The sequence below is a fragment of the Malania oleifera genome, chromosome 2 (assembly GCF_029873635.1).
Source record: "Malania oleifera isolate guangnan ecotype guangnan chromosome 2, ASM2987363v1, whole genome shotgun sequence".
Classification (NCBI taxonomy): domain Eukaryota; kingdom Viridiplantae; phylum Streptophyta; class Magnoliopsida; order Santalales; family Ximeniaceae; genus Malania; species Malania oleifera.
In genome coordinates this window covers 42,217,053-42,289,141 of record NC_080418.1, presented here as the reverse complement: position 1 = coordinate 42,289,141, position 72,089 = coordinate 42,217,053, and the positions used below count along the sequence as shown (strand labels likewise).

At 34.7% G+C, this 72,089-nt stretch overlaps 1 protein-coding gene across 2 annotated transcripts; it reads right to left on the bottom strand.

Annotated features, from left to right (window-relative positions):
• Positions 1-18,736: 18,736 nt before the first annotated feature.
• Positions 18,737-44,581, bottom strand: LOC131147984 (histone deacetylase 9). Of its 2 annotated transcripts, XM_058097690.1 has the most exons (14): positions 44,319-44,581; positions 43,916-44,028; positions 43,683-43,800; positions 29,638-29,712; positions 29,333-29,552; positions 27,774-27,837; positions 26,708-26,800; positions 26,483-26,591; positions 26,234-26,283; positions 26,067-26,157; positions 21,454-21,524; positions 21,174-21,272; positions 19,238-19,304; positions 18,737-19,102 (listed from the first exon to the last, which is right to left on the bottom strand). In XM_058097690.1, the coding sequence occupies exons 1-14, from the start codon at positions 44,353-44,355 to the stop codon at positions 19,017-19,019; spliced, it is 1,293 nt and encodes a 430-aa protein (XP_057953673.1). In that variant the 5' UTR covers positions 44,356-44,581; the 3' UTR covers positions 18,737-19,016. The 2 variants fall into 2 exon arrangements, with proteins under 2 accessions (XP_057953673.1, XP_057953674.1); XM_058097691.1 differs by lacking the exons at positions 18,737-19,102; positions 19,238-19,304 and adding an exon at positions 20,689-21,030 and having other exon boundaries at positions 44,319-44,556.
• Between the last annotated feature and the right edge of the window lie 27,508 nt (positions 44,582-72,089).

Sequence of the window (72,089 nt, the reverse complement as noted above, 5' to 3'; positions counted from 1 at the left end):
AGACTTCAGTCTTCTAAAGTTGAATCTTCAAACGACTGAGCGTACACTTCAGTCTTCTGAAGTTGACACTTTAGACTTTTGGGCAGGGACTTTGGTTTTTTTAAGAGAACACTTTCTGGATTTTTCCTTCTAGTTTCAAAAATCTATTTTGCTCTCTTTCTTTACTCTTTTATAAAATATTTTCTAGGGTTTTTTAAAAATCTCTAAGTCCATAAATATCCCCTAAAGATGTTCATGAGATGCATGAGTCCTAAGGTCATTCTAGGGTATATTTTGAGCTTCGAATTAAATCATATGAAATATGTAAATACATTCAGTTCTAAATATTCATTGCCATGACGATCTTGAACTTGCCGCTTGCATCTTTATTCTTCTACTCTTTTAGTTCCATGGATTGTGTCAAGATATATATACTTTAATCTTCATGGCATTCATGACTTTCTAGCCTTCCGTGCATGCTAAATATTGTTCCTGATCACAATGTCAATGCACAGATCAAATACCAAGTGATTTGTCATTATCAAAACAAGATTGGACTCATAGAGTCAACAAACTCCCCCTTTTTGATGATGACAAATACATGATCAAAAATATAGAATGAGTTACGCCTAACAAGGCTTCCCCTCAAATAATGCATAATCAAATATGCAACATCCAATATTCAGCAAATGAATTTTTCTCATACACAATAGTTTTGCCAATTATTTTTGCTATAACATGATATTCTTTTCCCTCTTTTGACATCAACAAAAAGGTGTATAACAATACATGAGTGGACATAACCTTATATTCTTCTCCCCTTTTAAATCTTAAAGTTGTAAACTTATTCAACCATCAGATTTTAAAAAATGTACTGTGAAATGTGTCTCCCTATGTGAATTCAATTTACTTCTCCCCCTTGCTACTACAGAAAGCTGTGTTGTTGAATTTAAATTGCAATGTGAACATACACAGTGTGGAAAATTTCATGTACATGGATAAGCAAAACACAGTCACTAAAGTTCAAAGATTATGTGATGATTAACATGTGTAAGTTAATATACTCTTAGCATGATATGAGTTTAATACCAAATGTGATACCAAATGGGAACAAATGAGTCGAATTTGAAATTTTTAACCAATTGTGAATATTAAGTGACGTTGCTCCCCCTGGATTATGTCATCTAATATAATTTTAGGCAACCTCTCGACTATGCATCAGGCCTAATTCACGCCTAATTTGGATAAACCTATCCTCCGCAAGTGGTTTCGTGAATATGTTTGTCCATTGTTCATCTGTGCATACAAACTTATGTCACATCTCCTTTTTGGACATGATCACGAAGAAAATGATGTCTTATTTCTATATGTTTAGTCTGTGAATGTAATATGAGATTCTTTGAGATGTTTATTGCACTTGTATTGTCACATCTTATAGGAATTGTGTCATAATTTAATCCAAAATCCTTCAGTTGTTGCTTCATGTATAATGTTTGAGCACAATAACTTCCTGCCGCTATGTATTGTGCCTCAGCTGTGGAAAGAGCAATTGAATTCTGCTTCTTGGAGAACCAAGAGACTAACGAATGTCCCAAGAAATGACATGTACCACTCGTGCTCTTCCTATCCACTTTGCTACCAGCAAAATCAGCATCTGAATAGCTGATAATCTCAAAAGATGTATACTTAGGATACCATAACCCAAGTTCCACGGTTCCTATCAAGTATCTAAGTATTCATTTGACAGCTAACAAATGTGACTCTTTTGGTGTAGTCTAAAATCTTGCACACAAACATACGCTAAACATTATGTCAGGTTTGCTGGCAATCAAATATAGTAAGCTACCGATCATTCCACGATAGAGCTTGACATCACTGGTATACCTTGTTCATCTTTGTCTAATTTCAAAGAAGAGTTCATAGGTGTTCCTAGTATTTTTCCATCTTCCATATTAAACTTTTTGAGTAGATCTCTAATGTACCTCGAATGATTTATAAAGTTTCCATGTTTCGCTTGTTTGATCTTAAGTCCTAGGAAGAAATTTAGTTCACCCATCATGCCCATCTCAAATTCATTTTGCATAGTACTGCAAAATCATTGCACAAGTCTTTATTTGTAGCTCCAAATATGATTTCATCTACATATACTTGAACTAGGAGCAAGTCATCTTTCTTAGACTCTATGAAAAGAGTTGTGTCTATCCTCCCTCTGATAAATTCATTGTCTAGTAGAAATCTGCTTAGTCTCTCATACCAAGCTCTAGGAGCTTGCTTTAAACCGTACAAGGCTTTTGTTAGTCTATAAACGTGATCTGGATTCTTATGGCTTTCAAAGCGTGGAGGTTATTCTACATATACCTCTTCACTTATGTAGCCATTTAAAAACGTGCTTTTGACATCCATTTGATATAGCTTGAAATCCTTAAAAGCAGCATAGGCTAAAAGCATTTAAATGACTTACATTCTAACAGCAGGTGCAAAGGTTTCTTCAAAATCTATTCCTTCTTTCTAGTTATATCCCTGAGCTACTAGTCTTGCCTTATTTCTAACAACTATCCCCTGTTCATCTTTCTTGTTCTTATATATCCATTTTGTTCCAATAATTGTCTTATCCTCAGGTCTAGGAACTAATGTCCATACTTTGTTTCTCTCAAACTGGTTTAACTCTTCTTGCATGGACATTACCCACGATTCATCCTTAATTGCTTCACTCACATTCTTAGGTTCTTCTTGAGATAGAAAGGCAAAATGACTAATCATATTCCTAGGTGAGGATCATGTGGCTACTCCACGTAATGGTTCACCTATTATTTGATCAATGGGATGACTCTTTATATACTTCCATTCTCTAGGTAGTTCATTAACCTCATTTCCAATTTGATTAGTTTCAGCAGATGGTTCCTCAATTTCATTTCTCTTTTTTGAATCATTTTTAATGGACAATTTTTCAATTTCCTTATTTATCTCAATTTCATCTTCATCAGTCCTTCTAGAGAAGTGATTTGACTCATCAAATACTACATGAATGAATTCTATAACGGTTAATGTTCGTTTATTATATACTCTGTAGGCTTTACTATCTAAGGCATACCCTAGAAAGATACCTTCATTTGATTTCACATCAAACTTTCCTAAATGTTCATTGTCTCTAAGCACAAAACATTTACAGCCAAAGACATGAAAATATGATATGTTTGGTCTATGACCATTCCATAATTCATAAGGAGTCTTATTTAGAGATGGTCTAATCAAAACTCTATTTAGAACATAGCAAGCGGTATTTACTGCCTCAACCCAGAAGTACTTAGGTAGTTTATGTTCGTTAAGCATAGTTTTGGTCATTTCTTGTATAGACCTATTCTTCCTTTCAACTACACCATTCTGCTGTGGTGCTCTAGGAGCCAAAAAATTATAAGCTATTCCTAATAAATTACAGTAGTCTTCCATGCTTTGTGTTGATTTAGGTGTAATCCCAAGAGGGGGGATGAATTAGGTATTTTAAAAACGTTCAAACTTATTTACCACTTAATCCCGATTTCTATGTTTAACAAATTAAATGCAAGAGTTAGAGATTGATTTAAATTTATTTCATCAATCAATTCTTTTTACCCAATTAAGTGCGTGTGGAGTTATTCAACATACACGTGCAAACTAGATATTGATTTGCAATTAGGAAAATAAAAAGGATAAGGGAAGAGAGAATGCAAACGCGATTTTATGAGGTTCAACCAACCCGGCCTACGTCCTCGCCTTGAGCAACCAACTCAAGGATTCCACTATAATCCCTACTCCTTAAATTGGAACGGAGGTTCCCTTACATCCGCTGCTTACAAGAGGTACGACTTCCTCGTACTCCGCTGCTTCAAAGAGTTACAGCTCTCTCCTCAAACCCCGGTTCACAACCCGAACCGTGATTACAATATAATAGCAAATCTGCAAAACACTCAATATTGCTTCTAACAAAGCTAGTGAGTACAATTGAAATTCTTAATACATAATTGAAATTAGGAATAGCTTCCCAAGAGGGGAGTGAATTGGGTTCTTTAAAAAAATTTATTCCCTTTTTGATGCTTACTTGTATTAGTATGACAACAAGAAAATAAAGTAATCAACTAATAAACACACTGCAAGATACTGATACTAAAATAAACAATCCAACCAATGAAAGTAAACAATTTAAACAAACAAGCAAGAGTTTTAGAATTTTTATCAGCTGCCCTGTAGAAGTTTGCAACCTTCTTTGAATGAAATCTTTGTTTGCACTTCTCTTGTTCAAGATTTCCACAGATTAATCAACGTACTCCCCTTTTGGGTTTCCGCAAACGATTAACCAAAACGTACTTTCTAAATATCTAGAGTCTTCTTTTGATTTTAATTTCAAGCCCTACTATTTGCACTTTAGTACACACAAAAATATATTTTACAGAAATTAATAAGTAAAGAAGAAAGAAAGACACAAAGATTTTACGAGGTTTGGCTTCAACATAGCCTACGCCCTCGCCCTTGGCAAAATACCGAAGGGTTCCACTATAGCAGTTCCTTTATCAGGCGAAACAACACCGACTACAATCACTCATTTGTTAAGGCTAGAGCCCACCTTCTCCAAACAATATACCATTGTTTGGCAACGATCCAACAACCTGGAATCATCCAAAATCTACAAGAAAAACAATAAGAAGATTGTGTACAAAGAACGCTCACACAACGAGCAAGTTAGTACAATTCAAAATTATGTACTTCAAAAGATAAATATCAAGAATGAAATACACTTTTGAAGCTTAGGAATGGATTTCACCAAACTCCCTTTTCTCCAGATGAGAAATCAGTAGTATAACTTTAGGGATTGATGAACAACAATCTCAAATCACAACACTTTCAGTTTGCAAGAGATGAACAAGATGAGACTTTGAGAGCAAGAGAGCTTATGAACAATTTTCAGAAGTTGGTGTATTTTGCATTAGAAAACCATGTATTTATAGACAATCAAACTTGTTTCCTTGTTGCTAAAGTTTCCTTAGAGTGTTTCCTAAGATTTTAAAAAGTTTGGAGCCCAAGCAACGGATATTTGAAAATTTGAATTTTAAAAATTTTGTCCGTTAACAATGTTCAGATGGCTGAACACTCGAGTTCAGCATTCTGAAGTTCCTAAGCTGTTCAAAAAAAAAAATTGAACTAGACACAGGGTCAGACGACCGAATATGGGGTTCAGATGATCGAAGAGTCGAGTTCGGACGAACGAGGTCCAAATTCAGTCATATGAACTGCTACTGCCAGTTTCTGTTTCTCACTAGAAAATCTTTAGACGTCTGAACTTATTCTTCAGGCGTATGAAGTAATTTTTTAGTCATCTGAAGTTGGTACTTCAGGCATCTGATCAAAACTTTAGTCATCTGAACAGATTACTTTCTGAATTTTCTTATTTCAATAATAGAAAATGGTTTGCTCTCTTTCTTTTATTCTTTATGAAACTCATTCCAGGGTTTTTTAAATAGGTCTCTAAGTCCATATGATCCCTTAAAGAGCTTCAAAATATATTTCAATAGATATTTAAACTTTGAAGTACTCACATTGGATTTCCTAAATCCTTATATGCTAAGCTTGAGATCATCTACTTTCTTTTTGCTTTTGAAGTCCCTTGGAGGTTTACTTGAGCTAGCTTTTTCTTCCAATGCTTTGATCAATAATGATCTATTTTAAGCTTCTCTTTGGATCACTTCTTAGTTTATCTATCTTGATAGTCCACACTTGTTCCCTGTTTTCCTGAAACATCAAAACTTAAACATTCCAAGTTAAAATGTCCTTTGTTTGTTATCACCAAAACTGATTGACAAGTCTAGTCAGGCCAACAATCTCCCCCTTTTTGATGATGACAAACAAGGAGCAAAAGGACGTTCGTCGACGAGTCCCTACTTGATGACCTTTTTAAATTTTCTTTTCCCTTTCTTTTATTCCCCTTTTTTCTTTATTCATTTTTATTTTATTTTCCAGGTTCGGGTTACTACGTTCTCCCCCCTAATAAAATTCCATCCTCAAAATTCTTTAATCCATCATTTTCACAACTTAAAAGCTAACTAACCACATTCTCATAGTTCAATCATTTCTAACATGTGAACCATCGAAATCATTAAAAATTAAGCAAAACTATCACTTATGCAAACGTAAACATATTACATGTGCCCCTTCCATTGTCCCCCTTAGTCATACCAAGCATATAAACACTCGTTGGGCCGCCGTCGCCACGAGGTACTAGGTTGTTTCTCCTATTCTGATCAGGAGTGGCTGCATTGCTCGGTGGAGCATGACAATCACGAGCTATGTGGCCACATTTGCCACATCTATAGCACACTGTATTCCCACCCTGGCAATATCCTCAATGCCTCCGATTACATCTAGCACAAAGGGGGTATAATGAATTCTCCCGATAGACCCAATCAGCCCTATCTAACTTGTGACCTCCAGAATCTTAATCTCCCCTCTAGGAATCGTGTTAGACATTGGTATATGAGCTGGAAGGTAGGGTTCTCTTCTTCTATTTTGCTTCTGTCTCACTTTCCTGTACACTGGCCTCAACTGCCATGGCCTTATCCACTAGTTCAAAGAAACTCTGAGTTATCAATGCAACCACTTGGGCGTGTATCCCTTGCCTTAATCCTCTCTCAAACATTCGAGCTTTCAGTGGCTCACCTGGGACCATGTGTGGAGCGAAACGAGATAACTCCACAAACTTGGCCGCATACTGTTGTACAATCATCGACTCCTGAGTCAAATGTAGGAACTCCTTTGCTTTAGCTACCTAGGTGGCAACGAGGAAATATCGATCAAAGAACACCTCCCTAAAGTGACTCTAGGTGATGACCGTAGGTCCTAGTCGCTGCTCCTCTACCAGCTTCACCACCCTCCACCACCGCTTGGCCTCCCCAACCAGTTTAAAGGTGGCGTATTGTACCCTCTGATCTTTTGTACAGTACAGAACAATCATGAGTTCTTCCATCTCCTGAATCTAGTCCTCAGCTATGATCGGGTCTGCACCTCCTTAAAAAGCCAGCGGATTCGTCTAGGTGAACTGTTGAAAAGTGCAGCCCCTATCAGCTAGTGGTTGACCCTGCTCCCTCCAAGCTTCCTTCTTAGCCTGACATGCTATGCCACGCAACACTGTCGAGGCATCAACATCATCCTCACTGGAGGTATCCACGTGTTTATCTCCTCCGATGTCAACATCCTTTCCCCTAGAATCCATCTTGAAGATTGGATAGAAACAAAATTAGAATCTCCTCATTTATCATAATTAAAACAAGTTTGAAACAAAAAGCTACTATAGCATAGAAGTTCTAATCTACGATTCGTTCATACCATCTTACAACAAAACCATAACGTCGACACAACAAACATACTCAACCAACCTAACGTTCCAATTTATGTGCCCAAGTTCCAGTCTCTCAACTTAGAAATGAAACCATTAATGGATTTACCATAGTTTTCCAAAAATCATCATTCTTGAAAAATACAGAAGACCATCAAAGGATCTTCGCCTCCAAATTTCCAGACCACTATTCCACCTAACCTACCCACTCTTATCTTTATCCTAACTCGAACCTATACTCTGGTATTAATCATCCTTAAAGTCTGTAGAACCGTTTGGCTCTGATACCAACTTGTAACACCCCAAACCCGCCAAGTGGGGCCCGAAGGTTACGTGTTTCATTCACCTGTTTTTGATACCATAAACTACAATCATGCAGCGAAAATAAATAAACAATCTCTATTTAAATACCAAAGTTTATCTATTAATCCCAAATAAAACAACATCATCCACCTGTTTATATTACATCCCCATATTTAAAACATAAGTTACATGTAAACCATTCTTACAGTCACCCCAAAATTACCAAAAATACTACCCTGCCCAGAGCTCTAAGCTCGATCACCTGACGGAACTGAAAATATAATCATATGCTAGGGTGAGACACATATCAGAAAGGAAGAATAAATCATAATAGTGTGTGGCAGAGAGTTTAGTAAATACAAAATATAATCATTTTCTATTCATCATCAGTAAAGAAAGCATATATAGATTACACTCTCGCATGCATAATCTTTTTTTTATGATAACTCCTGAGGATAGGGAAGATTACTCGCCCATACAAGTAGCTTCCCTCTGCTCTAATATTAACACTAGGGTACTCACTTTACTCAGTAAGCCCTCGGGTTATGTATATAGGTAAAGTCTTCGAGAATAGGGAAGTTTACCCACCCATACAATTAGCTTCCCTCTACTCTAGCACCAACAGAAAATTACCAAGGCACTCGCCTTTCTCAACAAGCCCTCAGTGAAGAGTTTTACTTTACCATAGATATACATACAATTAAATTCACATACCATATATCTTATCAAAACATAAACAACGTCAATCATCCACATAGGAATTTATAGTCCACACAGGACTCACATCCACACATGAAATGTCGTCCACATAGGACTCACATCCACACAGGATATAATGTGGCCCACACAGGTACCACTTTGGCTTCCGCGACACATGGCTCACGCAAACACCACTATTCTCCAGTATCTAATCCCCATAACCTACACGTAGTATATCAATAGAACAACCTCCTCAGGCCTGCCAATGCTCTACCTCAATATATAATGACAACATAAAGAACTCCTCAGGCCTGCCAACGTTATATTATGATACACACGAATAACCATACAAATGACCCATTTACACACATCAAATTTAATCACCACACAGTACTCACAAGTAACCAGTATTCACAACCAATCTTTATTCACAAATAAACTATATTCACAACTAGCCAATATTCACAATAAAATATTATTTTCGACCAATCAAGATTCACAACAGCCAATATCTGCAACTAGTTAAATTATGAAAGTTACATTCATGCCACACTATTTTTCCCATATATAATATATATCAAAATCATTATTTTCCAAATGCCTAAACTGTTCAAAAGCTCATACCTAAATATATAAATTTGTATAGTTGAATCTAACCGGTTCAAACTCAGTAAAACCTGCTATAATTAATTCCCCTTACCTGCTCCTTGAATATTTTGCCCAAATCGAACAAGAAACGAAACCCTGTATTCCAAAAATCCCAACCTAATTAGTTTAACCCCAGGATATTTATCATTTAACATCTCCCAAGCCCTCACACTCCCACAACTTAGTTTAATATTAAAAATATCCTACTTATCCTGGTTTTGGAATGGTGCCCAAGAACTCCAAACTGAAAATCTGCTCCGCTTGAGCTGAAGAGAATCTTCCTAGGAATCTCATGGTAGTTCCTAATCGTCAATCCTGGCTTTAACGGATCCGGAATCGAAGAGAGAGTGTGAGGGAACCATAAGGTAGAGAGAGAGAGAGAGAGAGAGAGAGAGAGAGAGGCGTGAGGAGAGAGAAGCTTAAAATGAAAACAACACTATTTATAGGAAGGCTTCGTTGACGAGACACGTGGATTCATTGATGATCCCAAGAAGACGTTTATTGACGAAGTTGTAAGTTCGTTGACGAAGTTGTAAGTTCGTTGACGAAACTCAGGAATACCTAAAACCTCTCTCGGTAAATCTTCATCGACAAGACACGTATACTCATCGACGAAACCCATAAGGACGTTCATCAACGAGGAGAACTAATTCGTCGATGAGTCCCTGCCTTTTAAAATTTTCTTTTCCCTTTCTTTTATTCCCCTTTTTTCTTTATTCATTTTTATTTTATTTTCCAAGTTAGGGTTACTTAAGTAGTCACATTTAGACTTCACTAAGCTTATACTTTCATATCATATGGAAGTGCAATTTGTAATTGTATTAAGCATAACGTGGTACATATTTTCTTGTGGAGAAGCATTGAAATTGTACACAAAATTTATATTGCATATCTGTTGTATTCCATGCATAGCCTGAGGGGATATTGATCTTGCCCATAAGGATCAGTTTTTAGGGCCTTCTCCGCCCCGTAAGGAGAGTTTGTAAAGGTTGAGGTCAACCCTGGTAGTTTGACCTGGTTGTAATCAGTGCCGCTCCACCCGTTAAGTAAGCAATGGTGGAATCCTCGAGCTTGCGAGCTAGAGGCGGGGACGTAGGCAGTATTGGCCGAACCCCAATATCATATCATGTGTTGATCTCTTCCTTGCGCACTTTATTTTCCGCACTTTGAATTCACTTCATGTATGTTTAATTATTTATTGTCTTGATTGTTCTCACATACATGCATTCAATACTGTGAGTATTGGATTCCATTTACAAAGACCCTAGGTTGTGAAATACTGCTAATATCTGGTTAAACCTAGTAAGAAGTTTAAAATTTCAATTTCACCCCCCTCTTGGGAATACACCAATTCCAACATAGTTCTCTCTTTTTTACTTTCTCCTTGGTATCCGAGCAAGGTTGGGTTCCTTGTTTAAGGTTTGGGTTCTCAATTGAGTCGTATGCTCTGCACTCGCCACGTATATGGATCTTGAGCATCAAAAAGCTTTATTGATAGTAGGTTGAGTCGTATGCTTTGTACTTGCCACTTTTAGTGGATCTTGTACATCAGAAAACTCAGTCTACTATTTTTTTAGTACCTCTCGATAGCTTTTCCAGCATCTTTCCGGTGAGTTTCTTGTCAACCAGTGACTTTTTCGACGATCGGTGACTTTTTCGGCAACTTTTCGATGGTTTTTCGGTAGCTTTTCAGCTACTTTTCCTAACTTTTATGGCGAATTTCCCAATGATCGGCGACTTTCCCAACGACTTGGTTTGCTTTGCTGCATTGATACTTTTACAACCTATTTCTCTTCTTTATAATGGCTACTAAGGATGATGATATGCCTACCAAGGACAGTACATCTACCTCTTCATCTCCGAACCTTCCACGCCCTAACTTATCTCTGGCTTAGACTGCTCTTAATTAGAAGGTCGCCAGTATTCTTTTGAATGGCAACAACTTTCATGCCTGTTCATAGTCCCTTCGCTTATATCTTGGGGGTCGTGGCAAGGCTGACTAGTTGTTAGGAATGGAGTTTCGCCCTGCTAATACAAATCCGGCTTACCGATAGTGATCCATTGACAAATGTGTCATCCTGGGTTGGATATTTGCTTCTATGGAATATCGCCTCTACAGGATGTTCATGTTTCATGATACTATTCATAGACTTTGGTCTGCCTTGACTAAAATGTTCACCCACACAAGGTGTGAGGTTCGAATTTTTTAGCTTTATCGAGAGCTCCACCAGGCAAGCCAGGCTTCTTTGGGTTTATCTATAATGAACTTCTACGACTATCTCCAGTCTCTATGGGAGGAGCTAGCCCAATATGGGCCTCTTTCTGAGTTTCCTACCGAGGCAGCAGCTATTGAGGCAAAGCGCCAAGATCGTTGGCATACTTATCCATTCTTGATGGGTTTAAAACCTAAGTTCGAATCACTCTGGACTCAGATTTTGAACACATCCCTGGTGCCCTCTTTGTATGTAGCATTTGCAATAATTGATGGTGATGATCAGTGATGATGTCTTCTCCTTGGATTTACTTCTTCTAGTGTGCCGGAGCAGGCTACCTTTGCAGCCCCTACTGGTGCTTGGTCTGTTGACAGCAAGACTCGATTCTACCAGCACTGCCAATGGAATAATCACACCATTGAGCACTGCTTCATTCTCCACCTAGAGTTGCAAGAGCGTTACTCCAAATAAGCCTCTCATGGTCGTATTCGTGGTTGTGGCAAAGGTCGAGGACCTTCTAACATTGGAGCTGTTGTAGAATCTCTTCCTACACCTCCGGCTTCTCTTACTCCTACATATGCTGCTGCTCCAGATTTATCTCAGCTCCAAGCTCAACATACATAGCTTCAATCTCATATTAGCCTCCTTGCCTCTGCTGCACTGACCGCATCCTCCTCTACAGCCACCTTTGCTACAGGTAACCCTACTGCCCTTTTAAGTAAGTCTGCCACACCCAATGGCACACCCATTTGGATACTAAACTCAGAGGCAAACAACCATTTGACTGGTGAGGCATCTCTCATTACATCCCATGTCCCTTCGTTGGTTTGTAATGTTCACAGTGCCAATAGTACCTCTCGTTCCATTCATACCCAAGGCACTGCCTATTTATCCTCGACTCTATCTTTATTTCCTATTTATTATGTTCCACAATTTTCCTATAACTTGTTATCTGTTAACCAAATTGTCAAACAATATAACTGTGTTGTGGTTTTCTTACCCAACTCTTGTTACTTGTAGGACCTGAGTTCGAGGAAGATTTTTGGCATGGCTTTGAAAGGGACGTGCTCTACTACTTTGGTGATTTGCCTTCCTGTTCTGCATCCTTTTTTGGCTTTCAGGCATCTATTTTGCCTTCTGATGTTTCTGCTATTTTCTCTTTAAAAGCCTTGGAATTGTGGCATACCCGCTTGGGACATGTAAATTTTAAATATTTGTGTTGGTTGTTTCCAAAATTTAATAAAGCTTGCAAGAATTTAAATTTTCAGTGTGCTACTTGCGAATTATCTAAGCATGTTTGTTCATCTTATCCATCCTGTATGCACCATTCTCTTATAGCTTTTGATATTGTTTATAGTGATGTCTGGGGTCCCTCCCCTATCTCCTCACTCACTCAGCATCGATATTATATCACCTTTATTGACAATTACTCCCGTTGTACCTGAGTCTACCTCATGAAAAATAAATCTGAAGTTTTCACTCATTTTCAGGCTTTCCTGTGAATGATTAATACTCAATACAATACCACGGTTTGTATCTTGAGGTCTGACAATGGCCATGAGTACCTCAGTAATGAGTTTCGTGCTGAGTTGTGTCAATAGGGTATTCTCCAATAGTTAACATGTCCATTGTCCATTGTCTTCTTCAAGGAATGCACGTGCCCAAGTCTTATTAGCCTCACGCCATTCTCACTATAGCCTATCTTCTCAATCGTATCCTGAATCGTGCATTACAGAATTCTGCTCAACTTCATCTTCTCCATCCTGATAGGTCCCTTTTCTCCCTTCTTCCTAGAGTGTTTGGATGCACCTGCTTTATTCATGACCAGAGTCCTTCTCAGACCAAGCTTGATGTTAAAGCCATCCAGTGCATTTTTCTAGGGTATTCCTCCGCTATTATAATCTTGTTGGTCGGTACACTTATCACTCTCTCGATGTCACGTTCCATGAGTCTACCCCATTATACATTGACTCCTCTCCTTCCATATCTCCGCCAATGCCATCTCCACTTCCTTGACCTGAGCCTATCTTTCTCCCATCTGTACCAGTGCCCTCTTCTTCGGTGTCATCTTCATCTTCTAAGCCTCCTACCTCTGTCCCCACTAGGCAAGACCATATCTCTCTCATTCCACAAATTTACACTCGCTGACCAGGCCCTTCAGAGCCTCTACCAGCATCTTCACCGAGCTTAGGTATGTCTCTTATAGTCCCTAATCCCCTACTCCCTCCTCACAGTATCCTTCTCGAACCCATTGAGCTCCTGATAGACTTTCTTTAACCTATTCTACTCACCACCCTTTCTCCTAGTATCTTTATTATCAGGATATTTCCTTAAGTTATCAAGCCTTTTTTGGGACAGGTTGATGCTATTATCATACCTCGCTCAGTTCATGAGGCCCTCTAGGACCCCAAATGGATTGCCATCATGCGTACTGAGATGGAAGCTCTACATCAGCAACATACTTGGGATCTTGTTCCCCTTCCTTCCGGTGCATGCACCGTGGGCTGTAAATGGGTGTTCACAGTTAATCACCTTGCAGGTGGTACTGTTGACAAGTATAAATCCCACTTGGTGGCTAAGGGTTTTACGCAGATTCCAGGTCAGGATTTTCATGCTACATTTGCTCTTGTGGCGAAGCTTACTATTGTTCGCCTCCTAATCTCTTTGGAGGCTTCGTTCACTTGGCATTTATATCAAATTGATGTCAAGAATGCCTTCTTGAATGGTGATCTTACTGATACTATTTACACGTATCTCCCTCTTGGTTTTTCTACTCATGGAGAGTATTCTGGCAAGGTTTGTAAATTGCGCAAGTCCTTATATGGGCTTAAGCAATCACCTCGTGCATGGTTTAAAAGATTCAATGATGTGGTTCTCTCTATAGGATTTATTCAGTTCCAGTCAGACCACACTTGCTTTATTAGGCACCTCTCCCATGGTCCTTGCACCATTGTCTCTGTCTATGTGGATGATATTATTTTTACAAGTAATGACTTGTCTAGAATTGCTTAGATTAGAAAGGACTTGGAAGACACCTTTGACATCAAGGATCTGGGACCCCTTAAGTATTTTTTTGGGCATTGAGATAGCACACTCCCGCAAGGGCATTTCCCTCTCTTAGCAGAAATAGCCCTAGACCTCCTTATGGACACTAGTATGTTGGGATGTCGGCCTGCTTCTACGCCCTTGGATCTAAATATGTCCCACTCTGAAAAGTCTGGTGATCTATTGACAAACCCTTCGGTGTATCAAAGACTTGTTGGTCGCCTCATCTATTTGACCAACACGCAGCCTAATTTGGCCTATGCAGTGAGCCTAGTAAGTCAGTTCATGCATTCTCCTCGGACTTCACATCTTGATGTCGTCTACCACATCTTACGGTATGTGAAGACCTCACCTAGACTGGGATTGTTCTATTCATCTGGAATACAACTAGGTCTTTTTGTGTTTACTGATGCTGACCATACTGGGTCCAAGATTGACAGACGATCTACCCCAGGTATTTGTACTTTCAAGGTGATCATCTTGTTTTTTGGAAGAGTAAAATGCAGGTAGTGGTTTCACGTTCTTCTGTTGAGGTTGAGTATCGGGCTATGGCACAAGGTACCTGTGAGATCCTATGGCTACGCTCTCTGCTATTTGAGATTGGCTTTCCTATGACAAACTCTTCTTTGTTGTTTTGTGACAATAAGTCTGGTATCTCTCTCTGTCTCTCTCTCTCTCTCTCTCTCTCTCTCTCTCTTCTAATTCAGTTTTGCATGAGAGGACCAAGCATATTGAGGTGGATATTCACTTCATCAGGGAAAAAGTTCGTTCTGAGATTATCTCTCCCCACTTTATCTCCTCCAAAGGCCAAGTTGTTGATGTCTTCACCAAGTCTGTTGGCCCAGGTTTATTATAGCCTGCTATCTTCAAGCTTTGACTTGTCAACATCTTCGTTTTAGCTTGAGGGGGAGTATTAAACATAGTGTATAGTTTTAGTCCCACATTGGAATGTTAGGATAACCTCACTCTCTTGTATAGCTATATATATACATCTCAAAGTTGTAAGCAAAACACACCAAGTGATATTCACTTTCTCTTATATAGTTATTTCTCTTTTGCTTTCTTCTCAAAGTTTTATTACTTTATGACAAGTCCCAATAAGATTCAAAAGTGGGACAATGACATCCTCTTTGGATCTCGTAGAAAAAAGGGAAAAAAACATTCGGGCACATTAATCAATATTAGCAAGAAATATGAGTAACAACATCCTAACACTAGATCTGAAAGTGGAACAATGACATCCTTTGGAGAACACTAAGGTAAGAATAGTCTCCGCAATGACAGAATTATTAAAATTTTGGTAAATTAAGTAGAGTCTTGTGATTGATTAAATTTAAAAGTTGATTTTGGGCTAATCAAATATGGTTCATTAGGATAGATGTATGGGAGGAATTAATAACTTCCCCTAACATAAATGTACTCTAGAATCCTACTTTGGTTATGCAAATCCAAACTACATGTTTCTTTGGCCTAAATTTAGCTTAGATGCCAAAATATATGTGGGAATTAGGTGAACTAACTACATTTAGGAAAAAAACATATTATTGGTGATTCCTTTGGGCATTTATAGACCCTTAATCTCATTCAAACTCTTTTAGCTGCCACATAGTCAAAGTAGTTTAGATTGACGTGAGCCAGGCTATGTCGATAGTAAGCAAGTAGATAAAACCCACAAAGTAAACAATAAAGCAACGAAATTCATTCTTAACACCTTCGTAGGCTATGTGTATTTAGCGAGGGAAGCAAGCATACTAAATTTTTTTACAAAATCTAATAATTTTTACAAATGATTGATGAATACAAACTCCCCCTCCCCCCTCCTCCCAAAGAGCTTCCTACGTCATTCTAACTTTAACACAACTCTTAACACTATGGAACAAAAAATATATCGAGGAGTAATACTCCTATTTTACATTAAGTTATTATCGCATTCAATAAATAAAACCTATATTACTATTTACATTATAATTATACATCTCATGTACACAAGATAAACAGTTACAGGCAAATATAATACCCTAAACAAGCTCGACTTGTGACAACATGACTAATATTTTTAAATTTTCATTTGCGAGTCCTATTGCAAATTACACCCATTATAAATGTATAGTTATATTTAATGGGTATTTATGCATGTATTTATTTGTTGCAAAGGGTAACGTTGTAAATGTGCATGCCGAGCACAATACCTTTATTAAAATTTATATATAACATACGAAAGAAATCTTGGTCATGCAAAATAGAAATAAGGACTATGCTTCATAGTATGATTTTTTTATATATACACACACATTTTAAAAGGTTGTTTTTGTGTTGCTACTCGCAAAATAGATATTCTTAAATGTTCTAAGATATTTGTTAAGACAATTTTTATATCCTGACTCCTTATGCACGTGTAAAATAGGTATTTTAACATGTTTCAAGATATTCATTAGAAGGTAATTGTGTCCATACTCCTTATGTACATGTAAAATAAGTACCCCACATGCTTTTGATTCAAAAGGAGGTGCAATTGTTGTGCCCTAATGACAAAAAATTTAGCCAAAAATCAATAATATAATGCAAAAAATTAAAAAATGGAATCCAAATCCGAATAGAGCTTAGATTGATTTATATGATCAACAAATTTGTAATTTACACAAATAATGATAATTCGAAAGTCACGAAAAATAAGAAATAAAAAAATGTAAATTATATATTTGGTAGATAGGAATGGAGTTGAGTCAACAGAATAGAATTAAATTTCTCACTTGTTTTTTCATGATTTGCATTCAAATTTTCGTCTCATTTTATTTCGCAACTAAAACGTGATGAAAATTATTTTTGAATGAAAGTAATATGTATTAGTACCCAACTTAGAATTGTCGATTTTGTTTCAAGTGCATTTCTAAAATTACACACACAAAAAAGAAGGAAAAAGAAAAAAAAAATTGTGTATAAAGCCGAATGCTTTACATGGAAAAGAATGAAACTAAGATTTAGAAATATAGGGTAAGCAAATATTATGCCCAAAAAAAAATACTAATGAGATTATAGATAATGACCTCCTATGTGGTTTAGTGAATTGTTTCCGAGGTTCAAAAATTTCACAAATCTCTCGAAACAATTAATTTTTGAGACATTCATACCCCCTCCAAGAGTGTCTTTTTACCACATATCAAAAGTGAAGCATGCGTTTTTCTTTTTGCAAAATCTCAAAGGTGAATATGTAAGATTTCTTAAGTGAGGCTTGCATTTTTTTATTTTATTTTTTCAAATCATGAGGAAACTTTGTACAATTTTTTGAAACATCATGTGATACCCTTTATCCATACAAATAATTATAAGTACGTTGATACCAAAATTTCATAAACAATAACAAAAGAAAATAGAAATTTCAAATCATGCAAATTGTCATGGAGATTAGAAGTGTGCTAAGGAAATCTTGAATTCATAAGGATGATTTGGGTTCTAACTATGTGAGGTGTATTTTATAGGATAAAATTAAGAGGACAACGGATAAAAAACAAATAATATCTCACCAGAGTTGGGTCTGAAATTATTACACTTGATATCAAGGTCATCTTGAGAGTACTATCATTTAGGTAGATCTTGCATAGAAGTGTGAGTCACTTTGATGAGGACATCAAAAATCAAACGAGAGAGTGGGTCACTTTGATGAGGACATCAAAAATCAAACAAGAGAACATATAACGATTCCACATCGAAAATTTATTAGGGAAATTTTGGATTAATAAGAATGATTTAAATTCCAATACGTAAGACACCTTTTATAAGACAAAATCATTAAGTTAATGGATTAGAGTTGGAGATCGAAATCGTTAAACAGATCCAAGAACTTTGATTTACACTTCCCAACAGTTAATATATTTTTTCTCACTCTCATTACACTTCCCAACAGTTTAATATATTTTTTTCTCTTATTTATCAATCCTTCTGCAATTTTGGATAAATCTGCTTTTAACTTCTTTTTTGCCCATTTTGATTTTAGAATATGATAAATTTTAAAAGTTCCTTTGGATAAAAACTTTACTCAAAAATAGAAAAAATATATAAAAATCTATTTTTATTATATATATTCTCTTAACATCAGATACAATTGAAAAAAATAAAAAATAAAAACTTATTCTAATATGACTTAAAAGTAAGAAAAATTAAATATGAATGATGTTTAATATCAATTTTTTTTTTATTAATTTACAACTTTTCCAAGTAACCAATTTTTTTTTTTTTTTTTCAAAAACAAACACATCCTCTTTGCAATTTCGTTTTCTTTTCCTATTATTTTCCCAGTTAAAAGGGTCCTAGAGTTTGAACACGCTTTTGATTGACGGTTGGAGTGGTGGCTGAGTTCCACGACCTCTCTCTCTCTCTCTCTCAAGTCCTCATTGCTGCAATACGCTTTGCAAAAAATAAAATGACTAATCATTTTATTTTTACCATACATGCTCAAATACTAATACAATCTTGAATTTAAAGTAATTTTAGATTTGAACTAAATGATGTATAAAATTTTATTCAAATTTATTCAAATTAACCCAAATTCAAATTCAAAGTCTAAAATTTATGCTCTCAAACACTACATTCATTCTATATCAACAACTTAAATACACAAACAGTGAAAACAGAAGCAAGTTAGAGGCATCTTTTCTAAATTTCTCTCTTGACAAGATAACCAGTTTGGATATATAAAGGCATTTTTTACCCAATATGATCTATCTCACAGCACCCAAAAAACAAATGCCCTAACCTAAAAGGGATGAAAATGCCTATACATCATCCATGTTTTGGTCATTGTCATTATCACCTTCATAATATTCATCATCGCGCTGGATTTGCTTGTCCTGGGTATGCTCTGTGAAATGGGGGGTAAAAATAAAATTAAAAAATATATATATATATATACTATGCTTCAGAAGAGTCCTATTGGAGCCAACTTAAAAAGTGTAACGTGCATGTGTGCATGTATCTGTTATGAGACTTGACTTACGATCTACACGTTCTTCAGGGTCCTGTTCATCTTCATCAAAATCAGGAATATAGAAGTCTGGTGGAACCTGCATCAGAACATTTTTCTCGGTTTACTATTCAGTTCATAATCACCATTCAAAGAAATTGTAAGAAAGGATAGTTGAACAAAAATTAAGGTTAAAAACAAAGGTCTCGGAAAATCAATTTAATTTTTTGCTTAGGAAATCATCTATAGATTTAAGAAGATCAATGGAAAAGTTTAGGAAAAAAAAAAAAGGGAAAGTTCTATAGTGAGTTTGAGACGTATGAAAAAATACCTAGGAAAGTTCTATAGTGAGTTTTAGAAAAAAAGAGTATATATAGTAGGTGTATTGATTTCATTAAGAATATGGGCAATGGAGCAACAATTAGTTAAAGAACTATTGGCTAAGGAATTTTCAATCAAAATAGGTGTACATCAAGGGTCTGCTTTGAGCATTTATCTTTTTGATCTAGTGATGGATGAATTTATTAAGAGTATCCAAAACAAGGTTCCACAGTACATATTGTTTGCTAGATGATATTTTCTTAATTGATGAAACTTGGGGTGGAGTAGAATCTAAGTTAAAAAGTAAAACTATGAAGAAAAGTTTTAGAATCTAGAGGCTTTAAGATAAGTAAAAATAAGACAGTGAAGTGTAATTTCAGTGACGGAGAAATCTTGGAGAAAATGTTAAAAACGATAACACTAATATATTTCAGTGTCTTTATCTATTATACAGCCGAAAGAGAAATTAAAGAAGATGTAATGGATAAAATTAAAGGTTAGGTGCAATGGATAAGTACTTCGAGTTTGCTATGTGATTGTAAATTACCTTTAAAATTAGAAAAGAAAGTTCTATAGGACAGCTATAAGACTAGATATGCTACACGAATCAAAATGTTGGACGATTAACGGGCTAAGAAATATATCCAGAAAGTAAAAAGTAGTTGAGAGCCCTAAATTTATTGGAGGAAATTGCCCATGATCGCATAAATTGGTGGAAAAAGACTGCAGTAGCTGACCCGATCTAGTGGGACTTGGGCTTAGTTTGTTGTTGTTGTTGTTTACAAGTCACAATGAAAGATATGGTTTTCCAATCAAATAATATTTATATATATATATTTTTTTAAAAAGGCCTCCTAAATACTGATGGAGGCTTGCTATACGTTTGGTACATAGGAAAGACAGAATCTGAGACGATAGAATTGAAGTTATAACTTAAATTTCTTTACACTCCTTTCAAATTTTCATTGCGTTGCATTCTATCCATTCCATTTCACAAACCAAAGGCACACTAGAATTTTTAGATCCACACACACGTAATTTACTCTATTTCTACTGGGGTACATTAAAAAATGAGCAAATTGTGCTTTTCATTGTCTAAATATGATTATGTATACAAGAGTACTGTAAGTTTAAGGAATTCAAGTGATGGCACTAGTAATGGATTTGTGGCGACTCCAATTTCTACAATTGTATTTAATTGGTAAGCTTGGTACCCATTGAGTTCAATCCAAAGAAAATTAAAGGGGAGAGAGAATGCTTTTAAAGTATAACTTGATCCCAATATAGTTGATAGATCAGATAACTATGAAAAAAACAATGGAAATATTTCAATATCCTCACGCAAAGTGACAGAACCATTTTATGCTCAAATGGTTGGAACTGGAGTGCCAGGCCAATTTCTAGGTCAATGTCCATCAGAAGCCGACTGAGATCCATTGATAAGCAAAGTTGTTTATTATAACCGTATAAGCAATCTAAATTTCAGAGATTTGTAACAGGAGATTCTGCCAAAGATGCAGATTATTACCAATACTAACAGGATGTATTGCATGGCAAGACAAAAACAAAGCAAGAATATCCAGAAAGAACTTCTGTGGAAATGAGCTTACTAATAGCCAGATTGGTTAACTTTTCAACTGCTACATACCTCTTGCATCTGTACACTTGGTGCATGCTGAATGCAACGAAGATTTTCCAAGACCTGCATCTTGATTGTGCCAAGATACGACTTGCTATTCAAGTTCTCCTGCTCAATTAATTAAAATAAGATGATTAGACAGGTGGCAATGTTCAAGTTCTCTGTTGCACAGTAGACACTGAAAACAATGTTCATAAATCTGACCACCTTACTGAGATAATTTGATATCGAAGTCCTTGAATGATGTAAAACACACAGATCACATAAAAGATGAAGAGAAATTACATACTATGTGACCATGCGGAATCTTCAACGAATACTCTGGAGCAAAATACTTGCTGTATTCATTTTCTGGGATCTCTGCAAGAAGGTTGAACTGCTATATAAATTTTCCAAATTTAAAACAAAACAAATCTGTCATTTAATCATAACAGAGGAAAGGTACAAAACCAAGCATATGCAGCATGCTGCTTCTCAGCAATGAACTGGGATTAAATTCTTTATAAAGTAATCAACAGTATACTACAGAAGTTTCAAGCAAAAGTATGCAAAAAGGAATACAAACATCAACATTGAAGTTTCATACACGAGCAGCCAGACCAAAGCCTGAACAAGAAGAAAAGCTTCCAAAAAGAGATGGTAATTTGAAGCATTTCAAGCAATCTTTATGGTTATTCATTTGTCCATCTCTTTATCCAATATCCTTGTGAGACTCCTTTTTTTTCCCTTGAGCCAAGCAGCTTCTACAATTAGAAATGATTTAAAACTGGGTCACTGAATCCATTTCCATATCGCCATGATATATATATAGTAACTTAGGTATCCATTTCAAATGCACGGGGTGTGGCAAACAAAGAAAATATTAATATAACAAAAAAAAAAAAAACTAAGCCTTAAGTCCCACTAGGTGGGGTCGGCTATATGAATCTTTTTCCGTCAATTTATGCGATCATGGACCATTTCTTTTGACAGATTTAGGGATATTAAATCCTTACTATCTCCTCCTAAGTTCTTTTAGGTCTACCCCTACCCCTTCTACTGCCCCCCACAGTGACTGACTCACTTTTCCTCACTGGCGGACTATGTAGCCTACATTGCAAGTGTCCATACCATCTAAGTCGTCCCTCCCTTATCTTATCTTCTATAAGAGCTACACCTAACTTACCGCGAATATGTTCATTCTTTAATTTATCTTTCAATGTTATACTCATCCATTTAAGTATTCTCATCTCGGCAACTTTTACTTTTTGGATATTCTGTTTCTTCGTTGCCCAACATTTTTTATCCATATGGCATAACTAGTCTTATAGCTGTCCTATAAAACTTCCCTTTTAATTTTAAGAGTATTCTCACAGAGCACACTTGAAGCACTTCTTCATTTTACCCAACCTGCTTTAACTTTATGCATTACATCATTTTCAAATTCTCATTCAGCTTACATAATAGATCCAAAGTATCGAAATCTACAAGTGCTATTTATTTCATCATCATCAAGTTTAACTTTGTCTCCAATATTCCTCTTACCATTACTAAAATTACATTTCATATATTTTGTCTTATTTTTACTTATCCTAAAGTCTCCAGATTCCAAAACTTCTTTTCATAACTCTAACTCAGTCTCTACTCTATCCCTAGTTTCATCAATTAATATAATATCATTTGCAAACAACATACACTATGGAACCTCCTTTTGAATAATCTTAGTCAATTGGTCCATTACTAAAGCAAAAAGATAAGGGCTCAAAGCAGATCCTTGATGTACACCTATGGTGTTTGGAAATTCTCTAATTTCTTCATCTATAGTCCTTACACTAGTCATCACTCCATCGTACATATCCTTAATGACATCAGTATACCTATTACATACACCTTTTTTTTTCTAAAACCCATCATAGAACTTCCCTCTATATCCTATCATATGCAAGTCCCTCTTCTTTTTCCTAAACTTTTCCATTAATCTTCTTAAAATATATATAGTTTTTTTGGTAGATCTCTCAAGTATAAAACCAAATTGATTTTCTCAAACCTTCGTTTCTAACCTTAATTTTTGTTCAATTACCCTTTCCCATAGTTTCATCGTATGACTTATAAGTTTAATTCCACGATAGTTATTACAATTTTGAATATCTCCTTTATTTTTTTATATAGGTATCAAAGTGTTTTTCCTCCATTCATTTGGCATTTTCTTAGTTTTTATAATTGTATTAAATAAATTAGTTAACCTTATAATTCCATTATCACCTAAGCATTTCCAAACCTCAATTGGGATGTTATCTGGTCCTATAGCTTTCCCGTTTTTCATCTTTTTTAGTGCAAACTTAACTTCGTTAACTCTAATTTCACGAATAAATCTCATATTTTTAGTCTTTTTCTCATTTGACAATTCGAAATTTAAGCCTTCTATTTGGTTTTTATTAAACAACTTACTAAAGTAATTTCGCCATCTTTTTTTAATGTTTTCATCCTTAACCAAGTAATATCATCCTCAGTTTTTATACATTTTATATTTCCTAAGTCCTTACTCTTCGTTTCTCTAACTTTAGCAAGTTTAAATATATCTCTTTCCCCTTCTTTTGTATCTAATCTATCATACAAACTATTAAATGATCAGTATTTATCTTCACTAACGGCTTTTTTTGCATCTTTTCTCGCCTCCTTATACTTTCCAAAGTTATCCATGTTTCTACATTTTTTCCACGTTTTATACCAAATTCTTCTTATCTTTACGGCTTTTTGCACATTTTTATCCCACCACCAACTTTCTTTCCTATTCGAGAATCTTCCCCTTGATCAACCTAAAATCTCTTTTGCTATCTTTTTAATAGAGTTAGCTAATTTACTCCAAAGAGCATTTGTATCTATCTCATCCTCTATAGTCCAATCCCCATCTTTGATCATTTTATCTTTAAATTTTATTACATTTTCTCCTTTTAGGTTCCACCACCTAGTTCTCTTACACTTGTTTATTTTATCCTTTTTCTTCCATTTTTTAATACATATATCTAACACAAACACTCTATGTTGTGTGATTAGGCTTTCTCACCTAGAATAACTTTACAATCCTTGCATAATAAACAATCTACCTTCCTAGTTAAAATAAAAAATCTATTTGCCTTCTATTTTGTCCACTTTTAAAGGTTATTAAGTGTTCGTCTCTCTTCAAGGCAAGTATTCATTATACTAAAATCATATGACATAGCGAAGTCTAAAATCATCTCCCCAAACTCATTTTTGTCTCCATATACATATCCTCTATGTATCCTCTCATAATTTTTATTGTCCCTTCCAACGTGTCCATTCAGATCTCCTCCCATAAATAAGAGAAAATATTAACATGATATTTTTTAAAAATTCAACAGGAAACAGCTGTCCCACTACGTGTGCCCAAGAAAACTGTACATGTTCCTACAAATTGCAATCTGTCCAAACTATGATCACACTTTAAAATTAGCAAGGGAATTATGTCCAAGTCTTGCAAGTAAAATGGAAATTCAGAAGCAACCAAAGCATGCACTTCTGGACAATATTGAAAATGTATAAAATCAGAGAAAGAATTTAAAAACTCTATTCAAATTCCTCTATGTGTGAGGCCAAGTTTCCCTGAATAACCACTCTAATTGAACTAACCAAGAAAGAACGACATATAAACTATTTAAGAACTGACCAAAACAAAAAATACAAAAGAAATTTGAATTGAGCATAGAATGGTTCATGCAACTCTACAGGAACCACAGTATAGAAATGAACTGTAAGAGATCAATACAATGTTGAGAAGACATACCAAACCAAGTGATGCAGACAAAAAGGCTGGAGCATGGGTAGATTCTTGTTGGAGGCTGATTCAGAAGAATTAGATCAAGGGATTGTTGGGTTCTAGACCCAAACGTGTTTAGTTAATTAGTAGTTATTGTGTTGATTTAGTTTAATTTGTTGTAGGCTTATTTTTATTTGGCATGCATAATATCCTGTGTTTTAGTCTTATAAATTATTGTGTAGACACCATGTAAGGTAGTTAATGTGAATTTGAATCAAGAAGTCAATATATGCTTCCACATATCTTCTTCTTGTACCTCCCTCCTCCCTCCTTCCTTCTTCCTTCTTCCTTCTTCCTTCTTCCTGTCTCAATTTCTCTCCTTATTTTCCCCCTGGACAGTACCTTTATTGCTGCTCCAGATTGCCCTTAGTCTGCTCTGCATCACCAAGCTTTTCCAAAACACATGGATACCAAGAAGATACACAAACTGAGAAAGGGAATATAAACAAGCAGGTCATAAATGGACTAAAAAACAGTTATATCTGCTTAAAAGAACTCTTTGAAGGGTTTTTTTTTTTGTGGGGGAGGGGTAGGGGGGGGGGGGGAGTGGTGGAAAGGCTGAAGTTTCAGTTTAGCAAAAGGAATTAAGATAACGCCTGCTGTTTAGTGTTGGTCTGGCACATAATAAGCAAAAGATGCATGGTTCAATCCTTTCTAATGTCCTGCCAAAGCTAAAGATAATTTGCGATTAAAAAAAAATACATTGACCGCAACCACAGATTAGGCAACATCAGATTGGCAAAGAATTGAATCTAAAGACAACACAGTACTGATAAGACTAGAAATTGAAGAACCAAAACAGCTAAAACAGATACCATCCACTCAAAAGGGTGATTAATCCTACAAAAAACTCCTAAAATCACATTAATCCCAGATCAATCTCAAAATGTAGAAAGAGAAACATATTTTACATATCTTCAAAGAATTATCTAACTAATTAAGCCTTAAGGTATCTAAAGCACTGCTGCCAAATTATGTATCACATCAGGTATTAATTACATGTTTTCATAGCATCCTGCATCGGATTAGAAAAGTCTGTATTCAATTAAATAATTGTAACATAATCGCACCAAGTTATTATCTCATACCATTGGGAAGTTCTGTATCCAAAAGAACTCCTGTTTCAACGGTCCAACATCGTGCAACATTCTCTTTTGTGTATCCCCCACCTCCAGTAACCTGTAAGAAAATTTCCACTGAGAATGCCTATTGCATGACATTAACAAGTGGAGGCTAGAAATACTTCAAATCATACCAATAATGGCAAATTGAATTTCTTCACAAACCTAACACATTCAGCATGCCCTGCGAGAAACATCACAATGGAACCACAAAGTAAGCATCACAATCAAACACAAAAAACAAGCCACGGCCAAACAACACAACAGAAGTTAAACATCACCATCAAGCAAGCAAGAAAGCATGACTATGCTGTCAATTTGAAAATAATTTTGGACAAAGAAGTCAGGAAAAAAAGGCATTTTAATTACAAGGAGACTAGCACCATCAATGGAGAGATTGAAGCAGCCTAGTCGGTCCCCAGCAAGTGAATCTGCCCCACACTGGAGTACTATCGCACCTGGTGCATATGTTTCAACAACCTTGGAAATAATCTACATAAAAATGTTTAACAAGAAAAATGTATGCTAGACATTAACAACTATCAAACAATCCAATAATAAATAAATAAATAAATCTTGAAATTCAGAATTTTTGGTCCACAACATACCGTCTTGAAAAGTCGAGTAAAGCTAGTGTCATCTATACCATCTTTTAGTGGGACATTTATGGCATAAAATTTTCCTTCTCTTTCTCCTATTTCCTTCACAAACAAATTGTATCAACAAGTATAACTCCACTACCAACTTGGAGTAAAAGTTACAATAAATCATGAAATATTTTCAAACAAAATAATTTGGTGGATCCCTATACAAAAATATTTTAAAATGCCTCCAAGATCCTTAAGGGATACAAATTGAATATCTTAAAAGAAAGGGAGTGACAAAAGGAAAGATAAAAATTTTTATGTTGCATTATCATAAGATAATCAAACCAAAAACATAATTTTTTCCAAACTGTTCACTTCTTGAAAAATGATCAACTTTAAATCTCAATTCAAAGAAATCCTTAAAATAACATTTTCTATTTTGTCCAAACATAAAGCACTCCTCAATGATGTATTAGATATAACTATAGCACTTACACATACGTTTTGAACTCAAGACTTTCATCTTCCAAACTACATGGAAATAAGGTCAAACAACTGTTACTGGCCCAAGAATCAGAAATAGGCCATTGTAAACAATCCTAAATAAGACACTTAAAAGACGGGTAAGCAACAAGATTTCATATGTTGGCAACACCTGAACTTATATACTAGAGCACCTAGAAAACAAATAAATAGAATTGGAAGAACCAAACTGAGGAATAAAGAATAGGTAGATAAAGTGGTGTAGCATTGACTCAATTGAGACAACACAAGTATAATTAAATCATATACTTGTATCTTCTGTGCTCATTTATTATAAATTTATAACGTTGAGAAACTGAAATAGCTTCTTCACTTTACAAAGTTAAATAAAGAAGTCTGAAACTCCATACACACATATTTCTAGAATTCCAGGGAAAGGACAAAAATTTATAATGTTCAACAATATTATAAACAGAGGCTAAACCAGATGCTACTTGGAGCTGCATAACTCTTTGTCAAAGAAACAGAAGCCCAAAGAAAATTCAGCAAACTAACATTTTCATAAAGAGCAACTAAAAGTGGACAATAAAGCTATTAAAATCACCTTAACATCACCTGTTCCAGGAAAGAACAGATCCCCATACTTGTGAAAACTGACTGTCATCACCCTGTCATGTTGAAATCCACCAAAGTCAGTTGAGAACCAATTACAGACAACATACACTTTCTTTCTTTCTTTTTGTGGGGAGGTGGATACTGGAGGGCAGAGCCGTGAATTAACCACCTCTAGATCCCCCTTAATCCCTCCAAGTCCCATGTAATAGGGGTAATTCACACCCTGACCAAAATCATGGATTGTCCATCCACTTGCTGGTAAGGGAGGCCCTGAGGGGTCAGTTCAATAGTTCCACAAACATTTTCCTCAAAATTGATGTCAAACTTTAAGGACTATTAATAAATCCTGTGAACTAGTCATGCTCATAAACTATGCCATTTTAATTTTTGAAACTAAAGGATAGAACAACAATAAGCAAAATCTCATGCACTTAATATAATTGATGGGAGGCACCTTGATATTGTTTATTAAACCAATCAAAAAACAGCTACTGCTAAGGAACCTTAGTCCTATCTTATCAGCATAGATTTTAAGCTGCTTTCTGACCTGCAGATGTATCACCAGTCACATTTGAGGTGTAATATACTTAAGCCATAACTTCTGGGCTACGTAGACACAAAAACATTCTCTGCTTCAAATACTCCAGAGTCCATGATCAGCTACTGACAAGTCATAAGCAACTGTTTTGAACTATAGTTCTAAGATAGATCGACAGTCCATGGTGTTTACTTGTCAAGCAAAAGCATGCATCATTTCACTTATAACAACAAAGTTCAAACAAAGATTATATATTGATGCAACATAATTTGAAGCAGATTTAACCATTTGATTCTTGTAGATATGAACTACAAGATATCTGCTATGTGGGTTATGATCATGCCTTGTCCAAATTCATAATATAATAAAAGGATATATTCCTAAATCAATATCAACGCCTTAAAAAAGAGAGGCTTAATATGAGGTGAGTGTAGAACATGCATTTGAACCAAAGGTGCACTTTTGCACTGTTCTGGTTGAAGCTTACACATTTCAAATTTGTGCATTTTAAGTCAAGTTTGATTTTAAACTAGGCTAGCTCAGTTTTAATCACGCATATAAGAAAGGATCATGAAATGCTCTAATCTGAGTGAATTGCTGAAACTCTTGAACCTAATTCGACCCAAAACAATTGACCATAGCATCTTGGATCATGAACACAAGTTCAACTTTGTCGTGATGTCTTAGCATGGTTACTCGAATGATTTTAAGTTAGTATTTTCAGAATGACCAACAAGTAATTCACAAATTATTAGAATCTTTTTCAAATTTCATTTGTAATTTTTCCTAATTTTCTTATGTTTCAATATATAAGTAATTTACTTATTCAACTTTTTTAGAAAAAATCCCAAGAGGCTCTGAAAACCTTGCCTCAAGAAAGAAAAAATGCCTCGTACTACACTTATATTGTTAAACATTGCCTAATATGATTAAATCTGTTTTTTAAAAAAATAATAAACAAAGAATATGTTAAAAGAAGAAAGAAAGAAATTATTAGAAGATATTGCAACCTGTCTGTGAAATAGAAGGCTTCTTCAACCCCGTCACCGTGATGCACATCTATATCAAGATACAAAACACGGGCATGATATTTTAGAAGCTCCAAAATCCCCAAAACCAAGTCATTGATGTAACAAAATCCAGATGCCTCGCACTTCTTAGCATGATGTAGTCCACCAGCCCAATTAATTGCAATGTCACAAAGTTGGTTGTTTAGTCTGCGTGCAGCATCTGCTAGCAAATGTCAATATGTAGTACAAGTAGACTATGCAACATGAGTTCCAATCAATCATACTACCACCAGGTTTTAATTTACCTATTGTTCCACCAGCATATATTTGACAAAACTCAAATAAATTCTCAAAGACAGGGCAATCTTCTCCAAGATTATCTGGGGAAAAAAGAAAGAAGATAAATGAATCTTGTCAGTAATAAACATAAAAAACAACAAATAAATTCTGAAATGTTTGGAATTGATTCAGAAGTTTAGCTAAAAGGTTTGCAAGCACATCATTACAAAGAACTAGTTGATTAAAATTGTCAATATTCATCATCACAAAGAGTGGATATAAAGAAATAAGAATAAACAGGTGCATTACTGAAAGGAAATTTAAATTAGATATGAAAATTCATCATGGAAAAACTTGATAGATTTTAACTATTCACCAATACTATAGACCCATGAACCTACTCAGCAATGGTAATCTATTTAACTGCACGACTGACAGACAAACATCCAAGACACGTACAAAATCACTCCAGCAAGGTAGACCCGTGAATCTAAAAGTCCAGGCTACAAAATTATCCTTCACACTATTTACCGCACAAGCAAAAACTAAACACCGTTAAAAATGTATCATTATACATTTTTCATTTTTTTAAAACCCATTCAATAAATTATACATTAGTGTTAACACCATAATGGAGAAGCATCAACGATTTGTAATGTCAAACCCTAAAAACTTTTAGCCACCTCATTAAAGTGCATTTGACGCTAGCAAACCTGATAAGAACCTTTATATATAATATAACATATAAAGATAAGGATAGTGCAAATATTTTTACACTCCAAAAAGTTGACTTTGCCCCATAGTTGACTATCAAACTTCATCTAATCCACATTGAAACCATGAGACGATAAAAGTAATTCAATCATAAAAAAACTCATATACCTGACTGCCTTATAATTGATTTCCAAACCTCCATCTAATCAATATTAAGATAATATAAGTAATTCAATCCTAAACAAACTCTATGATTTCGTCAACCACTTAGTCAACAAAATTTTCTGCTTGTCTAGTATCCCTGACTGTCTCATAATTGATTTTCAAACCTCCATCTAATCAATATTAAGATAAGAAGTTCAATCTTAAACAAACTCTATGGTTTTGTCAAACTCTTGGACAACAAAATTTTCCATTTGTCTAGATGCCTTATGCTACACCAGCAAGAAATCTAACACTGCCTGATTGGAGGGAAGCAAAGCAGGGAAAGGAAAAGGAGCAAAAGAGAAAATGCAAAGGACAAAATCAATTTTTCCTTTCTGTCTTGCTGTCTATCATGCAAAGGGTAATGGAAGGAACGAAAAATGTGTATCACTCAAATTAATGAATAAGTGAATATTTTAAAAAACTCCCTTTGAGCGGCGCCCAAAGGCAAGGCATGTGTAAAACTCCTTGAGCATCGATCTAAAATACCAAATCCAAAAAGTCTATGCATTACACACTAAGGCTTACACATTCGTACAAAAGCCCCGCCTTTTGTGCCCTTTCAATTGAGGCTTATGCATTTTGGATGTGCGATTCTCAAGTTAGATTTGACTAGAAAATTTTAACTCCATGTTTATATAAGAAGGATGCCATAATACGAGTTGATTTCTAAAACTTTTGAACATCAACCTCTCAAAATAATTGAGATAACTGTATCTTAGATCTTGAAAATAACTTAAACTTTGTATTGTTGTAGCTATCTCTTGTCATAATTTACATAATGAATTCAAGTTAGCAATTTTTGAATGGCCAACAAGTAGTTTGATAATTACATTTATTTATTTATTTAACATTAGATTTGTGATTTTCTTAATTTTTTCTTTATTTTCTACTCCTGCTTTTAAAAATTAAAAAAAAAATTATCTTCCTACTAGACACAGCGTAAATTCCAAATACCAAAGAAACAATCAAACAGTTATTACACAATAAAACAGTTACTGAAAATTATTAGTGAAGGAAACAACAAACTCATAAGTTGACCTTGTCTCATGATTGATTAATATTTTTTTTATAGCAATGATTGATTAATAAATTTTATCTAATTCACATCAAACCCCATAAGATAATAAAACTAATAAATGAATTGATCCTAATGATGTCATTTCAAATTTGCCACTCTTGTAAACAAAATTTTCACATGCAGAAGAGACAATTATACAAAATTATACATGCAAAAAGTCTTTCACCCCTTTAAGAATGCAGGTATTGCCCCTAAAAGAAATCTACTCAGCAAACATGATGCAAGCAATCATTCATAACTATCTGTTAAAGTGTTCATTTGATATCAAATCTAAAAGGTACATCAAATGGAATTTATAAATATGTTCAAAGAATTGAAATTTCAGCTTATGCTAATCAAAATTTTATTTAACTTCATCTAATCAGATCCAGCCTGTGAGATGATAAAAGTAACTCAACCCTAAATGAATTCTTTTTAACCATTGCAACAGCTAGTGCACAAAGCTTCTACACCCTACTGGGGGTTTAAGGAGGGCATAATGTTGTAAAAATGGTTTTACATAGAAGCTGAGCAGCCATAGTCCTGACACTGTTACCCACTGCTATAGCAGTGGGAATAAAAGTCATAGCTGTAATGGCCACTATGGACCACTATGGCCAATTATGACAACTTTTTTTTCCTGCTTCTTCTTCACCCTCTCATTTTTTATTTCGTAAATCATCATGATTACTGATTAGTTATGTGGAGAGAAAGGGTTAGAGAAGATTATAATGAGGATGACTGTACTATAAATTGTCTATTTTTGAAATATTTACAGGCGACGGATGCATTAATAATTTGATATTCAACAATTTTCTGTTAAAAAAAATTTATTTTGGCATTCCTTTTTATGCTATTCCACTTTTTTAACTTTTTTTTCTCAGAAAATCTAGCAACATAGATAAGGTTGTGCATTCTTTCTACTACGCCCATTGTTGTTACAGTATGCTGCCAACTACCACTATTAAAAAACAAAGGTCATGAACCTCATGCATAGCTCCCCCCCCCCCCCCCCCCCCCAAAAAAAAAAAAAACAACACCAAAGAGAAATAATTTTTTTTAAAAAAATCACATTACTTTTTTTGCAAAAATTTTGCAAAATACAATTTCTTTAGCAAAAATTATTTGGATCCATTTCCAAAGCAGCTCAGGGTAAAAGTAAGCCATTGTCCGTAAATTAAAAAATACTCTAAAATGGGCCACTAACTCTTAAGTCATTTGATTTGAACAGGAAGAACTTGAATAATTTTTCATGGGCAGTGGAACACCGCCCCAAAGTTTCAAGTAATAGGAATCCTAACAGACCATTATCCCCCAATCATGCATCTCGATGATGGGAATCTCCTCAAACATCATCATCCCATGAGCTCATAATTTTGAGTAATAAAAATCAGTTTAATTAATGGAGTCGTCATCTTGTTATCATTACCATCACTAGACCATGACCCAAAGCCTAAGCAATTCTAAGTATATCAACATATCAAAAATCCAAAGTATAAAAGAAAACATGAGATAGAAAAATAAAATAAATAGAACGTTAATCTAGAAAGAAACAAAAACACTTTTTCGGCCATGGGTTTCGACTTAACACGAAATCCCAAGTTGCTTAAGGGCTGTTTGGTATCACTATAAAAAATATGGAAAATAAAACCAGAAAAAACTATAAAAATTGGAAACAGATCAACTGAAAATCAGCAACAGTATATAAACTAAGATAAATTAAAAGAACTAATTGAACTCATGTTCTTTTTTGTCTTTAAGTTAGACAAAAAATTGAAAAATATGATTAAATTTTTTTTTTAGAAAAAGCAAAAGAACATAAATTAGAAAATATTGTAATTAAATAGAAATTAACTATAATTATTTATTTAATTTTTATTCTTTTAAACTCAATTTTTGGTGATCCAAGAAGAATCCTACATGACAATTGAAAAATGGTAAAAATAAAATTTTGATTGAGTTATTATTTTACAAGTCTTTAAAAATTTTATGTATATTTTAATTTTTAATCATACTAGGGGAAAAAACATTGACTTGCCCTGAGTTTTGGCAAACAAATGTAGACCTCCTTTAGGTTTCTAAAATCTCACGAACCTCCCCTAATGTTTCGCAAAAAGAAATGAACCTTCAGCAAATCTCCTTTAACATTAGATTTTTGGGACGCTTATACCCCCTCCCCCCTCCCTATGCTTGTCTTTTTGCCAAATATAAGGGGAGATCTCATATTTTCTCCAAATCTTAGGAGAGGTCTAGGAAATTCCTAAAACCTCAAGGGAGGTGCCCGTTTTTTGCTAAAACCTCAATGGAGGTCTGTGGAATTTTTGAAAGGACGTCCATATCTTTTCGCTGACCCTCAATGGGAGGTTTTTGTCCTCTTCCCTCATATTCAGAATTCGCATGCTTATATTATTTTAAATAGAAATTTTATGTAAAATGAATGACTTAATACCGAAAAATAAAAATTTGATATTAAAGAACAATAGCTGCATGCTGCCACAACAATTGAAAACCACTATGTTTGATTCAATTTTTTCAGAAACTGACATCACAAATAGAAAACTAGCACCATAAAACAAATGTGTCACCATAACCTACTTCTTCACTATAGTAATGAAAACAAAAAACAGAAATGATACCAAACAATCCCTTACTTGTCCTCATCTTCAATATGGAATTAAACCCATGGTAGTTCACAACCCCTCGTGAGGATGAAGGCCAAAACATGAACACAAACATGCACACACACACACACACAAAAAAACATGCATTCATCGTGCAATTAGATCATCAATAAGAGAAACAAAGATAACGGAAAACTACAATTACCATCAAAGAAATCAAATCATAATGACACTCCAAATTGGCCAAACTATCAAAAGAACGACAATTAAATCAAGAGAAAATAAAAATCAGTCCTAATCCTGTTCAGATCAAATTATTGATGCACAAAACAAAAAACAAAAGAAAAATACCAGGATAATAAAGAAGAATTTTAATCATGCGCCTAATCAATCGAACTATAAATCAAGAGAATCAACACACCACTTACAAGAAAATAACAAATCCTAATGCTGCTCCTAGTTAATCATGCAAATTAATTAGTCTCAAACATTGCAAAAGCATATTCTTTGGAAATTAAATTTTACTTTTTAAATATATACAAAGGGTTCTATTTAAAGGCAAGTAGGAAGCCCCTATGGGTAATGCTCTACTTGAGGCACTATCTTGGGAATAGGACCATCTCCATGATCCAAAAGTACCCCCCCAAATATATATATATATATATATATATGTGTATATGTATATGTATATGTATATGTATGTGTATATGTATATGTATATGTATATGTATGTATATGTATATGTATGTATATATATATATATATGTATATGTATGTATATATATATATATATATATATATATGTATATGTATGTATGTATATATATATATATATATATGTATATGTATGTATGTATATATATATATATATATGTATATGTATGTATGTATATATATATATATATATATATATATATGTATATGTATGTATGTATATATATATATATATATATATATGTATATGTATGTATATATTAGGCCCTATCTTGGGAATAGGACCATCTCCATGGTCCAAAAGTAACCCCCCAAATATAAATATATTTATATATACATACACACACTTGGAAATAAATAAATCTAAAATGTTTCAAGCTGTTCTAGATCTCAAACTAAGTTCAAAACAAGAAGATTAGGATGCTACGATCACAAAAAATACATGCCCTAGGCATGCTCCCCTTGAGCAATGGTCCTAGGTCCAACTCCGGTGAGGTACTGTCCGCTTTGGCCCACTGGCCTCATAGGTTTGTCTTATAAAAGGAGTCTCACTTAGTTGGAGCCCAAACCCTCCTTATAAGTCCAAGATTTCCCTAGTACACATCCGATGTGGTACCGCGACAGGCTCTCCCATCCAATCTCTAACATCCTCATCAACGTTATTTCCCTAATACACATTCTATGTGAGTTCATAACTGGCTTCCCCATTCGATTTCTGACATCCTCGTCAGTGTAATCTCCCTAGTACACATCCAATGTGAGACCACGAGTCTGCGACAAGCTCTCTCGTCCAATCTCTAACATTCTCGTCAAAGTTTCTTGTACCTTTGTGTAAGATCCACTCACATGATAGTACCCTCAGGGTGGCTCTAATACCAAATGTAACGGTCCTAGGCCCAACCTCGATGAGCTATTGTCAGCTTTGGCCCATTGGCTTCATGGGTTTGTCCTATAAAAGGCACCTCACTTAGTTGGAGCCCAAACCCTCCTTATAAGCCTAAGATCTCCCTATTACACATCGGATATAGGACAATGACACCTTGGCACACCCCACGCTATTTGAGGTTTTTCCCAGCATCTGATTCAAATTTAGTTTCCTTCAAGTACTAAACCTCTTTTATAAAAGTTTACTCAAAAATTAAGCTTATATGGGTTTCCAACTCATTTTATCCTAAAAATACCCTCATAAGGCTGTTTTTATTACAAAAATGGATTTTTTATAGCTTTGGTTTAGATCAATAAATTGAACAGCCTTTCAAACTAAGTCCTTAAAGCACATGGGCTCAATGCAATACATTCAAGAGGTTGTGGACCAAATTCAGTTGTCCAAATGTATGTAACCTTAACTCTACCTCTGAAGTGGGTGTTTGCGTTGAACATGTGACCTTTAGGTTTGGGAGTAACACCTTTAACATTTGGCACAATTTGCTATCAACCTATTCCCAACATGAGGCTAATTATTCCTTGCACTAGAATGATTCTCTCCACTATAATTTTTATTTTACTTTCTTTTTTTTTTTGAGTTGAATTATGCTGTCTACATATATCGGACAAGTTTCATGTTGCCCTAATCAATGTTCAAATTTCCCTTTAAACGGAAATTTCAAATGTTATTCACAATAATGTAAGTTTTGAAGTTAATAGTTTATTTGCCTTTTGGCTCTTGATATGTACATGTATTGGATACTTTACTCTATTCGCAGTTTAGTTTGTCCATAAAACAAAATTTCAAACCTTTTTGACAACAACGTTCTTTTTTGGAATTCAAAATTAATGAATTTCTTCAACAATTGGTGCAAACTAGAAGGCAATATAAGGCCTTGTCTCTTGATGTGCGTGTGATGTGCTATGCTAGTGATGAGTCTCCAGCTCATTTGGTCCCAAATTGCTCTGTGGATTGGAGCTTCTAAAATAAGCTTTTTGGTTTATTTAGTGAACGTTGAATGCGCTCAAGCCCTAGGAGGATTTCTTATTGAATTTGTTTCGATGTTTCAAGAGGCACCAAGATGCAAGAAGGTTGTTGATGGGTGCAATTCTTTTGTGATGCTTTGGGTCCTAAAGTAATGCGCTTGCTTTTTAAGGCCGCTCTTTGCTCACTCAAATGTGTCACAGGCCAAACATTGTTTACCTTGTGAAGAGCTATGTAGCACTAGTCGTAGCACACTCGTTTAACCAGTTAGCTAAAAGTAAACCGCAATTCCATGACATGATCAAATTCACAAGCATTGAATGCAAAGTAAGTGTAGGTAGTAAGCAATCATGAAAGCGAATGAAGGTCATGTTGTAAACTGTAAAGCAACACAATTCATTATTCACGTGTTGATAGGCAATGTGTGTTTAGCAAGGGAAGCAAGTAAACTAAATAATTTTACAATAATTGATGAACATTCACCCTCCCATGCTATTCTCACTTTAGCACTTGGAAACATCAAACTGATCGAGTACTCATTATTTTCACTATTGCATTATCGTAGAATTAAACCTACACTACTATTTATATGATGGTTACCCATCTATTGCTCACAAAACAAGCGGTCCTAGGGAAGCATAATGCCTTGCACAAGCTTGGCTTGTGACAATATGAGTTGGGATAGAATTGTTTCTATTGAGATTTTGATTAAGTGAATGACCTAACTTGAAGATAGGTCTCTCCCTCTATTTATAATACAAATCAAATTATCAAATACATTATAATGACAATAATACACTTACTAACTCTCACTAATTAAACAAATTTTATAATAATACTAAAAGGCATAAATAACCTCGAACACTCCCGTTCAAGCTGGAGCATAAATATCATATGCTCCCAGCTTGTTACAAATAAATTTAACACAAGCACCTCCCAAAGCTTAGGTAAGCAAATTAGAAAGTTGCTTATTAGACATCATATAAGCGATAGTAATGAGCTTCTGAACATGTTTCTCCCGAACAAAATGCCAATCAACTTCAATGTGTTTCGTCTGCTCATGAAAGACCGGGTTGGAGGCAATATGAAGAACAACTTGATTATTACACATCAACTTCATAGGCTGAGAACGTGAAAACCCCAATTCCTCCAACATGTTCTTCAACCAGACAAGCTCACACTACAGTGTGACCATAACTCTATATTCTGATTTAGCACTTGACCTGGCCACCACAATTTGTTTTTTACTCTTCCAAGAAACCAAATTACCACCAACTAAGATACAGTACCCAATTCTAGATATTCGGACAAAAGACGACCCAACCCAATTTGCTTCTATATATCCATGAACATAAGTGTGACCTTGATCACAATATAAACAACCTCTCCCAAGTGCACCTTTGAGATATCTCAAAATGCAAATTACAGCATCCCAGTGACATGTCCTCGGAGAATCCAAAAATTGACTCACAACGCTTGTTGCAAAAGATATGTATGCTCGAGTGACTGAGATAATTCAAATTTTTAACAAGTCTCCAATGTCGTCTAGGATTAAGCGACAAATTACCCACATCCGACACTAACTTGCTGTTAGGATCCATGGGTGTATCAACCGATTTGGATCCCAACAATCCAATTTCATCCAAATGATCAAGAACATACTTCCTCTGTGACTAAATAGTTCCTACAAGATCTAGATACTTCTATATCGAAGAAATATTTCAATGGTCCCAAATCTTTGGGTTTGAAAATTAGTTTGTAGAAAAAGTTTGAGACTTTGAATACCTTTATCATCATCAACTATAATAACAATATCATCCATATACACAACAAGAAGGATCCTACCTGATAAAGTACGATGATCAAATACAAAATGATCCACTGCACACCGTCGAGGACCAAACTCAAGTACCGCAACACTGAAATGACCAAACCATGCTCTAGGAAATAGTTTTAAACCATGTAGTTCCTTCTTGAGCGAACAAACTAAGCATGACTCCCCCTGAGCAACATACCCGGGTGGTTGCTCCATAAATACATCCTCCTCAAGATCACCATGCAAGATGGCATTCTTCGCATTCAATTAATGCAGAGGCCAGTGACAAGTGGTAACTAAGGAGATGAATAGACATACTAATGTAAAGTTGGCAAATGGAGAAAAAGTGTCAAAATATTCCAAACCAAACACGTAAGTATGCCCCTTAGCAACAAGACGAGCCTTCAAATGAGCCACAGAACTATCGGGGTTGACTTTCACAGTGTGTACCTAGCGACAACCAACCATAGACTTGTTAGGAGGAAGACATACCAAGTCCCAAGTACCATTGTCTTGTAAGGCATTCATCTCTTCAGCCATAGCATTCCTCCATCAGAGTGGGCTAAGGCTTCCAAAAACAGATTTAGGAAGGGTAGTAGATGATAGAGTACTAACAAAACAATAATAGGAGGGTGATAAGAAGTCATAACAAGCATGGTTGGAAATGGGACATTGGGTACATGTGCATTTACCTTTATGAACAGCAATGGGAGGATTAACATCATGGGAAATATGATCATCAAACAAGGAAACCAAAGGCATGGTAGTAGAAGCAAGAGGGGACTCTCTTCCTTGGAGTCGCCATTGTGAATACACCTACGAATTAGGGCGATCGAGACAATAAGAAGGACTCGAACTGCATGGAGACTCATATGATTGATCGGGCAAGGATAGCAAACTAGAATCTAGAAGATTAGGCAAAGGACGAGGCTCATTGAGCTCAAAAGCACTCAGGGACTGGGGCGTAGTAAAGTGTAGACTCAAAAAAGGTAACATCTGCAAAAACAAGAAGTAATGCAATGCAAGACTATAACAACGATACCCTTTGAGTATATGAGTAGCCCAAAAAGACACATTTTATAGTACGATGATCCAACTCATCCACCCCAAGAGTTAGTTGATAAACAAAGGACACACACTTGAATATATGAAGGAGAGAGAATAAAGGTGAATAGAAAAGAGAATGGAGTAGAGAATTTTACCACTAAGAACAGAGGATGGCATCATGTTGATTAGATAGCAAGTAGTACGTACAGCATCACTCCAAAACACTTTAGGTGCATGCATTTGATGAAGTAAGGTGCGAATGATTTCAAGGATATGTCAATTTTTCCTCTCTGCAACCCTATTTTGTTGAGTGTGGGCACAAGTTGATTGATGGACAATACCAAACTGAGTCATATAAGTAGTGAATTGTGAATTGAAATACTCTTTAGCATTATCACTTCGAAGTATTCGAACTGACAAACCAAACTGAGTCTTTATTTCATAGCAAAAGGCGCAAAATATGTGAAATAACTCGAAACGATCTTTTATTAAATATAGCCAAGTCATGCTTGAATAATCATCCACGAAGGTTACAAAATACCGAAAACTCCATTTGGACACAACTTTACTAAGACCCAAACATTATTATAGACATAACATGAAAGGGCTTGTAGCCCATTGACTAGAGAAGCAAAGGGAAACAATGGGGCTTTCCCAACTAACAAGATTCACAATCAAGACTGGACATAAAACTCAAATCAAAAACAAGACATTTCAATTTTTCCAATGAAGGATGACAAAGAATTTGGAGAGGTGTGACAATAGCAGTGCAGGTGGAAGAAGAAGATAGCGGGTCAAAGTGATAAGTCCACCAGCTTCACGCCCTCCGTTAATCATCTTCCTCATCTTCAAATCCTGATTCCTGAATAACCACAGAATCATAGAAGAATGTAACTAAACAATTCATGGATTTAGTAATCTTGCTAACGTACATAAGATTGAAAGGAAACTTAAGAATATACAAAATGAAAGGAATAGAAATAGAAGAAGTGGGATTTACGATCCCAATTCCCTTGACGGCAGTGGTGGATCCATCAACAAGAGTAACACAGGGTAAATTTGCAGGATACTGAAGAGTGGAGAATAAATTAGGTATACTTGTGATATGATCAATGGCAATGGAGTCTATGACCCAAGGACTAGGTTGAGAAGTACTAGATGATAGGCATACTATGAGATTACCTGTTTGGGCAAGAAATGCAATGAGAAGAGAAGCTTGTTTTGACACTTGATACTGCTAGAACTTGGAATACTCTTCCTTTGACGTGGATACAGTATGTTGCCCCCCACTCAACCCCAAAGATGAGGAGTCGGTGGTTGCTGCATTGGCTACCCCCAAAGGTGTGAAGTTGGTGGTGGATGCATTGGCAACACTTGAAGGTCTACCATGGAAATCCCAACACTGCTCAATAGCATGATTACCTCATCCACAATAAGTGCGCTTGCTTGGAGTGCCTCTACCACACCCATCTCTACCGCCCCGATCGCTCGAACCACCTCGATAACTTTTGCAATTTTTTGGTAGAGAACTAGAATCACCCCGTGTGGCAAAGGCTATCCTCTCAAAACCAGATGTAAGAGCAAGAGAATGCATGCTAAAGGAAGCACAAAGGACACAAGAATAAACATCATCAAATGATGGCAACTCTACACTACTTGGGACTAGACTACCTCAAACTCGGGTCTCAAGCCCGCTAGAACCTGAAGAACTGTCATTTGCTCCCTCTGCTTCTGCATCTCGCAAATGTCAACAATTACAGGTTGCAAGACATGACGCTCCTCATGAATACATTTCCTCTCTCCAAAATAATCTACAATGCTCCTTTCTCCGTGTTGTAACTGAAAGTACTCCTGAGATAAATCATACATACATGTAATGTTGCTAGAGTATAATGGCTTAATATAATCCCAAATCTCCTTGCACGTATCTAGATACATGCACATCCATGCAAGTTGTGGCTCCAACGAATTCCACAAGAGGCAAACAATCAAGGCATCTTCTTGAATCCACACTTATTTTCTCTTCTCATCAAAAGGATCAGATTGGAGCAAGTGGTCAGATTTTCCTAATCCTGCTAAATAAACCCAAACAGTCTTAGATTATTGAACATAATTCTTTCCATCCAACTTTTGAGTTGTTATCTATGGCAGCCATGAAGGAAACATGTTTTTGAGATTCATAGACTCCATCCCAACACTCACAAACTACCAGCCACACCAATGTCAAACAAGAAGAACAATCAAAACTAATCAAAACAATCACAAACAATGTGAAGTGCTGACACAACCATGGATGAGGTGAACGACTTGCCAATTGATATAGCACTCCCACAGCCTCGTAACTCAACTTATGAACACTGCCACTGCTCCAAGAAACTCACAAAGAAGCCTTTACGAACACTTAACGACAACTAACGGATTACCGTGCATAGTCGAAAAAGGTTGGATCTTTGAGCAAAAAACATGCCCAACAACTTGATAATATGGTTTAGAGAAGGAATCAAAACATGGCAGAGGAAAAAATCAAAAAAAAGGTGTCCAAAAACTCTCTCACGCACCAGCGCGTGAGGTCAACATTGTCGGCAGTTGGCTGACGTGTGGCAGCGCGTGGGGCACTTGCTAGCAAGGAGATTTTGTGGGGGTAGGCTTTAGAGGATTTTGTTTTTGGCTGTATGGTTGGTTTTGTGAAATAATGAAGGATGGAGGTGGATTTGAGAAGGGCAACGACGGGAAGGTGTTTTCTGGCGACGGCTTGAGTATGATAAGATTTAGATTGGATGACGCTCTAATATCATGTTAAGATTTGGATCAAATGAATGACCTAAGTTGAAGATAGGTCTCTCCCTCTATTTATAACACAAATCAAATACATTCTAATGACAATAATACCATTACTAACTCTCACTAATTAACATGCTAACAAACTTAATAATAAAAATACTGAAGACATAAACAACCTCTAACAGTTTCCTTCGCTTCTTCATAGGTATTTTATTTTGGCTGCTTTAGCATAATACACTTCTTTGATCAACAGCATGATTGGATGGCATTGTCAGCATAATTTTTCATTTTTTCCCTTTCTTTTTATTTTGATCATTTTTGTCTTAGGAGATATTCTCATCCACCGTGCACATTCTTCTTTCTCTTGATAAATTTTTTTTCTTAAAAAAAATACTTATTTTTTTAAAGATTATCACTTTGCATTTTTTAATGTTCAAGAGTCGAATGCAAAAAAACCTTGAGAGCACAATGCAAAAAATGCTACATCTAGGAGTTTGTATAGTTGCAAACATGAAACATAGTCATAAAACATGATATGATCACATTTTTAAGATGGTCAGTCCCTTAATTTCGTAAGATGTGATTATAAACATGATAATCAATCATTAATTGTTCCTCCCAACTCACCCTTTGTATGATTTTTATACTGTATTACTGCAATATAAAAACCTAATTTATATTCACTAATAATTCTATTAAAAGTAACCTTTCATTAAATAGCCTTTGCCCACCTACATTTTGTCCATATATTTCTCCTCACTGAAGAATCAAATAAGACTTGAAAATACAAAATTTATCTTATTACATATTCTATTTGATCACCCAAAACAATGTTGTTATACTAGGTCTAATTATTTTTATTAGATTCTAGCATGCATGACTGCCCAGATCCATATTGCCAGTACATTATTTCTACAACATAAGAAAAAAAAAACTACTTATCTCATTAAAATATTAAATTTTACATCTGATAATGAAACTTATTAATTTTTTGGAATTGGTGCAGGCTCATTTAAACCAAAATGGAACTCAAACTTTAGACCCTGACATAAAATGAACGAGCAAATTTTTTTAGGGAAGGAGAAAGATATTTTCACATGTCTATTCAACTCTTGTCATCAACTAAAATGAAACATGCTAAAAAAATTTTAATCAAGAGCTTAGCTGAGTGAGACAGAAATAAAGTTCCACAAAAGAAATCATACATCTTGCCAATTCATTTGAGAACAAGTGCTGTGTGTCCGGAGTAATCCGATGCAGAAACTCAACATAATCAGCTGAATGGAACTGGGCAAGCTCTACAGGGTATGCCTTGTGAGGCCTCTGAAATGCGCAACAAGAAACAGCTACACTTTACTGGACAATTTACAGAAACAACGCCACGAGAATATATATAAATTGTGGAATGAATAATAAAAATTAATCTCTAGTGACTCACATAGATTTCCATCTTCTTATGCAGCTCGTAAGAGAGAACGAGATGCTGGGTCATACACAGCCGATGCGGCTTCATCGGGTGGTTTGGCCCAAAGTAGACATTGCCCACGTCGCCTGCAATACCCATTGCCAGAATTAGTTAAAAACTATACAAAGATCAAAGCTCGCACTCATTTATACATTTAACAGCATCCAACTTGACCCGCACAAATAAGCACAGGAGCTAGGGTTTTAGCTTTTATGAATGATGAAATGCGCGCGGGCGTGTTTTTGGCTAGGGTTTTAGTTGTAAATTGGGCCGCGTTCAGAGGAACCAAATGAAAAATTGAACACTCGACAGACAAATGACTGAAATGAATCAAGACAAAAGAGGGGGGAGAGAGAGAGAGAGAGAGAGGCGGAACCGTCGTAGAAGTAGGCGATCCTGTCCTTGGAGCGCATCGCGGCAGCAGCACTTGTAGAAGGCTAGGAAGATAGTTAAGAATGGTGTGCTGCCATCACCGGAGCTCAGAGCTGCAGAGTTCTGTCATCTGTATCTCGCGCGAGATGGGGAAAGATTTGGGGTGCCGTTCCGTTGGAGCTACCCTCCGGCTCCACTTGCCTGGTTTCGTTGCTTTTGACGAGGAGAAAATTCGTAATTTTCTAGAGTAAAAACAAATGAGCAAACAGCAAAAAAAACAAATATAGTCTATTTTATGCTTCAGCGACGGGAAAGTCGTGGGCGAAAGGTATATGAGTAATTTAGAAGTTAGTTATAAGGAATCATGTGTTAGTTATAAAATGCTTAATAATTTTTTAAATTATCAATAATTTTTCTACTTAATCCTTTTAAAGAAAAGTGGATGTGGGAGTGTGGAGTCCTACATTTTATAGAGATAAAATATAAATATAAATTTATATTGTAATATCTTTAAAATAATGTAAATCAAACTAAAGTTTATGTTGTCAAATATAATTTATTATAAGGGATGTTAATCTGAATTATAAAGAAAATGACTTTATTAAAATATTTTTTCCATATGTTAAAATTGAGAATTTGCTTTTCTCCTTTTTTGCCTTCTACTTTATATAGTAAAAGTAACAACAGTATTTGTTATTCGCTGCATTAAAAATGTAAAAGTGAAGTACGAACCTACTAGTACTCTTTAAAAAGTTAGTATAGTTTAATCTTATACTATATAAATCTTTAAATTAATTAAATTGACAAATCTTTTATTTTCTTGACGTTATCATTTAAAAGTGTTCCAAGATAGTTAATCTCATAAAACAGCGAAGTTATGTTTAATGCTCGTAAATCCTATGTGTCCAAATAATTATTCATTTCAAAAATACAAATTTCAACTTCTTATTTGAAGGTAAGGATGTGAATCTTTTAATTTAATTACTTGTTGATGGAAAGAGCTGTGAACAAGATTTTATAATAACTAAGATGCTCTAACTAATGTCATTCTAGAAACAACCCACAAAGGGTAAATTTAGTCTAATTCAAGATTGATTGCTTAATTAGGAATTTAAATCAAATCCAACACACAAGCAAATTCACATAAGATGAAAGTAGTTGAAGAGAGAATATTAGAAAAATGCTTCTGTTGGAATTGGTGTGATCCCAAAAGGGGGGTGAATTGGGTTTTAAAAACTTTTCAGCTAATTTAAATGTTTCACCGATTCACCACAGTTCATATCACATTCAACATATATATACATGTATATAATCGAGTTTAATAATAAAAGCGAACATACACGTGTGTAGTATCTTCTTTAAATTAAATGTATGTATGAGAATAATTTTGACATTAAATAAACATTCATACACATGCTGAAATTAAAGTGCAGGAATTTAAATAAGATAGAGAGAGAACGACACTAGATTTGTTATCGAAGTTCGGCCAAACCAGCCTATATTCCCGCCTTAAACTTATCCCCAATGATTCCACTATAACATGCTCACTTAACTGGGTGGAGTAAAAGTCTTTTATATCCTCTCCTTACGTGGCGAGGAAAATTTCGGCACAATTATTAGACTGAGTCAAACTAGTCTCACTTGCGGGGCTGAGACTCCCTAGTTCAATTTCAGACTAAACCGAACTGGTCTCATTTACGGGGCTGAGACTCTCCAGTTCAATTAACGAGTTGAACCCAACTGTCACGCTTTACCAAGATGGCGCACCTAACTTTCCTAACCGGGTCTAAGTCAGTCCGGGACTTTCTTAAACGGGACTAAGTCTATCCGGGACTCTTCATAGGGCGAGTCTCCCTCTTCAGGCCACGCCTAGAATACAAATATATTTAATAGAATTTGCGTACAAAAAAATGCTTCTAAACTAAGCAGGAATGTACAATATTAAAGTCTAATATGCACTCTCATATGATTTTGAAATGAAGCTCATGTAGTATACGGCTTTCCTCTCAAAATATTTTTCAAGTAAAACATGAGAGTTTGGAAAATGATTTTCTTTTCTAAAATTGACCTTTTCAAATTCAAATCATAAAGGTTACCAAGCAAACATGAATATATGCTTTAGCCTTTTTTTTTTAAGAAGCTTTTCAAGCCAATATATATTAATGAATATATGCTCAAAGCTCTTAAATAACCCAAAGAGTTTCTCCAAAAATATACTTCAAGATAAGTAGGAAAAACAAGGATTTTGCTATCAAAATGATTGACCTTTATAAAATAAAAGGAGAAGCCTCTCAAGCAAGTATATATTAAATTGATATATGCTCAAGGCTCCCTCTTGTATAACCCAAAGAAATTCTCCAACAAATGTATTTCAAGATAAGAGTAGGAGAATATTAGGGTTTTCTTCAAAATGATTGACATTAGTAAAATTAATCCCAAGAAGGCATTCAAGCAAAATATATGAGCAAGAATATTAGCTCAAGCCTTCAAGACATTATTCACAAGAAATTTGTCCAAAAAAAAATATTTTTCCAAATAAAAGAATATGGAAGAAATTTAATCTTTGAAAACATGAAAAATAGAAAGGTCTTCAAGCAATATACATATAGAGAATGTTATATACTCAAGTCTCTTCAAATATAACCTCAAAAATATTTTCCCTAAAAATGGTTTTCAAAAAAAGAGAATAGGAGACATTTTAATCTTTGAAAATATATCACAAATTAAAGAAGAAGGTCATCAAGCAATATATATGTATATGATATATGCTCAAACCTCTTCACATAAAACCCTCAAGAATATTTTCTCCCAAAATGATTTTCAAATAAAAGAAGAGTAGGAGAAAAATGATAATTTAAAGAACAAATGGGGTATAGAAGTGTGGGAGAATCAAATAATGATAAACTAAATTAACAAAGGGGTTCTCCAACAATTTTCAAGTGTTTTGGGGTTATATTTATAGGCAAAAACCCCTTATGACCGTTATATAGTTGTTGGGACCTTAAAATATATTTTTATTTTGAAAAATAGTCAATTTTTGGCTGTTGGGACACTTTCCCGAGAAGGTCGGTCAACCAAGCTCAAGGTACGATGGACCGAGGCTTGAAATTCGTGAGTTTCGGTCGACCGTAGTGAAGGTTCGGTCGACCGGCATCGACTTTTCTATGCAAACACTATTCAGAGTTTTGGCCATAACGTTTTCTATACAACTCCAAATTAGATGTTCTTGATATCAATAGAAAGGTAAGAGAAAATCAAACAACCTTTATGTTGAACACATTTTAATATAATGAGTTTTTGTTTAATAAAAATGCCTATAAATGAGACGGAAGAAACATGAAGAGAGTTTTTCTCTTACGGACACATTTTAGTGTTTTGGCCATAACTTTTTCTGTGTAACTCCAATTTGGACGTCCTTGGTATTAAACGCAAGCTATGGGAAAATTCCACAATTTCCATTGTTGAACATGGTTTGAGATGAGATCAAATTAAGTGAGAAAATTGCTCACTTTTAACATTCGGTCGACTGGCCAGTTGATCGTCCCCTTTGAAAAATTTAGTTTTTGCCTTCTTTTAACTTTAAAATCATTTAAAAACCTTTGTATAAGTTAGACATTTTATTAAAAGAGTTTTTTATGTTATTTGGACGTCCTATGGTCAATCTAAGGTTACGTAGAGTTTCAATTTTAAATCATGTAAGATGCATGCACATTCAACCCTAATTACTATTACAACCGAGAAAATATATAAAGTCTTTGTGTCTTTTGCGCCTCAATACTCCATGGAATACGCCGATTGGTGTTCTTCTCAGTGCTCTTTATGGCTTCCATTTTGCATTCATCACTTGTAATTACAGAAATATAAACCTGTTCACACTCAGTTACACAAGTGCGATACTGTGGTTTGTCATTATCAAAACAGGGATCGGACTCAAAAAGTCAACAATCTCCCCCTTTTTAATGATGACAAACATAGGAGCAAATTGGGATTGCCTTATAAGGCTCCCCCTTATGATATGCATAAATTCAAAATGATATTAAAAAATGCTTAATCATAAACATGAAGACTTCACAAATTTTCAAGTTGACAATTAAGTTCGGTGATTCGATGTACAGTTTATGTTTGAAGTTATTTTAACAAAATATTCAAGTTTGTGCATTTGTCATTTTCCATTTTGAATAACAAAAGGCAGAGAGATAAAAAGGGTTTATAATTTTGCTCGAGAAACATCTCCCCCTTTTGTCATCAACAAAAAGGCTAAAACAAAATTTCTTTGAAAAGAATACTATTTAAAGTCCAAAGCCCTTAAAAACTTTTAAAAAAAAATCATGTCACAAATGAATTTTTGAAACTAAGTAGTACCTGTCATGATTGCTTTTAAGTTCATAGATAAGAAATAAGATTTAGAAATTATAAGATCATTCTTGCCAAAAAAAAAAAAATTCCTTTTGGATATTACTAATAAGTTCTGGGGACAATGCTTGCTGAAAAAGAAACTTTAATTTAAAAACTCAAGCAAGCATTATTTTCCTAGTTTATCATTTAAGCACAAATCACAAAGTACAAGAAATATGCAACCATATAGATCCAAGGATATTAAATAAATTCAAGAAAGGGGATCATAAGGCAAAACCTAAAACACTGTGGCAAACAAAATATTTTCATTGATTATATTCAAATGAAGACATTACAATTAAGCACAAGCCACAATGAATTCAAAAACCAAATCTAAGCTAGAAATATTGTGAGTACAACAGGATAGAAAAATAATTTCTAGGTGCTCCCCCTATCAGTTTGAATACGTGCTTAAATTCTTTTAACTACTTATACTAATATAATTCATGAAAAATCATTAAGAGTTCAAACAGTATAAGTATTAATTTCAGATTTTACTAGATAAGTGTTAGATGAATAAATTTCACCAGTAAAATATCCATAAGCACACATGCGCTAAAAAAATCAAACACTAATTCATGCATGGTGTTCATGTGTACCCAGAACAATCCATATCAAAGATATCCAATAGAGACAAGATATGTTGTTCAAGGTGCTTAGAAAACCTTCGGACTCAAAAAGTAGAAGCAATAGAAATAATGTGAGTCCATAGGTCAGGTGATTCTTATCCTTTTTCAAGGATGGGGCTTAACCTCCCCGGTATAGTCTCAAGCATACAAAAGTGCATTAACGATGGATTTCATTTAAGCACACTCAACACATGTTCATCCTTCCAAAAGATTCTTAGCATGCAGCAAATATAGGCATTTAACACATACTAGCATGGCATATTACATTTTATTTTAACAACACGATAGTCAATCAAGACAGTACTCAAAGGTAATGCAATAGGGGATTAAAAGAATGACACAACTCAAAATGCTCAATGAGTGTGCACTGAATATAAAGCTCCCTTGAGTCATGCAATTCTCCTAGTTTCATGGACCATCATCAAAATATGGGGCATTCAATTTAAAGGTGATGATGCTCTATCATTTGAATCCAGAGTGAAAGTACATAATCTAAAGAATTTTACCAAATGGTGTCCATGAACTAAGTTCATCCGAAGACACAAACTACATGTGTACATGTCTTCAAAATATATAGCGGTTTGGATTTTACATGTACTAACCTATGCAATTACTGTGTATCCTAGGAAGGGAAATGTGTTTCTTATACTAATCAAAAATTGATTTCACTAAGTATACCAGACAGTATAAGCGGTCCTTTTAATGCAACTATACTGGTTATCTGTTAAGGCATTTTATCATATGTTCAGTATAGTCTTCCCTATAAGCCATAGCTGCATTAGAAAATATATATTGAGACATGTAATAATGTTCATGACCCAAGAACATTTCATATCAAATCATAAAACTTTAAGCACCAGATATAATGTTTAGGGTATTCTCAAGAGCCTCGACATTCAATAAATGAAGGTGATGCATGTGGATCATTTTTGTGCTTCCTATAGGGATGGAGCTGGGCTCCCCTAGTTATTCGATGATTATGCAAGGATGAATTTTAATTTTCTTTTGGTTTCACTCATCCTTTCAAAAATGTTTTAATGTTAATTTTATCATAATCATCTTTAGCACACAAGGTTTTGGCTTAGGAAAAATCCTATCAAAATTTTGGCAGCATGCCGTCTATAAATCGGACATTTCCCAAATTTACCATGTACCTAAAGCCAAATAGATTCACGCAATCAACAAATAATAATCTAGTTTAAGCATGCGAGAACCTATTTCCACTACCAGCATGCAATTCTTATTAATTGCATCCGCCATGTAGGAGTCATTCTAAACTAAGTATGCAATCAAGTAGTTCAATCAATATATCAAATAAAATATAAACTATCCATGCGAAGATATAATCATCAGGCAAGCAATGGATAGTGGCATTCAATACAAATAAGTTATCCATCAAATATAATTGAACTTAAATCAAAAATGGATATATGCATTTATTTAAAAACAAAATATCCATTCAGGAGAAACTATAGTTATTTAAATAAGAATGGACATAGGCATTTAGCTCACATCAGATCAAAATCAAACAATATCCATCCATCATAGAGTATATTCATTAAGCACAAATGGATATTTGCATTTAGCTCAACAAAAAGTCATCCAAAAAGTATAAGCACTAAATTAAGATGTTTATTGGATGAATTTTAAATTTTCTGCTCCCCCTCGGTTATGCAGCTAAAGAGTTTTACATTTAATTAAGTATCTAGCATAACTAATATTTTCAAATGGGAGGATGAGCTTATGAATGTGTTTGAACATGATTAAACATTTAAGTTCCATGATAAGTTTAGGGTAGCATGATACATAATACTATGATAGATTCCCTAAACCTTAATCTGTGTGATGAAAAAAACATGCTATATTTAAGATTTTTCAAATTTCAATGCATATACATATAGCATTATGAATATAATGACATTTTAAAATCAATTTGTCCATTTGAATGGGATTTTATTTAAACATGCTTATGAGGTTTGATTTTAGAACTAATAATGATATAAGCATGCACTAGCCAATATTATCAAGTATTAGTCAATCATAGTTATATGTATATATATTAAGCTTAGATTGGATAAGATCATTAAAACTCACATGCTGGCTAGATTTTCTTAGGGTTTTTAGTATAACAATAGTGTATATTAAGGTTTAGAATTTCAAGCATTATACACTATTTAGGCATTTAAACTATTCTAACCCTATGTATAACAATTTCAAAAATCTCATAAGTATTAAAAAAGATTCTTTTAAAATACACCTCATAAGATGGTATGCAATCATCACAAGATTCACATAGTAAGAATGAACATAAAACATACAGCATGTGAATCAAGTATCAAATAATGTAGAGGGTGGAAAATATACCTTTCCATTTTACTCCTTCTTAATCATTTAAGCTCGAAGTGGTGTTCATCTCTCTCTCGATTTCTTATACCTCTTATGTTTCCCAAAGGACCTCAGCATTCAAAAGAATAAACTTGCAAAACCATTAGTGACTAAGGCACATAAAAAAAAAAGGTATGCATGACACACACAGATGATATGCATTAAAACACATGTCATGCAAATTTAATTCATTTTCAAAATTTGAAAATTTTGCAATTTGAAAACATTTTCAATGGGATATGATAAGCATGACAAATTTTCCAAATCCTTCAATCATTTGATTTTACAAAAAGCATTTTCGATAATTACATGGTAAAATCTACGCAATAAAACCAGTGGAGGATTTGCAAGGCGCTGACCCTCAAAACAGGGATACACCGAAAAATGAGTCATTGTAATCTTTATGCAAATAGTGTTTAAGCTTATTGCAACCTGTCTCTAATACCAATTGTTGGAATTGGTGTGATCCCAAGAGGGGGGTGAATTGGGTTTTAAAAACTTCTCAACTAATTTAAATATTTCACCGATTCACCACAGTTCATATCCCATTCAACATATATATATATATATATATATATATATATATATATACGTGTATGTAAATCGAGTTTAATAATAAAAGCAAACATACACACTTGTAGTATCTTCTTTAAATTAAATGTGTGCATGAGAATAATTTTGACATTAAAGAAACATTCATACACATGTTGAAATTAAAGTGTAGGAATTTAAATAAGATAGAGAGAGAACAACACCAAATTTGTTATCGAGGTTCGACCAAACCAGCTTACATCCCCGCCTTGGGCTTATCCCCATGGATTTTACTATAACATGCTCACTTAACTAGGCAGAGCAAAAGACTTTTACATCCTCTCCTTACGGGATGAGGAAAACCCCAGCTCAATTACTAGGTTAAGTCAAACTAGTCTCACTTGTGGGGCTGAGACTCCCCAGTTCAATTCCGGGCTGAACCGAATCGGTCTCATTTACGGGGCTGAGACTTCCTAGTTCAATTAACGGGTTGAACCCAACCGTCACGCCTTACCAGGATGGCGCACCTAACTTTCCTAACCGGGTCTAAACCAGTTCGGGACTTTCTTAACCAGATCTAAGTCTATCTGGGACACTTCACAAGGCGAGTCTCCCTCTTCAGGCCACCCTGGAATACAAATATATTTAATAGAATTTGCGTACAAACAAATGCTTCTAAACTAAGCAGGAATGTACAACATTAAAGTCTAATATGCACTCTCATATGATTTTGAAATGAAGCTCATGTAGTGTATGAGTTTTCTCTCAAAATATTTTTCACGTAAAACTTGAGAGTTTGGAAAATGATTTTCTTTTCTAAAATGATTGACCTTTTCAAATTCAAATCATGAAGGTTACCAAGCAAACATGAATATATGCTTTAGCCTTTTTTTTTTTAAGAAGCTTTTCAAGCCAATATATATTAATGAATATACGCTCAAAGCTCTTAAATAACCCAAAGAGTTTCTCCAAAAATATACTTCAAGATAAGTAGGAAAAACAAGGATTTTGCTATCAAAATGATTGACCTTTATAAAATAAAAGGAGAAGCCTCTCAAGCAAGTATATATTAAATTGATATATGCTCAAGGCTCCCTCTTGTATAACCCAAAGAAATTCTCCAACAAATGTATTTCAAGATAAGAGTAGGAGAATATTAGGGTTTTCTTCAAAATGATTGACATTAGTAAAATTAATCCCAAGAAGGCATTCAAGCAAAATAAATGAGTAAGAATATTAGCTCAAGCCTTCAAGACATTATTCACAACAAATTTTTCAAAAAAAATATTTTTCCAAATAAAAGAATATGTGAGAAATTTAATCTTTGAAAACATGAAAAAAAGAAAGGCCTTCAAGCAATATACATATAGAGAATATTATATGCTCAAGCCTCTTCAAATATAACCCTAAAAATATTTTCCCCAAAAATGGTTTTCAAAAGAAGAGAATAGGAGACATTTTAATCTTTGAAAATATATCACAAATGAAAGAAGAAGGTCATCAAGCAATATATATGTATATGATATATGCTTAAGCCTCTTCACATAAAACCCCCAATGATTTTCAAATAAAAGAAGAGTAAGAGAAAAATGATAATTTAAAGAACAAATGGAGTATAGAAGTGTGGGAGAATCAAATAATGATAAACTAAATTAACAAAGGGATTCTCCAACAATTTTCAAGTGTTTTGGGATTGTATTTATAAGCAAAAACCTCTTGTGACCGTTATATAGCCGTTGGGACCTTAAAATATATTTTTATTTTGAAAAATAGCCATTTTTTGGCTGTTGGGACACTTTCCCGAGAAGGTCGGTCAACCAAGCTCAAGGTACGATTGACAAAGGCTTGAAATCCACAAGTTTTGATCGACTGCAGTGAAGGTTCAGTCGACTAGCCTTGACTTTTCTACTCGGACACTGTTTAGCATTTTGGCGATAACTTTTTCTATACAACTCCAAATTAGATGTTCTTGAATTCAATAGAAAGGTAAGAGAAAATCACAAAACGTTTATGTTGAACAAATTTTAGGATAATGAGTTTTTGTTTAAGAAAAATTCCCATCAATGAGACGGAAGAAACATGAAGGGAGTTTTTCTCTTACAGACACGTTTTAGTGTTTTGGCATACTTTTTTTGTGTAACTCCAATTTAGACGTTCTTGGTATCAAACACAAGCTATGGTAAAAGTACACAATTTTTATGTTGAACATGGTTTGATATGAGATCGAATTGAGTGAGAAAATTGCTCATTTCTAACATTCGGTCGACTGGCTGGTTGACCGTCCCCTTTGAAAAATTTAGTTTTTGCCTTCTTTTAACTTTAAAACCATTTAAAAACCTTTGTATAAGTTAAACATTTTATGAAAAAAGTTTTTCATGTTATTTGGACGTCCTATGGTCAATCTAAGGTTAGGTAGAGTTTCAATTTTAAATCATGTAAGATGCATGCACATTCAACCCTAATTACTATTACAACCGAGAAAATAGATAAAGTTTTCATGTCTTCTGCTCCTCAATGCTCCATGGAATACACAGATTGGTGTTCTTCTCAGTGCTCTTTACGACTTTCATTTTGCATTCATCACTTGTAATTACAAAAATATAAACCTATTCACACTCAGTTACACAAGTGGGATACTGTGGTTTGTCATTATCAAAACAGGGAGCGAACTCAAAAAGTGAACAGCTTCTTTTTATAGTGGTTCAACCATCCCAAGCCTAAGTTTAGTCTCTTGAGAATTTACCACCTTAAAATTCCATTATCACCAATGAATTTACACCTCTTACTTTCTACATAGATAAAGATACTAATGCGTTCCTTACTTCGGCCAAGATTAAGAAACCAAACTTTTTAAGTACTATAAAGCGAATGAGTTTATAATGATAAATTTACAATTGAAAGATCTATCATTGATATACAAACTCCCATGCAGTAATAACACACAATGTCATAAATTTTTTATATTTTCTCTCTTTTATAGAATTACAAACAAATTAAGAGATCTAATAGAGATTGAGAGTATGGTGGTGATAAGCAACATATGATACCAATAATCTCTAATATTTTAACTTGGATTAGGAGAGCATATATGATCAATCTATTGAAGGGGTCAATCAACTTATCACTAGATATTATATAATTGTTGACACAATTTGCTTATGTCTAGTCTACTATCCATTAGAATTGATTGATTGTCTAGACATTCTACCAAATCTAGTTGACTAGTCTCAGGAAATGGTCAATCAATTCTAGCAATTAGTCTCTTAGTTTGCTTTTTCTTTATTTATTTATTATGCTGCAATACGTAATAGTCCTATAATGTTCAAGGACACACAACATTACATGTGAAAGAGAAAGACAAATATGAATAACAACAAAAAGGTCTTCATCCTCCTTAAAAAAGTTACACATTTGATCACTTTAAAACTTGTTAAATCACAACTCAAATTCAACATCAATCCAAAGGAGATTATTATCCGAGTAAAATCGGGGCTAACAATTAACATGTATAAATCAATAACTTTATATTAGTCATCTAACTTAAACAATGCTTAGGCACATTTTTAATAAAATTTGCATTTTTTATATTAATTAGTTGTGTATATATTTTATGTCTCTAACATTTGTTTTGTACCGCATTATGAATTATTAGAAGTTGCTAGATAAATATGATCAGTTAAAAATATTTCTATAAACTAACGTTAATGCCCACACTATGTGTCGAGACAATATAAATAAGTTGGTGGATAAGTTATAGGAAAAACAACAGTCATTAGTGGTTTATAGACAATTTAGAGAGTGGAAATAGTTATAGGAAAAACAACAGTGATTAATGGTTTATAGACAATTTAGCATATTTTCATAGTCTAACAAAGGAGATGAAAATGTCGATCAAAACAAACAAAAAAGAAGCTTCAAAAATGGAAGTAGGGAGGTCCATTGTGTCATTTCTTCACGCCTTCAGTCTTTCAAAAAAGGAGTTTCAAAAACGGAAATAAGGAGGTCCATTTTGTCGTTTCTTTATGCCTTCAGTCTGTTCTTGCATGTTGCTACAAATGTATAGAGAAGCGTGTTTAAATCTAGCGATGATACATAGACTTGTGCATATATATGAAGATAAGGGGAAATTAGAATATTGTATTAAAAGTGGACGTACCTAAGGCAGCATTTTTTGGAAGGCGATTCATCTGAAAATAAACTTTACTTCACATTTATAGAAATCCCAAGTATCTTCGAATATCTTCGGGTAATTTAGGGAAGTATATATTGTATATTATTGAGGAGATTTGTTTAGGAGATTATTTCCATATTTAGATCTTCTGATTGTATTATAAATATTATAAATTGGTCTGTACAAAATAATTCAAGAAATACAGAAATTCCATTCTGTTTTCATGGTATCAAAGCTAGGAAATTAATCCTAGCTATCAATGGCGGAAATCGCCAACCAAAGTAAAGGTTCAATGACCTCTGAATCTCACGAGGTCCTCCAACAGAGTTCCACAAGGTTCGAGAACTCCATGGATTCCTCTTCATCACCAAGGCCCTTGTCACCTTATACCAGACGCTACCATAATGACTAAGACAACCACCATTACTCATCGGGATCAGACAACTATTCCAACCGCAGCTGTAGTTGTAATCTCATCAATGGCTATAGATCCCATCACTAGGATTCAGATCACCTCCGTTGTCATTCGAACTCCTACGACTGTCTAGATTTTAGAACAAGCCCTAGAAAGTTCAGCGATGGTGACCATCACAGGAACAAGAGTTGTGCGTATCTCAATCACGATTTTAGGGGTAGGCATAGCGACTATTCAGAATCGGACGAGGAGTTGAAGGGTTTGAGCTTCAAGGAGTACCTGAGACTCAAGCGCCAGAAGCTCAGAAAGATGTTGAAGAGGTGTATTTGGAGCTTTATGTCGAGCCCTCTAAGGAACAAAAATGAGGAGGAGACGGAACTGGAAGTAGAGGAAATTGAAAAAGAAGAGGAAAGACTATTACAAGACCTTGACTTTTTGGTTCCGATAGAGAGATTGGGATTGATAAGAAAATGCCCAGGCAGTTGGCGGACCAGACCTCGTTTAGTTATTACAGGGCTTCGTCTTCCACAAATATTTCTTTGGGTTCTTTAACTCAAAGAGGTAATTTTTTGCAAGCCTTGTATATAACCTCTAAATCCAAAACTCCTTGGATTATTAATTTTGGTGCTTCTGACCACATGACCGATGTCTATCATCTTTTCTCATCATATTCACCTTTTGCTGGAAATTCGAAAGTTAAAATTACAAATGGATCACTCTCATTTGTTACAGGCAAAGGGAATATCTAACTCTTTGACTCCATCACACTAGAGTATGTTCTTCATGTTCCTAATTTATCCTGCAACTTACTATCCATTAGCCAGTTAACTAAAAACTCTAATTGTTCTACTAAATTTCTTCCTTCTCATTGTGTTTTTCAGAACCTATCATCGGGGAAGACGATTAGCAGTGCTAAGGAGTATGAGAGACTCTACTACTTTGAGGAGGCTAATGTGAGTGAACAATGTAAAACTACTATTTGTGATTTTGCCTTTGTTTCTAGTGATAGTGAAATTTTGTTATGGCATTTTAGGATGTTTATTCAAATTTTCAATATCTAAGATGTTTATTTCCTTATATTTTTTCAAATAAATCGTATTTCGAATTTCAGTGTGAGATTTGTGAACTTGCAAAATACCAGCGTAATTCCTTTCCAAAATCCACATACAAATCATCTAAACCCTTTACTATGATTCACAGTGATTTATGAGGGCCCTCACGCTCTCTTAATCGCACTCACACGAGATGGTTTGTTACTTTTATTGATGATCATACTCGTATTTGTTGGGTTTACTTGTTGAAAGATAAAATTGAAATCCGTTCTACTTTCATCAGTTTCCACTCCATGATTCAAACACAATTCTAAACTCACAATAAAATTTTACGTACCGATAATGGTACGTAATATTTTAATGATATCTTGAAACATTATCTTCAAGAAAATGGAATTGTTCATCAAAGTTCCTATGTGGATACCCCTCAACAAAATGGGGTTGCTGAACATAAAAATAGGCATATTCTTGAAGTAGCTCAGGCATTGATGTTCATTGCAAATATGAAAAAATATTTTTGAGGCAATGCCATTTTAACAGCTATACATCTCATTAATCGAATGCCCAGTCAAGTTTTTTCTATTTTGCCACTCCTTTCCAGAAACTCTAGGAATGGTTTCCTAACACTCGGCTCCACTCCAATCTCTCTCTGAAAATCTTTGGATGTACTGGATTTTTTCATGTTCAAGCTCACAATCGGGATAAATTGAAACCTCGTGCCATTAAGTGCATTTTTATTGGTTACTTTTCTACTTAGAAAGGCTACAAATGTTATGATCCTATCACAAAAAAAAAAAAAAAATTTGTTTGTTAGCCTTGATGTCACATTTTTTGAAACCACTCCTTTCCCAAAGCCCTCTCTTCAGGAGGAGAAATGGAGTGAAGATCAGTTCTTTGATTTCTCTATTGATGAATCTATGGCATACACTGAGTCTACCATTGCATCATTTCTTGAGCCTACCATTGCATCATTTCCTGACCTATCATATACAAAAGATCACTTAACCTCACGGGGAGATGTAGAAAAACAAAACAACACAGATTACTTGTTTACTCAAGAAAACCAAACACAAAGAACAGGGACAATCTTATACTTGAGGCACCAAGAGAGTTGGAACCGGTGATAGCTCTGAGCAACCATGAGTCCATGCCCAATCCTGATCAGGTAATAGATGGTAATGAGCTCCCTTCTAATAAGCCTATACATGATGACATCAATTTACCCATTGTAGTCAGAAAACAAACTAAGTCATGTACTCAATATCCTTGGTTATAATACATATCTTACAAAAGCCCGTCTATAGATTATCATGCTTTCGCGTCTAACCTTGGTAGGATAAAAATTCCAAAGAATATCTAGGAAGCCTTGGAGATTCCTAAATGGAGGGAAGTTGTCATGGAGGATATGTGGGCTTTGGAAAAGAATGGAACTTGGGACGTTATGAATTTGCCGAGAGGGAAGAAGCCAATTGGTTGTAAATGGGTCTTCACAGTGAAATATAGAGCTGATGGGACAGTTGAACGATATAAAATCAGTCTCATTACAAAAGGATTTGCAAAGACCTGTGGCATTGACTACATAGAGGCATTTGCACCAATAGCAAAATTGAATATAGTTCGGATCCTCCTGTCTTTGGTAGCTAACTTAGATTGGTCACTACAGCAACTTGACATTAAGAATGCATTTCTAAATGGTGAATTAGAAGAAGAAGTCTTCATGACAATACCACCAGGTTTCAGTAAGAAAGGTAAAGAAAACAGAGTATATAAACTCAAGAAGTCTATGTATGGAGTCAAACAATCTCCCAAAGCATGGTTCGACAAATTTGTGAAAGTGATAAAGAATCAAGGATATCGACAAGGGCAATTAGATCACACTATGTTCTTCCAACAATATAAAAGTGGTAAGAAAACGATTTTCATAGTGTATATTGATGATATAATCCTAACTGGAGATGATACAGTGGAGATGGAAAGATTAAAGAAAGTCCTAGCTGTTGAGTTTGAAGTTAGAGACTTGGGACAAATACGGTACTTCTTGGGAATGGAAGTTGCTAGATCAAAAAAGGGTATTAGTCTCTCTCAGCGAAAGTATATCCTTGATCTCCTAACCTAAACTGGAATGCTTGGATGCAAACCTAGTCAAACCCCGATTGAAGCAGTATAGAGGGTTCAAGACTGCGGAACACCAGTTGAAAAGGAGAGGTATCAGAGATTGGTTGGTAAACTAATTTACCTATTGCATACTAGACCCGACATTACATTTGTGGTAAGTGTGGTAAGTTAACACATGCATTCACAAAAAAAGACTCACCTAGATGTTGTGTATAAGATCCTCAGGTACCTCAAGGGTTCTCCAGGAAAAGGACTCTTCTTCAAGAAATGTGAAAGCAAGGAAGTAAAAATTTTCACAGATGCAGATTGGGCAGGATTAGCGAAAGATAGAAGGTCTACCACCAGATATTGCACCTTTGTATGGGGAAATTTGATAACCTGGAGGAGCAAAAAAATAGAATGTAGTGGCTCGAAGTAGTGCTGAAACTGAATTCAGGGCAATTGCACAAGGAATATGTGAAGGACTGTGGTTACAGGAACTCTTGGAAGAATTACAAATCCAGGTGAAATTTCCTATCAAACTCTATTATGACAACAAAGCAGCCATTAATATCTCTCTTAATCCAGTTCAACATAACAGGACTAAGCATGTAGAAGTGGACCAAAATTTTATCAAAGAGAAGGTTGAAGAAGGAACCATTTGTCCGACTTATGTACCTACCAGGGAACAAACTGCAGACATCTTTACTAAAGAGCTAGCCTGCCAGAGCTTTGATGATTTCATTTTCAAGTTGGATATGATCAATATCTATGATCCAACTTGAGGGGGAGTGTCGAAATCACAAGTATCTTCGAATATCTTGGGGTAATTTAGGGAAGTATATATTGTATATTATTGAGAGAGATTTGTTTAGGAGATTATCTCCATATTTAGATCTTCCGATTGTATTATAAATATTGTAAATTGGTATGTACAAAATAATTCAAGAAATACAGAAATTCCATTCTGTTTTCAACATTAATAATGGTGGGGGAGTCTGATGGTTGAGTTTGAGATTCATTGTTAATTGAAGATATGATCGTAGTTGGCAGAACGTGTTCTTTCTGATTGGTTGTCAATCTGTCATTATCAAACACATTTATAACTTTAAAGCTCAGGTTTTGTATTTCAAAATTTTTTAAGCTAACAATAATCTGAAAGACATGTGTTTGACCAATGATCTGTGTAACCAATGGTGGGACAATTGTTCGCTCTATCTTTAATTTTGTTGCAAAAGATTATGAAATTTTTTATCCTAGTATCATCCTCAACTATTGTGTTCAGTTTGTACCTTTTGTTAAAAATAAGAAAGAGGGAATATCTATTGTTTAACTTTTTTGAAAACTAATCACAATAGATTTTAATAAATATATAAAAGTATACCATGGAATAGGATTATGGTCATAAAGTTTGCATTCTTGGTACCATAGCTTTTGGGCAAAGTATTGCAAAATCTTCTTACAATTGGAGCAAGCATTGTAAAACCACCCAATTGATGCATCAATGTCCTTAATTATAGCTTGGCAAGAATACTTGACACCCTACAACCAAATGTAAATCATATTATATAGTTGTTTATATTGTAAGGAGTAATAGTGTTGTAAAATATACCGCTTTGTGAACAGTGGTAATCTCTAGCAATTCAACTATTGTCAAGTGAATATAGATAACATATTAGCTATAAAAAAATTATTGATATACCCCAAATATATCACCTAACTAGAAGAGACCGGAGCGCAGCATTATGAGGGTAGTTACCGCCTAATCGAAGCAATTGATGCCCACCTTATAATAAGCAGAGCGATTCATGCCAACAAGGTAAGAACCGGAGCGATTCACGTCCGCACCTTAACTCGCCAATAAATGGCATTACACCCTTGGGTCAACCTCCATCACTATAAATAAGGATTTGGAGAAGAGGCAAAGGTATCTCATCCTAACACACTTTACTGTTGCATAAAAACCTCTCAAGACCATCCCTTACTTAGGCATCGGAGAGGTCGCCCGGAGTACACCTCGAGTCCTCCAAGCCACTTTTATTTGTATCTTTTCAAGTGGTCATGATCAAGGATCGATTTGTGAAGATTGTTTAATTTTTGGCTGCAGCAATTGGCGCCGTCAGTGGGAACTTCTTGAAAGGTTTTCTCTTTCAATTCTTGATCATGACTACATCAAATAATTGAAGGTCGATGCATTGGCTTAATTGAGATCGTCCGAAATGCCGTCGTCTGACACCTAAACGTACTTGAAGCCGTTTGATCCATCACCAATCGGGACCCTACCTAACGTAAACTCTTCATTCGCGGCCTTGGATGGGAAACTACCATCAAGAACCTCTGCAATCTCTTCTCCACCTACGGTGACCTCGAAGAAGCCATCACGATCCTTGGCAAGGTCATCGAGAAATGTAAAGGGTACGAGTTTATTACGTTCAAGCACATCAATGGCGCATTTCTTGCATTAAGGAAGCCAAGTAAGAAAATTGATGGACGAATAACCGGGACACAGCATGCGATATTGGGAAATTCCGAATCTAATGTGAATTCGACTACAATTGATGTTTCTATACACAAGATTTATGTAGTCAACATGTGGATTCTCAAGGTATGATTTTTTCTTCATCATACAATAATAATTCTAAAAAAAAACAAATAGACGTCATAGTTTCAACGCTTGAAGAGCTCCGCCTTAATGGATAATAATAATTAATAGGATGTTCAGGTTATTTAATTGATTGAACAATGACCTATGCACCAAATGCATAGTGGGGTCATGATAGTTGCACTGCCAATCAAATAAACAAAGCCAAGCTTTGAAATTCTAATGGGTTGGATGAATGCATCATGCGGTTGGCAATAATGAGTCTTGCACATTCATGTGCGTTGAACAGTGCTCTAAATAGTGAATTTGAAATTGCAATTGAAAATTTGAGTTAAAATTGCAACGCACACTGAAATTGTACAATTGTAGCAACTGCAATCGACAAAACCCCAAATAGCAAAACCGAGCTCCTTAGTAATATTCAGTCGAGCACCTAGAGCCCAATTAGCTGAACAATCCACACCATAATCAAAACAAATAGTAATAAAATCTTCGTCATCAATGGTAGACATCTCGCAAGTCCTAATCTCAAACTTCAATCTGCCACTGCACTCACAAACCCATGTCCAAAAAATCCAACATGGGACTCACAGATCAACTGGGATACGATCGAATAATCTAACTTTACAGACCACACAGATGACACAGACGACACGAAAATAGTTTGCGAAATCTATAACACTGCACGCTCACCTACAGTTCCCTTTGCCGCAAATGATTGAACACTTGGTGTATACATGTCCAAACCCTTTGAAATAAATTCATCTCAAACCGATTTCGAATCCTAATTGATATTGAAAATACCAGAACTCACATCTTTAACCCCAATGAAATCGAAACTATAAGAACCTGTCGAATTGATCAACCATCCTAACATCATAAATTACCAAAATGTTACTAAAAATATAGCCCAAAAGATGAGCACAACTCATTAGGTAAAGAAGAATCGGCCCAACTAATGAGCAATGCTCGTGAGGCCAAAAGATTGCCCAAAAAATGAGCACAGCTTATTAGGCAAGGAAGAATCAGCCCAATTGACGAGCAACGCTCGTGAGGCCAGAAGACTGTCCAAAAAATGAGCATAGCTCATTAGGCAAAGAAGAATCGGCCCAATTGATAAGCAACGCTTGTGAGGCCAGAAGACTGCCTAAAAAATAAGCACAGCTCATTAGGAAAAGAAGAATCGGTTCAACTGATGAGCAATGCTCGTGAGGCCAGAAGATTGACCAAAAAATGAGCACAACTCATTAGGCGAAGAAGAATCGGCCCAACTAACGAGTAACGCTTGTGAGGCCCAAACACAACTCATTAGGCCAGAAACGGCAAAAAAAGAAAAGAAAAGAGCATGACACATTAAGCCACAAGCAGCCCAAAATGCCTCAAAAGAGCTGCTCGACAGAGAAAAAAAAACAACAACAACAACTTTCGAACTTTGGAAGCTAGCTTCAAAAATTTGAACCTAAGGGGGGGGCAACTGATATACCCCAAATATATCACCTACCTAGAAGAGACCAGAGCGCAGCATTATGAGGGCAGTTATCGCCCATGTCAACCACCCAACTGGAGCAATTGACTCCCACCTTATAATTAAGCATAGCGATTCACGCCAACAAGGTAAGAATCGGAACAATTCACGCCCGCACCTTAATTTGCCAATAAATGGCATTACACCCTTGGGTCAACCTCCGTCACTATAAATAGGGATTTGGAGAAGAGGTTAAGGTATCTCATCCTAACACACTTTACTGTTGCATAAAAACCTCTCAAGCCCATCCCTTACTTAGGCATCAGAGAGGTCCCCCCGAGTACACCCCTGGTCCTCCAAGCCACTTTTATTTGTCTGTTTTCAGGTGGTTGTGATCAAGGATCAATCGTGAAGATTGTTCAATTTTCGGCTACAACAATCATAAATGTAAATAAGAAGGGCGTTATTAAATAGGATTAAGTTAGATTTATTCAAAACTACATATTGAGTATGCTTTCACTTTCATTTATGCAAAGGACAAGGACAATTGGTGTTACTTTTTTCATCAAATATTGATCATCCAAATAGAAGGCTGAATTACCCCAAAGAGTGACAGTCAATTTTCTTTGCCTATAAAGTGAAATATTTAGAAGAAAATAGAAGAAGTAAATGTTGTTTATGAAATAAAAGAATTAATGTATTTGTATATATTAAGTTACCTTAAATCCTCGATTTGTAAATTTATTTTTCTTATTTCTTGACCGCTGGCAAAAGCAATAGCCAAAGGACTTATTGTAGGTAACAGGCCAATAACATTTTTATATACAACAACAAAAGAAACCATGTAATGAAAGTATAACTAACAATTTATTTATTTTTTTATAAGATGTTGTTCTTCTATTTTTCTGTCAACAATATCTTGGAAGCTTGCAAAGTTAAAGCTATGAAACGGTATTAACTCATCTGCTTCTTGAACTTGGGACACCAATGTATGGGGAAGAAAGAGTAACATCAAACCATTTAACACAACTCGATGCTTGTATTTTGTTGGGATAACTTTGAACTTTGAGACCATATAAACTTTTCCTTCAACCAATTGAGGTCTGAAATAATCAGCATTGTGTTTTCAGACCAGACCGTGTGTAGAATAACCCTATAATAAATGTATGTAGGATAATAAATTATATTTAACATTATTAAATAAAAGTTTTTAAAATAAAAAGTAATTAACAAAAAAAGAAATGTACAGAACCTTCTCATCAATGGTGACGAAATCCAAGCTGATGAACTCGTTATCTTCCAAACTATTTGTTGTATCCCATATTCTAGAAATTTTGATTTTGATTTTGGCATTTTCTTTTTTTCAGCAAACAAATCATATAACAATGTTGATTCAATTTATTGACTATAATGGGTACAGGTGAGTATACATGAAATTAAATAAAATTAGTAAGAAATTAATAATGAGCAAGCAAGAAGTTAAATTTTGGAAAAAGAAGTAAAAAAAAGAAATAAAAAATTAGAAATAATTAAGAATGAACAATTAGCATATAATTTGTGGCAAATTTTCAAAGATTTCTTTGAACACAATATTTTTTGTATAACCAAACAATTCTCCATGTTCCTTGCCAAGGAAAATTTTTAAACCTTGCTCACTTGTGACTCTAGATATTGCTACATAAAGTTGTCTATGACTGAACACTAGTTTTGGGAGGTATAATCCAACTTTTTTTAAGAGTCTATCCTTGGTTTTTATTAATTGTCATTGCATAACAAAGTCTAATAGGTAATTGTCGTCTTTTAAGAGTGAAAGGTAATTTTGAATCTTTAGCAGATATGGTAATTCAGGGAATTAAAACTTGATCACCAATATGACTTTCGGTAATCATTTTTGCTCGATGATCCTGATGCCTATTTGGGTTATAATTAATCTTGTGTCATTGCAAAGTCCCGATGTTTGATTGATGTTTCTTAATAACATTATAGGAGCACCAACTTTTAAAATCAAATTAGTTTGAGATAACATTAAATTTCAACGAGTTGAGGAATTCAATTGGATACATAATATCCTCATCAAATAGTTCCCTAATGTTTTGCAAATTGAATCATAACTAAAGAAAATTTCCTCTTCAGTTGGGATAAGGTTGCATAATCATTAATAAGATCTACAACTTCATTTGTTAGAGTTACAATTGCTCTATCCTTTAGGAACAAACTGTCATTGTATTAAGAAAGGAAATTTTCTAGCTCACACAAAGTGTAATTTTTAATATCATGTTTAAGGAATTGAAAATTGTTAAGTTCCATAATTTATATTAACTGATGGAATATGTCCCCAAATAGTAACTACCAATGTGATTCCCATAATGACATGGGATTAGCTACTGCACAAAATAAAATAACAGTTACAAATAATTGTCTTAACTAATGGCCTAAACCCCAATGCAAAGCTTTAGTAATTGCATCATGTCATTCTTTATCATCACCTAACAATCCTAAGGCACTACATGCTGATTGAAATGTAGGGTGCAAAACTCCGTCAATTGTTCGTAGCATGACAAATTTTTTTGGACCTTTAATAACATTTAATAATATTCGCATCAAATATAATTCACTTGAGCTTGGATGGACATAAACTATTCGGCCAATAGATTGACCTTTTTTTCTTATTGTCCAAATTTTGTTTTGTTGATTCCATACCCACTTAGTCAGGAAATTTGCATATGCTAATTCTCATTCTTCTTCAAATAATGCATTTGCAATCATCCATTCGATGGACATTATTTTTGTACTATCACATTTATTAAGAATACTAATTAAGCTTTGGTTGTCATGGAAAGTAACTCATTGCATGTCAGGTAAGTGGACTATAAATTGTTCAAGTGGTGGTTCTCTAAAATGTATGTCAAATTCAAAAATTCTCCAACATGCCTCATGAGATGAAATGTAACGACATTCTAAATAAGATTTGATTTCATCAATTTTGGTACATCTTATTTCATCGATTTCATTTAGAGTGACATTATCTTCAATGGCAACTCTTGCTCTACTTGGGTCTTTATTCACGTATTTAAATAAGTACTTAATAGATGTAGATTTATTGCACCATTTAACATTTATCCAAATTGTGTGGTACAATGTAACGATTGTCAAAATTGATTCCATTCTTTGTAATGGTGTTATCATTATTTGTCTACTCTCTCTTTTGATGTTGGGCAAATCTGTCTTGATTTATTGTTGTTTCTTGTTGATAGAATTTTGGATAATGGTTTGAACAATGACCTCTTCGCATGCATAGGGAAGTTTGATTTGTAGCACTGCATGGGGCATGGAGCATGAATTGAGAAACAACTTCAAATGCAAAGGGGTCTAAAGTTTTATTAGGAATTTTTGTAGATATGATGGAATCAATTACTGAAGTGTTGATTATTTGGACCCTTCATGAAGCCATAATAGTATGTGTGCATGTGACAAACCTCCTTTTTGGAATTCAATTGTATATAAAATTGGAGATGGCAAAAATAAAAGTTGATATCTATCACTCTGTATTTATTTAAGATCTATGGAAAGAATGACTTTGTATTAAGAGTCCAACCTGCAATAACTTTTCCAAAGTGTTTATTCTTCGTGAGGTCGTCCATATGATGTTGTAGCTTAATTTTGAAAACTTTGCTTAGAAAATCTGATCTATCTTCATTTTTTGTCCACTTATCAAGTTCAAAGCAATTTGAATTTCAAGTCATTTAGCATTGTAAGTGAAAGTTAAAACAAATGTTAGGATAGTCGTGGTATCTACAAATTGTCATTGTGTCCTAATAATTTTGAACCATGTATCAAGGGCTTGTTGTGAAGTTGGAGGGCAAAATTATACTGTTAGCCTTAGTGGCTACATAATCATATTTAATGTGTTTTGATGATATTAACCTATTTGTAGTTCCACGTGTAACCTATCTTTGAAGATCAAGTTAAGTACATGTACAAGTGACAAATACATGAAGGTACTAGATCAAAGGCAAATCGGACCGAGTAGACATTCGAGTAGGAAAGATCAAGGTGGACACTCACTCGGAAGAACTCAAACACATCCGACAAAGTCATAGTGTAATAGGGAGTGTTTGAGGTAGGAACTATTGTAACTCTTACAGTATTGTTTCATGCATGATCATTGAGCAAGTGTTGAGCAAATTGTATGTGCATACTAGTTCGTAAGAGTATATAGGATATCACCGAGTCATAAGTTCAGTACTTATAAGTTTTCAAAGTCAAAACAAGAGTTTTGTAAAAATATCCTTTACTCAAATGTATTTTTATATGAGACAAGTTTTAAATCATAGTAGTGTTATAATCCTTTAAAGACTTGGTCCTGGTTGAGTTTAAATCTCATTTATGCACCACTCAAATTTCTTGAACACCCTTGAGTATTTGGAGCATAACTTTAACTAGAAGACTCCAAAAAGGGCGATCTTGGTATCTACGGAAAGTTAAGAAAAATCCCACAAATTTTATGTTGAAGACTTTCGCAGATGAGAAGGTTTCGATAACGAACAAATAGTGTCAAACAGTCAACGGTTTAGGGTAAACAGACGACTATTTGGGGTAAAAAGTTGACAATTTGCATCAGGATTCCAGCCCCAAAGGCTAGTTTTCAAAATAAACAATTAATATATTAACCCAACGACCATAAAATGGCTAGTAACCCATGTAGACACCCTAATTTATCCGGGGGTCTTAAATTACAAAAACAAAGGAAAAAAAACGATTTTTTTTTTATTTCATACAAAAAAAATACAAATACAAAAAATAAAAATAAAAAATGCATGGAAAAGGAAAATACATTTTTACATTGGAATTTTTTTAAAAAAGGAAAATGAATGGAAGTGGGCTAAGTAGTCTTCAATTTGCAAATCATTTTCAAACATGCAATGTGAAAAATGTGTAAAAAATAAAAACTAAGTGGTGATTGAGAGTTAACTTTGGAATTGAAATTTTGATTAAAACAAATTGAAAAATTGCTTTAAAATTTTGATTGACTAATCAAATTTGATTGATCAATCAAATTGAATTCAAATTACCTCTCCCAAGCCTATAAATAGAGGTCTCAAAGAGAGTGAAGAAAAACAGAGGAAGAAGAAAGAAGGAAGAAAAAATAATTTCGTGTTAAGAAAGAGAGAGGGAGAAAAAAAGTGTGCTTTTCCTGAAAATTCAAGATTGGGGTTGCCTGCGCAATCAGTTTTCCCTAGACAATTGGATGGTGATCTCTTGTCCAATTGATCTGATATTTTAACAAGTGGTGTTTGACTCATCCTTCTTTACTGTGGATAGTCCGATTGGCATTTAGAGCTTCAAAAACTTCTATTTTCTGATCCGAGCAGCAGCCTCATTGCCGCAGCAGGGGTGCCTGCGCAGCCAGTTTAATCCATATGATCGAGTGGTGATTTCTAATCTGATCGAACTGCATTATTTATAGGTTGTATATGACTTACCCTTTTTAATTTTGATCGGATATATTGTTATTTAGAGCTTTTAAACTACAGTTTTGTGCCTTGGATATGAGCTTCATGGCAGCAGCAGTTTTAAGATTAGAGGTACCTGCGCAATAAACTTGATCCAGACAATCGGATAGTGATTTCTCCTCCAATTAAGCTACATTTTTACAGGTTGTGCATGACCAATCCATTTAATTTTGATTGGTTATATTTTTATTTGGAGCTTTGAAACTTTTGTTTTGTGGTCCAGACATCAGTCCCATTGCAGCAGCAACTTCAGGATTGGAGGACCAACTTGACCTAAAAGTTTAAACCTATTGGGTTTTGGGGCTAATCATGTATATAAGCACCCATTATCTACTTAATTTTTCCAATGTGGGAAAACTCACAAATGGAATTCTAAAAAATTTCCCCCTTACTTGTGAGTCCTAGTTGCTCCCTCTTGAATGGAATCCGTCTCCCTCATGGGAGTAAACCCAATTTTCTAACAGTTGCTCAAGTGGGCCTCACCACTGTGCCTTATGTGCCTCGGATTGCATTCCACGTGCCTCCGAACCAATCCTACCTCTTAATACTTGACCCTATTCGGATCCATCTTCCAAGCCTAAATAATCCTTATTGGCCTTAGTATTGGAATTGGTGTGATTCTCAAGATGGGGGGTGAATTGGGTTTTAAAACATTATTTGACTAATCTAAATGTTTCGCCAATTCACCACATATCATATCCCATTTTTATGTATGTATGTAAATTAATAAAAAGATAAATGTAGATATACACATGTAGCATATCTCATTTAAATAAAAGCATGCATCCTAGTAATTAGAACTATGAATAAACAGGCATACATATGTTGAATTTAAAGTGTATAAACTAAATGAGATAAGGAGAGAGCGACACACAATATTTGTTATCAAGATTCGGCCAAACCAGCCTACGTCTCTGCCTTAGGCATACCCCCCAAGGATTACACTATTCCTACTCACTTAAACAGGCGGAGCGAAAGCCGTTTACATCCTCTCCTTATGGGATGAGGAAAACCTCAGTTCAATTTTTAGGCTGAACCAAACCAATCTCACTTACGGGACTAAGACTCCATAGTTCAATTTTCGAGTTGAACCGAACCAATCTCACTTATGGGGGTTGAGACTCCCTAATTCAATTAATGGGATGAACCCAATCGATACATGAAAAAACATTTGTGTATATATAAACATACTTCTTAAGACAAGCAGAGATGTACACAATAAAGCTCATAAAATATGCACTATCTAAAGATATGAAATGATGCTCAGGGGGTGTTTTCAAAATGATTTTTGTAATATTTGAATATGATATGTATGATGAGGACCTCAAAGATTTAAACCCTAAATCAAATGTTTCTCTAAAAATATTTGTTGTTGGCCTAACTGGGTTTTTCAATCTTGTTTTGATGATAACAAAATGAAGGATGTTTTAACATGTGGTATTGAGTGATTTGATCTCAGATCTAGGTAAAAGGACACTTACAGTTGATAAGTTGAAGATCAATATTAATCTAGTGGAAACTCCTCAGAATATTGAAGCAATTAAAGACAAATAAAGAGGTTAAAGGCCAAGCAAATCTTAAAATCAAAAGTGAATCTCGAGAGGCTGAAGGACTTAGTGATTAAGGAGACCATGATTAGAAGGATTGTTGTAAGTACTTCAAAGTCAATGCTATTTAAATATGTGAAACTTCTTAAGAATCAAAGACCCAGAGATTATTATTTGAAAAACTCTTAAAAATGTTTTTAAAATGTTCCAATTAAGTTTTTCAAGTAAACTAGAGTTTTAAAGATTGTCAAAATTAAGAATTTTTTAATTTCAAACTTGTAGGAAGATTGTCAAAATTAAGAATTTTTGACCTATGGGAAGATTGTCAAAATTAAGAATGTTTGAATTTCAAACTTGCAAGAAGATTGTCAAAATTGAGAATTTTTTACTTGTGAGAAGATTGTCAAAATTAAGAATCTTTGAATTTCAAACTTGTGGGGAAATTTTTAAAATTAATTTTACAATTTAATATTTTTTTTTGAAGAGATACCTAAATGGAAGATTTTCAAAATTAATTCTATAATTTAATACTTTTTGAAAAGTTACCTAAATGCTTCATGTTAAATGAGGAAATTTTTCTTTGAAAAAGTCTATAAATACCTTCTTTGAGCAATGAAAAAACAGACAAGAAAAAGTAAACAAGCAATACACCAAAGTTATATACGATCCCTGCACTGAAATTCTCCTAAAAGTTTTTGTGTGCTCACATCATTTTGCTGGAGAAAAATTATACAATATTGGTGGATTGACAAACAAGAGATTGGTTCTGAGTTGCATTCAAAATTTTTTTTTTGAGAACCATTAATGACTTCTAAATCTTTAAAGCTTTACATTTTCTATTTAGCTTTGGTTTTTGAAGTACAATTTAGAATTTAATTTGTACAACCTGCTTTGAATTGTGAGAGTGTTTTTGTATGCAGATCTATTTCTTTCATCTTGATCTTTGACGGTTCAAAAGTTTGTTGGATCGTTGGAC

What these genes read in the sequence shown, in the direction of transcription:
- LOC131147984 (XM_058097690.1), bottom strand. Translation starts at nt 44,355, where the DNA reads ATGCGCTCCAAGGACAGGATCGCCTACTTCTACGACG. An exon ending in GCCTTCTATTTCACAGACAG is followed by an intron (nt 27,838 to 29,332) that starts GTTGCAATATCT and finishes TCAACATGACAG; the next exon opens with GGTGATGACAGTCAGTTTTC. An exon ending in CAAGTGTACAGATGCAAGAG is followed by an intron (nt 19,305 to 21,173) that starts GTATGTAGCAGT and finishes GTTCTGATGCAG; the next exon opens with GTTCCACCAGACTTCTATAT.